Genomic DNA, 54793 nt, shown 5'->3' with positions numbered 1-54793 from the left:
GGAATAAATAAGGTCAGAAAAGTAATTATCATTACTTTACTTATTAAGAAAAAACTACAACACACTATAAGATTCTTAAAACTGAATTTTACAAAGCAATGAAAAAAGGAGGAAATGGCCTAAATATTTAAAGTAAATTACCTAAATCATGAAAAATGTAAAGAAATATAAAATAAGTTTCAAAATTAAATTCATAATTAGTTATTAAATATAATAAAAACTTTCTATTGAAAACTAATTTTAAAATAATCTAAAATAAATGCACTAAATTCACGCATATAATCGAACGATACGGATATAGTATTATTAATTATCTTAGATGAAATTTAAGTTTTTAGTCTACACTTTCTATGTTTAAGTAGTATAACAAAATAACTAAAATCTTTGGAGTTTGTTATTATTCATTTAATAACTAATTTCATCAAAATTTTAACTTAAAACGCGTAAAAAAAAATAGATAAAAAAAAGCATGAAAATAATTATAAATGCATTATAATCGCTACCTATAATTTTATTATTTTATTAAAGTTTCAATTCTTATTTTAGAATTACTACAAAAATATTCCTATAAAATGTATCCGTAATATTTTTTAATTTTTACATTATTTGGAAAAGTAGATACTGGAAATTGTTTACTTTCGACCTCTTAAAGTACCAACCGACTAGAACGAATTCGCTACCAAGGGCACCGACAAAGTTAAAATTAAAGCATTTTTACTGTTCCTAAGGGTAATGTTAGATATAAAAAAATAAAAAAAACATAATTTAATATACCACTCAGAATTTCACTAGTAAAAACCCTCAGTACCTATTTCCATTGAAATTGCGCCTCTGCCTATATATACATTATAAATGTTGTCTCCATCGGGATTCGGCTTTATACATTATTATAGTTCGAAACAATAATTAAAAAATAAAATATTATAAATAATGTACTTTTTTTTTAATGTATACTCTATCTTTTGTTTCACACTAGTCAAAAATCTTATGACTCGGGCAATATAATTTTAATAGTGATTAGTGTATTAGCGCATATCTTTATTGTAATTATATTATAATGTTTTCTATAATATTTTTTAGTTATTTCGATGTATACCGAGCAAGCGTTCTCGACTAATGTCTGGAAAATAAACGTACCCCAATACCTACAGCAGTAATTAAAAATATTTCGAAAATTTATGTAAAAATATGCCAGACCAAAATAATATTGTCTGCACGAGTTGCTTCGGTATGATAATTCATTGCTTACTGGGCTATTCGTTTTTTTTTTTATTATACAATTGATGTATACCTAACCTATTAATGTTACCTAACCTAGATGCTTAATTTATTGGTCGTTGATATTATTTATGTATTATACCATGGACAATAATTATTACTCAGTCAGAATGAATTTGTTCTCTATTTATATGTACATATTATATAACCACGAAGTAATAATTTATAAATAACAATTTTACATCTTAAATCGTCAGTAGGTATAGTGAAATTATTCAATACACATTATGCCCTAGGCTTATATTTTACCATCATTTTTTTTTTTTTTTTTTATATGAAATTAAATCTCTTTCTGCAATAGTTTTCTACGTAGTTGTGTCGTAAATTTATTTGTTTTTTTCCTTTTTGCTGTAGTTTCGTATACTATAGGGTTATCAATAATTTAATCAATAATTTTTTTTTGAATATCAATAATTTTTGATTTTTATAAAAATTATTATATTAGGTAACGGTTCAATGTTTAAAAATAAATTTTAAATTCTGAACGAAGCAATGAATGTGTGTTAAATAGTACCTATATATTTACGCACATTATCGAGATTAAATAGGTACCAATACATTTATAAGACCGTATAAGATATGTTTCCGAAAATAGGAGAATAAAAGATGACACCCAACGTATAAAAACACTAGGATGTAATATTAATATTTATTTTAAAAAATGGTTCAAAAATACATCGACAACTGAAAGAAAAAATATAGAGATTCTGTCGCTATAACAGTTAACAGTATAACGTAACTATTTTCGACGACTTTAAAATGATATAAAATTTAATTTTAAGGCAAGTTCTAAATGTTTTTATGCCTATCATTTTAATTTTAAATAATTTTTGGTCTCATATTTTTGATATAATATTTTGTTTAACGTCAAATTTATATGTAAAAAATACAGTCGTGGGTCATTTACAAGACCGACAATACCGCCGTTAGGTACCTATAATATTATAACGCATAATGTAAAATATTTCAATACATTTTTAGTTATTTAATTATATTGATCCGATAAACCTAAAATATTATTGTTTGATATTCACATACGTGACAAAATATTGGGTAAAATGAATAATTATTTCGAAAATGTATGTTCAATTTATTAAGCTTGCCATATATAGATAATACGTATCTACTACTATTATAATAGATGTTTGTTTTTAAATGTTGATGGAAAGTTTTCTAAAAAATGTTTCAAACTATAATATAAGACGATAGTCGTTCGATTATTATGGCGGTTCGGGACTGTCATAATATGTAATAATCATATTTTATAACTTATTAATAAGCCCCAACAGTATAAATAATTTGTCAATTATTATCGACTGTACCCACTATTACCTTTACAATATAGTATATACATACATCATATAGGTGGTAAGTACATAGCAATATTTGTACGAACAACGACTTAGTCTTCAGTCTTGAGAAAATATTTGCGCAATTGAAATAAACAATTTGTAAATAGTTTACGACTTTACGAGTGAAATCATTCCAAGCCGCAAGAGTCGCCGCAAAACCGGCAACGTGTTAAAAATATGCTGCGCTCCGTCGGGATCTGCAGCTGTATACGTCTTGGACTGCTATTATAATACCATAGTATACTATAACACATCACGATTCGTTTCCCACGTGTGTTAGTCCCGATTTTCGACGAGTCGTTTTTTCTTCACTTCTTTTTCGCTCCGTCTGGTGCACGATAATATAGTTATAATATTACGGCATACTATTAATTTAATAATCGTGCGTATGTACTACGACGTTACGCGAGTGCAGACCTATATTGATCATTAAATATTTTGTGTACGACCGCCCGTGACGATGATATATAAAGACAAGCACACATTAGTATATTTTCGATTCGTTTTTCTCGGCCAAACTATGTATATTGTCTGTGTCGCCCGACACGATATTTCCTCAGATCCTTGTACTTAAAATATAATTCCAAATAATATTCCTCACCGTTTATTTTATTAAATCGCATAGGTATCGCCTTAGCGTTATACACTGCTTCGAGCAGGGCGTAGGCGCGGGGCGAGTAGGGATACTTATATCCCGGTAGACAGTTATTATTAATAATTATTCTTGTGTACCAGTACCACGGTACATTATTAACGAGCTTGGAAACGAAATTAATAACATTACCTATGGCGTTGATATATCAGCCGCGACGCAAACACACATTGCCGATCCACTTTTATAAAGAAGAAAATTCGCAGGGCGTTAAAATTAACTACGGCCAGTGTAGAGGGTCACTCTATTAAAATTAAATAAATGGACACTGTTGGCGTGCACAGAAATTCAGAGTTTCAGTAATAAGGCAGTTTTACTAAGAATACTGGTGGAACTAAACAACACTAATATATAATATCATATACTTATATATTATGTCTTAAATGAACAATCGTGTCGTACGATTAATTATTTCATTTAAATCACATCAATTAAACTTTATTTTATAATTTAATACTTTTAAATTTAAATTTGATATTTTTATTGCATTGTTTATTGTAATAAGATAAAGTAATCGATGATGAAACTCTAATAATTCAAAAAATAAAAATCATACGAAACGAAAAAAAATAAAGGTATTTAGAAATTAATACTAAAAACAACCAATGTATTAAAATAATTTCACTTTCGTTACAACAGCCGAAAATATGTCTTTAAAATTTTTCTAATTTTTCACGTCCATCTAATAAAATTAATTAATTTAGTAGGTACGTATTGAATTATTGTGATTATTTATTATACATCTTAGACATGGAAATTAATGATCAATAATCAGCATCAATATAAAATCTAATCGCAATGAAAGATAAGAAAAAAATTAACGAATCTTTTTTTTTAAATGCTAATATAAATGCTAATATTTAATGGTTAAAAATTAAATGAATTATTCTCGGCTGCATAGTAACATTGTATGCATAACTTTGAGTTTTGTCAAGTGTTAAGCTCTTATACAGAATTTGTATTATGTAAACATAAAGCTTGGAAACATGTCACAAAAGACTTTTTAGAATTACGTGGAGACTTTTTGATCTTTTATATAATCAATTTTATAATTCATTCACCCGACAACTAATTTATTCCGTTCACACCGCTGTTTATTATGCATTTTTTATTTCGATATGAAAAACTACACAGCACACATTTTTCTTCTTATAATTTAAGTCCAACATTGTTTGTTGTGATTTTGCTAAAATCGCAAAAATCTTTAAGTAATCTAATAAATCTAATAATCCCTAAAAAACATTCTTATACGAATATCGAACAACTTTTGTTTTTATTTTATAAGTTACAAATTAAAATAAATTATATTTCTTGAACTTATTACTTGTATTTTGTAACTAAATATCTAAATTTAATGTTGACATAATGGTAAAACACATTTATATTTTTTATAAATATCTAAAATATCTTCAGGTGACATTAATTTGAGCTATAAATTATGATTATAATAGTAAGAATACCTTTAATGTTTGGGTGTGAATAAAGGTATGCGATAAATGCAAAACTATTTATGAGTAATAATCAGTTAGATAAATATATACTTATTAGATTGGAAAAAAAAAGTAAAATATTGTAAAATGAAATATATTTTTTTAAATTCCTTTTAATTATAAAAAAATAATAATGAATATATTAATGTGTAACTTTGTCTGTTTATATCTTTTATATAATTTCATAACTTTTAATTAATTATAATCGAAACAATACAGTTCATTATTATACTATATATATTAGTATATTACACTAGATGTCTGCAAGATTATAATAAAAATTATTAATTTATGTAAATTAATAATTAAATTTTTTGTCAATTTAATTAAAATTGTTGAACCACTCAAATTTAAATTATGCTTATTAAATTAACTTTCAGAAGTCTTTAAAGAATGTATGGTAATAATTTTAATTGAATACAACTATAATACCCACCTTCTAGCTATATAGGTATACTTACCTACTCATTTTATTAGAATAACTAATTATGACAACAATGGACAATAACTTAACCGATTCCATTTATAATTAATAATTCAATGAATTAATAAACACAAACGTATAAAGGTGGCTGTTTAAATCGCATTCTGACACTACTATACCATAATAATAATATACATAAAAAGAAAAAAGTTTTTTTTTTTTGTTAAAAACTAAGACCAAAAAAAAAGCATTGCCAATTGGATATTGATGCAGTCACCAGGTCTGATGATGACGAAAAACATACGATCATTTATGAAACAAAATATATTAAGCTGTATGGACTGTATACGATAATAATAGATAGCGCATTCTCATTATTGTTTGCCTTAATAAGATTTTGAGCGGAGCTATGAATGTTTTTATTTTACAATGATATAGTGTGTGTGCTTTTTTATATTTTATATCACCTTTTTAGACAGTAATTTTTTATTTTAGGGGGTGGTTTCTGAAAAAAAAAATTGGTCTACCTATTTGGTACTTTGAGAGATCAAAACTCAAAATTTCTGCGTACTTTTTGGGGTGTGGTAAGATCTCACACGAAACATAACAGGTAAGCATTTACACGATATATAAGTTCATACACGAAAATAAACTACACCGGTACGTAGATTCATACGCCATACACATATAGGTACAAACAAAAATACACCAATATGGAATGTGTAATTTCTATGGGGCGATAAAATGAAATGCATTATTACTATCTAGACGTATCTTATTGCTCTAGTTAACATCAAGTAATAATACATAATATTATAATAATACTAATAGATGTGGTTCGCTACATAATAATATTAGTAGTATGGACAATCCATTATTTTGAATTCAGTACCAACTCGCTGAATATTAATATAGTTAACGTTTCGTGTGATACAGTTATAAAAATTAACTCAATTTCTGAGTTGACATGTTATAGATGGATTTTTTTTTGTTAATAGACTTATATAGTTAAGTATACCGGTATACTTTTTCATGTTAGAACTTACGTAGACATACCCAAGGGTGATTTTTACCTGCTATATCTCACGTGGGAATTTATATTCCTCCTACATTTTTTTTAATGATCAAGAAAAAAAAAAGAACTAAGGAAAAACGAGAATCATTATGATGCTAAACCATTTTCGGTAAAATTGATTTTTTTAATATAATATGTTATAAATGCTTATAATTCAAAAAGAATAACTGTAGAAACAGAATTTTTACCAAGTATTTATACGTGTATATAATTTTTTATATAATATATTGTATAGTTTAAAAAATATTTAGACTATTTTTGAGATGTTTTGAGAAAATTGAAATTTTTTTTTATAAATGCTGATAAAATATATATGAATATAATATACTTTTAATTAAGGTTGATTGCATTTCATTACTATTTTTCTTTTAAACTCTGGTTTAATCGACGATTTTAAATAAATTATTATTCTATTCTAGTTATGGAGACACACAACTCTTATAATGCTTATAATATGTTTTGATTACATTAGGCATGTTAACAATTTTCTTAATTATTCATCTCAGCGTTTTTTTTTTTTTATTGTTGAAATTTGGTAAATTAATTAAATATAAATAGATATTAATATTTATAAATTAACGTACCTGTCAATTAATAATTACTATGTCGCTTGTTAGTTGGCTCCTATAATTATTGGAATTAGTTGCTGAATGCATCAATATTACATTCTATTGTACTCTTGACTCTTGAGGAACATCAACTTTTGAATTTTTGATATTATTTCATTATTTTGGACTTATGTTGAAAAATTATCTTTGAAATTTTAACACTCTTTGGCATTACAATCATACTTAAGTAAATTCAGTTTGGGAATTCTAACTTGTGTCTCAGTAGTTGCTTTTGTTGATGTATTTTTCTTTTGTCTATATATTGTTATCCTTCATTGAACAACAAGCATAGAATCTTCAAATGCTGCAAGTACTTTTTTTTATTCGTCCATATCTGCTTCTACTTCTAATTTTACTTAAAGTTTTTAATCGTTTATCTGATGTTTAATAAAGTTTCAGGTCAAATCTCAAACTCACTGCTATCATACGCAGTGCTATCTAACGGCACCACATAAATGTATAAGTGTGTTAACGTGTTGACTTGAGTTTATCTTTTATTTTTTATTACGTACTTAAACCCAATTAGGTATTGCTTATTGTAACTTGTGAGAAATAATATAAATTATATTTTTTTTTTTAACAACTTCAACGCTGCTATCACTAATTAATATGCCCATTTAATGGTGTTAAATGTTAATGTCGTGAATGAATTCACATTTGTTAGGTAATGTTTGCGTATTTTATTACCTTGATAATTTGACTAACATGATGCTGCATGACATATGATTTTACATTAACCGGTTTGAGTGGATTGGTAAATCTGGCTCAAACGGACCAAATTTTATATTGAGTAAACAAACTTGAGTTTACATGATTAAAGAATAAACGAAAAACTAAAAAGTTTGGTAGTGGACTGTATCTTATTTATTTATATAATATTAGTCCGTTTATGTGGCGCCGAAGAATGAACTATGTCGAATACGTGTACTTTATAACAACTGACATATTTTCATATTAGCGTTGATAATAATTACCAAGAAATATACCTGAACAATTTATTTTAAATATTATATATAAAGTGTAACTTAAATGGTTGCGTATAGCAACTGTTGATAAAAAAAAAAAAAACATTGTTAGAATTATTAATTTATAAAATTCAGTTTATGTTTAGTTTATGTTTTAGGGAATTAGATTAACTAAATTATATTATTGTATCATAAAAAAATGAGCAATTTTAAATTATCTGACGTTCCCAGAATAAATTTAGAACATGGTAAAGAACTTTTAGACCCTGTAGGAGTTCGGAAAATAAAAATTAAACAGGAGTTAGATTCCAGAAGATTACAATTTTTATCAAATTGGGAATTAAAAGAGAAACGCATCCTGAATTTAAAAAATAGCCGGAAGATCGAAAAAGTAAAAACAATTGCCAAAAATAAAATTAAAAATGATGAAAACAAGTTTCGAATAGCTGAGATGAGAGACTTCGAATATCATAGAATCCTGAATCTGAGGAATAAATTTAAAATAAGAGATAAAAAAATAATGGCAAATTTAAAAAACCTTAAGCGTTTTGCATTTGCTAAGAAACTAGAAGAAGATTATAACAGATATTGGACTAAAATTGATAGACATACAAGGACGACAGAAATCAACAAATTATTAATAGAGAGATGTTTAGACCACATATATCCGACAGTTGAAGAAGAGGAAATGATTGATGAAACAGGAAATGAAAATGATGAGATAGAAAAGGAAACGGAATCTTCAGAAAATTGTTTATACATTCCCGTAAGTTATATGATAATACAATTTAACCGTAGACAATTTTCATAGGTAATACATACACACATTTACAATCGTGACATTCTAAACATTTATGTACTTATAATGATTCTAAAGGTTAAATTATTTATGTGTAAAATGTTTACAAAATGAATTATTTTTTCATTTATTCGATGTAGTATAGAACGGTCGATCGCGAGATAAATTTGAGTCGATCGCGACACCCTTTCGCATTTTCTTGAATTTTTGAATTTATTTCAGAAAACAATTAAACATTTTTTTTTCTGTAAATTTGTATGTCTTTATATACACGAATATAAAAGTTATAATTAGAAGAAGCAATAAATAACTATGAAAAACAAGATTATACACAGATATTGAATAATAGAAATGTAACACGACATGATAATATATAATATACATTTTTTTTTTGGTCGATCGCGCCAACCTAGAAAATCTCGGAGGTCGATCGCAAGTCTATTAAAGTTGGCCACCCCTGCGGTATACTACTGCATTATGAGTATGCTTCTTAATTTTACGATGGATTATTAATAAAACCATATTGGAATATCAATATTTCTTCTTTATTCCCCATTTTAATATTTATTTGAGTACCTAATGCGACCGTGACACATTTTTGCCTAAATACTGTCCACAGTCATGGCATGCCACTGACTACAATATGTGTCATGTCGTAAATTGTCTTTGAAAAATTGTATGCTTAATAATTATTAATATAATTACTTCGTAGTTATTATAATCGCTTTCCCGAATCATTTTATGATATTTTAATATAAATTATTCGCCGTTAAATCGTTTTTGTAAGTTTATACTCGCGTTTTGTCGTTCGTACAGCAACAATTACAATCGGCGGACCGCTACACATTTCTCGAGCGGATTCAGAATTTAAGAATGAGTTTCAACAAATGCAATCAGTATGCTGAATTCTGGGAAAAGACGGCACCGCTATGGGACAAAATGGCAGTGTGTCTGCAGACCAGCGATGTCGCGACACCAGCAGTCAGTAGTTCGTACATTAACAACGAGTACGTGGATGAGACGACTCGACGAGAACAGGGCGAGTTGGTGGAATACAACCGGCCGCCGACATTAGTGCAGGAGATTATGATGAACGGTATCGTTGCAATTATTGTTACTGTTGTGATATTCGTGGTTGTACGGCTGACATAAGTACCTACACATTAAAACGAAACAAAAAAGATAGGCATGTGAACACCGTTCTGCTGTACAGTAGCTATTCTATGGGTCACTGATAATTGGACGTGTTTAAATACTCAATGATATATCTTTGTACACAAAAACAATAATTCTGATCTACAGGGACCAAAGTCTGTCAGCCTATATTACTTAGTTCTAAGTATAACGTATATCTTGATATTATGTTTTTCGATATTACTATATTAGAGAAATTTATTTTAATATAAGTATTACGGTAGGTAGGTGGATTACATTTTTACCAAAAGAAATTTCATTTATTAATATTTTATAATTATAATACTATATAGCTGTTCCATATTGTATTTATCTTATCAACTTTTGAGTCAAAACTACTTTATAGTAAAACACTGGTTAAAATAGTTCTTGGTTAAACAGTTTTAAAAAATCATTTTTAACATTTTTCAGTTGTTAAATCAACCGTTTATGAGAATTTTTTTTGTATTTTCGTAATTTTGCGTTTACATTTAATGATAAAAAAAACTATGAAAAGTATTGAAAATTAAAGTATCTATCTATAGATAATTAAAAATAATTCAGAATATTTTGAAAATTGCATTATGTATGTAATATTCATATTCAAGTATTTACGATTATTTGTGTTTAAATTGCAATATAAAAATCGATATTATCAAAAACTAGGTTTGTGTAAAAATTCTATTTTTATTATTTTATTATTTTTTGTTTTTCCCGATTATTTTTGAAAATATTATGAATTTTTTAATGTAGCCTCCAAAATACCAACTAGATCCTAATATTCTTCTAGAAACCACCTCAGAATTTAAAATCATTTTTTTATTGCTTCAAACGGCGATTATAGACAAAAAAAACATAAGATTCCATTATTTTGCTCAGAATCTAAAATTACACCAACTTCTGATTACTCGCGAATCATTAGGAAGTATAAACTGTTTATATTCAATTACATTATTATTATGTAATATAATTATTTTTTTTTATAAAATCAGTTAAATTAAAAAAAATAATAAAACATATAGGTATATACACATTACAGATATTTAAATGTATTGGAGGAGAGTAGGTATTTGTTTTATTTTTTCCAAATATTAATTTATAATAATTAATATACACATACTACACTTGGTGCCCGAAATAATAAAATATAACTATAATTATATTTTGAATTGTTATTATTTTCATGAGTGAGTATTCAAATATTGAAAATACATTAAAAATCACTCATGTAGATACCACGTACCTGCTATAATTATTTTTTATTATTGCTAATATACTTGTAATTGAGTGTTTTCGCATTCGTATTATATTGTGCCGTTTTGTGTTTAGACGTGGACTACTTCTTGTCAGACGAAATAGTGCTTCAGACGTTAGAACGGGCCAAATTGTTATCCGAACCGAACGTGTCCGCGGCCGACCTAATACACTTGACTAAGTGTTTAATCGAATATGAGGCTGACGTTAAAAGTAACGTTGCGTACATGGTGTCGGGGCTGACGGAGAGAGCCGTATTTGAGTTCACGAAAAAAAAAATTTCCGGTGAATATAAAATCAAATCCGTACAATACTATTTACTATTATACCATTTATATCTATCTATAATCTTGCACTAACTGCGGAAAACGTTTATTTTCAGACTTAATAAACTCCTATCTATAATTGCATCAATTAAAATATTTAATTTTCGCGGAGCAGTATAATTAAAAATATCAAAAAGACTATAATTTTGTTTTTATCTATGTCGAATGTTCTATAGCTAATTAATAGGGAAATTCGCCTGTTATTATTTCAACATAATTTAATTCTGCTTCGAATTTTTCCTACAAAATATTAACTGTTACCGTTTAATACTTCCTCATATATATATATATATATATATTCTTGTTTAAATAACTGTTCTATTTAATTCAGTCTTGCAGTGTCTTATTATCAAAATAAATACCTATGACCTTAATTGAATATGACGTATCCTCGTGTATAATATCGTCGCCCGAGAATTGAACGTACAATATTCGTGTATAGATGTGTCTTAGCAATAAGTACGAATTATAAGTATATTATAATATTATATTTATACGATCGCGTTTGATTTTTTCAGAGAAAATATTTGTGGACATGCGTAGAACCATTGATAGGCTGCAACGCTTGAACGACGACAATGTAATTCCCAACAAACTGATGAAATACAAGAACAAAGTCGGTGTTACCTCTTTCGTTTGCAACATAATCAACAACGTCAATGACAAAAAATTCAAAAGGTTCGACAAACCGATCGATGACGATCCTCGTTACATAGCTCTGATTTCAGAAACGGCCGACGATAGGTTACAGAGATTTCTGTGGGAAAACTATAATCAAGAGATAATGTCCCCGATAAGATTCACGATGCACCGGCGAGTACAAATTTTCGAGGTAACCATGTTATTTGACACCGACAAGTTACCAAGTGTTTCGAGAGTTAAGCTATATCCTATCTATATGTTACTTTATAAAGCTTAATTGTAATCTAGATATTAACCAAAACTTAAGAAAAATATAATTCTATTAGTTCATACTAATTCTAAATGACTTCCCTAGTCCTTTTTCTTCTGTGTCAAGGCCGTTGTTGATTGTCATGTAAATTTTACGAAATTATAAAGAGAATTCATTAGAACACCTTAATAAAATTCGCAGATTGGCTATTACTAATATAAATTATCACACAAAGTATTTTATGTACATTTATTATTACACTCTAAATTGTAATGCATGTAAATTAAAAATAATTTACTCACTAAAGACCGATGGACAGTCCTCACCGATTTTGTAACATGATATTTATAATTATTAATTCAAAAGCAATGTGTGACATACATAAATGCTGACTATATGCAGCAATTTCTATTAGTGCTGATTTAATGCTAAAATATTTATTATAGAGATGAAATATAATTACATTTTTAAGGGAATCTCAAATTTTTTTTCTTTTAGCTACATTAATATTGTATTTGGGAATTTTGCAGTACTTATTTGATTTTATAAATTATTTCATATAACAGCTTTTATATTAGTTTTTTTATATTTATAAAATAATCGTAAAAGTATTTTTAGCCGATTGGCGATAATGTATTTACATGATAATTATTAGTGAGACGTCCTGATTTGTACAGTGGTCGTGAGTGACTATAAGTACTGGCTAGACTGGATTGAGGTTACTAAAACCGTGAGCACATATTTTACATAAATTATCTATTAAGTGTCATGGTTTCTTTAAACAACTTTAATCATCTTTTCGAATATCATTTAAGTCTATAAATGTCATGTCTTGCACAAATTAATTTACAAGTACAACATGCTACAAAGAACCGCCAAATGAAAAACAATTTAAACTTATTAAATTGTAAAAAGTACATTGAATTTACATTTTTATAGAAATATTGTAGTTACATACTATTAATAATATGTCTTGGACACTTGGTGCGACAAAAAAGTTTACGAACTAATAGTCTCGCCAAATAAATTTGTTTTTTTTTCGTTCACACCACCTATGTTGGGTAGTATATTTACACAAACGTCATTGGCCATATTTTAGAAATATATTTTTATTTTGTCACTGTTTCCCGTCGCTCACTCTCGCGGTTACGTGCCGCGCGTGTCGTAATACTGTCGTCATCTGATCTGTTATCGTTGTCTTAGCACGTCGACGTAGTGGTCCGGTCGTTCTTGGAGCAGGCGCACCTAAAAACAGCGCGCTTCGTGTCCACCGCCCAGGTAGACGAGTATACCGAGCACGTCAAATCGAAGACGAAAACCAGGGACAAAACCATAGTGTCGCTGAAGATGGATTTAGTGTACAGGATTAGTCGGAAAATCGCAAAGCTGGTGTTCGGCATGTTTGCGACGGAGGAACGAACGGCGCACAACCTCGAGGCGACTATCGACGCGTACGTGCTGCATGTATCGAACCGGACGACCCGCGTGAATTACAACAAACGTCACTACAAACCTCGTGAACTGGCTGACATTGAATACTTCTTTGAAGAGTACCAAATTATGCAGAACTCGCAACGACAAAAATACCGGACTCTACTACGTTATTAATAGAAGTAAGAAAATCCGTAGTACTGATTAACTATTGCTATAACTTTAACTATATAAATTCTCACATAATTCCTCCGTATGCCGCTGCAATATGCTTAAAAAAGAATACAAAAATAATATCGTTGTAAAGTTAGAATTTAATTTTAGTAGGTTTTTTTATCATTTAATAAATTATTTATTTTAGTAGAAAAGTATTCGATAATAAAATCAAATTAAAAAAAAAACATTTTAAATCAAAAAAAAAAAAAAATTAAGGTAGAGAACCAAATACTATCTAATTTAATATAATGATGTATTATTTTGTCTCGTGTATTTGTATGTTATATATACTATTATAGTTATGTAACATCATGTGTAATACAATTTGAAGGTTGAATTATTTAATAAATAAATAAAAATATATAAAATGAATACAAAATATATTATTCATTTTTTATTTTTTGTCATTTTTACATAGGTACGCAATATTTTATTAAATTTAATTTAAAACTTTTGATTTAAACATGATCCCTCTCAACAGTGTCTACATATCACCAAGTTCACAATTTCACATTATCGCAATCCAATAGTTAAAATTTTGATCCCATGTTTAAGTGTAGGTAAACGAATCACAATCAAAATACGTACATTTCCCAGCACCTAAAAAAAAAAAAAATTAAAAAGTTACAGCGAGTGCTCGAAAATTTTTCTTCAGTCCCACCAAACATGAATATTTTTAAATCAGAATTTATTCCTATGCCAATACTTGGCACACCAAAAATCAAACTTAAATTTTTTTTCAGTCTTCCTTTTGTAATGTATTATAAAGATATTTTATTTTAATTTTAAAGAATTTTAACTTTTTTCAATACCAAAGTTATTTTAACAGAAAAAAACATATAGTATTATTTTTTTTAAATTATAATACTTATCACGCAATATAAATATTAAACTTTGTTTATTTTATGGTCTTTAATTTTGGATAAATAACGACAATAAAATCGCAAGTCATCTATCACCAAATTAAAATCGTCAAAATTAATACAATTGACATTAAGATAAACCAAAATTCAAAATAACTCTAACGTAAGTCGTATATTTGTACGAATTACGATTGAGTGACCAGACAACTACCAAATGTATCTTATGCCACGGAGACAATCCAACAAATTACAAAGAATGTCAAGTCTACAAACAACTTTAACATCTCACAAACCAAACTCAAGTAATCTTAAGACAAACATAAAGAATATCAACTCATAAACAAACCATATCAATAGTGTAAGTAATAAAAATAATTGTAAAACTACAAAGCAGCAATGAACCTCTTCTTTTCCTCTCAATCTTATGGACAGGCCGCATTTGATAATAATCCCAATTCGTCAAACTAAAACAACGTATTATAACAACTTACCCAATAACAAATACAAATTAACTATAACTTTAAAAAAATAAATAATTGGCTTGGCACTAATTCCAAAATTTCTATAAGTAATTTGTCTTTTAACTCGAAAATTAATTCTTAAATGTATATCAAAAACAATTAATGACAAAAAAATACTTCATTATTCACAATTTGGCTGTAATAATAAACATTATACCAGTAATACCACTCATCAAATACACCACCCAACTGATTCTATTGCCAACGTCAAAACTATACTTCTCAACTATATTGGTTTTATTAGACGTTGCCAACCATTCGACTAGTTTTATGACACTGTTTTTTTTATACTAATAGTACTTCTCCTGCCTCTTTATTTCTTATTCTTCGAGTATTGCTTAGAAAACCATGATTTATTTTATAATATTGGTGGTTAGATAATTGTATCTAGAAATATAAAAAACAATCTATCCATCACCTACCATAAAATCAGCACTTATTAGTTATTTATAATATTTTAAACGAAAATATTCACATTCACGAAATAAATATACGTCTGATATAAATCTATATATTTATTATTTATCATAACTAGTGATGGATCGAACCCTGATTTTTTAAATCGAACCGAACTTGAACCGAACTTTAAATTATTTTTTCGAACTCGAACCGAACCGAACCTAGAATCATTTTAAGTCGAACTTAATACTTTTTATTATTATTATTATAAATGGTACATAAAGTGCTCATTACAGCTTATAACTTTCTATCGTTAATAGTCTAATTATTTTTAAATAATGATTATAAATTTTTATTTTTTAAAAATAACTTTTGAAGAATTGTACAAATATTTGGTCTTTGAACTATCGTGCCAGTAAGTCTGGTTCAAAAAATATTTTAAAGTTAGATTTTCGAACAGTAAAAGATGTTTGATAGTTCGGTTCGAATTTTTTTCATGTCGAGTTCGAATTTCGAACCGAACCGAACATCAAGGGTTCGGTTCGGTTCGAGATTCGAATAGTTCGAGAGTTCGACCCATCACTAATCATAATATAATACTAATTTTTTCACAAAAAATATAACACAATTAAGGGGTTCCGAATAGGCAACCCGTAATAACACTAAGTCCAACGGTGTCCACTGTCCACAGAAAGTTCTTGTTTCCAATATTTTAAATTTTAATCTATAGTATTTGGTATCAAATAAAGATATTAATTCTAGCTAAAAAATCATCTTTATATATACCTAATATACATGTAGGTTAAATACTAACTATAATCTACATTATTTTTCAATATATTTATATCCTAATCTGTGGTTAATTTATTATGACGTTAAAGTACTTATCCATTGTAATAACTTACATTTTTCCTATTAATTTAAAATGAAATAAATTAAGCTAAAAAATTATTTTTATTCATATATTATCTAATTAAAAATAATAATTAGCTTTTTTTTTGTTGTTTAATCGTACTGTTTGTTAAATGTAATATTCTTGACTCTATTTTTTTACAGTTTACGGCCACTAGAACCATTGGAAAATTAAGTGAAAATAAAATGCTTGGTTATAAGATGGTAAATTATTTGTAAGTTTTGCAATGTATGTAGGTAACTCAGGTGATAAAAAAAATAAAAAAAATAAAATTAATTAATTTTTTAACTGTATTTAGATTTAGTTAACATTTTTTTCTATATAAACTTTATTTTTTAAGAGTAAAATATATTGTTTGTTATTGTTTAATACTATTGAGTATTACCTAATAACTCAACATTCTTAACTTTGACTTACCTTTAGCTAACTCAAATTAATGGTTATCATTGTGGTGATTCGCTTGTAAAAAGAGTTTTATATAGGCAATATCTAAGCTAGATAATAGATAAATTCAATTCTTTTAGGGCTAAGTCCAATAAAGTTGTACTACACCATTATGTAATAGTTATTCAATGAACAATAAAAGATCTAAAATTATAAATTTATAAGGCATACGACATAATAGTTTGTACCATTCAGATAGTAATAATTTTAATAAAAATCATTATCAACGGGTAAGTAAATGATAATGACTATGATAAAACTGCTATAAGAAAATTACATTTGATGATAATTGAAATTTATCAGTTCACAAAGATGGGATTTTAACATTACTATAAAAACAAATATACATAAAAAAAGTAATAATAATTGAAGATTGTAATAAATATAGAGATGTATTTATGTTACAATATTGATTGAAATAGTTATAAATAAATATAAAATCATTGATTAATTTATTCATTTTTATAATAATTATTATTATCTCTTCAACGACATGATTAACAAGTTCCTAATGGAGGAGCTATTTTGAAGAATCATGTATAATAATATAATACTACATACTACACTATATTATTTAATAATAAGTAATTAGTAATTACAAACATTTTCTTCAAGTAGACCATACATTACTTTAATGTTTTAATATCTTAATAAAGTTTTCAAAGTATTTTAACACTTAATGAAATAATATTTGAAAATTAAACTTGAGTCTTTATACAAACTTAGGTAAGAGTATATGTATATCGCTTTAAATCCTATAGAAATACCACGTTAATAAATTAGTTGTGTAATATTTCATAATAATTAATAACTATACACTTATAAGACTGATTAAAGAATAAGTTATGCAATTCATAACCAATTATAAAAATAAATCACAAGGGAATATCACAAGTATTTGTATCATTATAATTTATAAACCTAAATACACTTTGTTTAATTCCTACAAAATCTGATACCGATATAACAAAAAAAATTATTTTCTTAAATGATTTATATGTGTGCATATTTATTTAGTTATTGTTTTGTGCATAATTTATAGATGGTATAAAGTAAATTTAAACACATAAATATCCAATTCCTAATAAATAATATAATAAGATAGTTTGTATAAATTAATATGATTTAATAATTATTTTATTAATAATATTACATTAAAATATGTCAGTATCACTGAACCTGATGAGTGAGTTTTACCCGTAATGATTATTTAATGGTCAATTTGACTACCTTGGAGAAGGAAAAATTGAAATTTTAGTTTATTTTATTTATAACACTATAGATATGAGTTAGTCTTAATATATTTATAATACAAAAGGTAGTATGTGTTGAATAGCTGATAAAAAATCATTATTATAGAGTATTTATTATTGATGCATGTACATAATTATTTAAGGATAAAGACAATGATTTATATTTTTGCTATATGCCTACATAATTTAAATTATTACAACACAAGACATATTAAAATATGTGCCATTTAACAATTTATTATATTATATTTTACTAGCTGAATAACCCGGCTTTGCTCGTGTGTTAAATAATTGATTCATATTTAAATTGTTTTTTTTTTTATTATCATTAAACTATTTTAAGCCTAGCCATGTAATATATAATATTTATGATTGAAATGATAAATAAAATGAAATTGGAAATAATAGGAATGATTTACTTGTTGGCTTATTTTGTATAACCTTGTGAAAAAAAATTATTAAATTAACCTTTAAATATAAACTCTCTTTCCCTCTCCTCAGACAAAAAAAAAGGAAAAATCGGTCGACTTAATGACACAGAGAAGTATTTGGAACATCAGTAAAAAAAAATTAAAAATGTTAAATAGGTTCGTCACAAAATTGGAACATAAAAAAGGCCTGTTCTTCTTTTACTTATATAAGGATTATAATTTATTATTAAGTACCCTAACTTAAATTATTTATAATGTATATAGCATAGTAAATTAATGTTTTATCAGAAAAATTAAAATAAAAGTTCTGATCATTTGATGACTGATAATAATAATCATAATATAATGATAAGTGATTTAATCAAAACCTAGTGAAAATGAATGAAGTCCAAATAGTATAACTATTGATCTAAAGTTACTAAATATGCTCTAAATATTTGTTTGTCTTATATTTTTTTTTTACTCAAAATACATTAATAAAATAAATAATCACTAATACTTTATATTAATAATAAAAAATTAAATAGTTACATATTATATTATTATTTATAAAAATAAAGGAACATTATAAAATTATTTTGTAGACAAAAAATTTTTATAGCAATAGTTTATACAAAATATGCTCTTTATCTAAATCATACCAAATATGAACTCAAGTTTAAAAAAATGGTAAAATATGGAAAACAAAATTTAAAATATGAACTCATTAATGTTTTAAGGTATGAAATATGTTTATCATTACTTAATTGTGGTTTTAATAATTATATTAAGTGGCTATTTCCAATAGGTACCTACTACCTACAAACTATTTACTTATCTAAGACTAATACCATATGAGTATTAAGTATATTTTGTGTAATATGTATTCTAGTATTAAAAAAATGTAATAGTAACTTGAATTTATGTGACCTATTACTATTATATAGTTGGAAAATTACAACAGTTATAAATGTATAATATGTGTGTTAATCAATTTTACTGGGACATAATATTTTAATAATTTATATATTATAATAATTATTATGTTAAGTTATTTATCAGATATCAATCTATATACACTGAAAAAAAATATGATGAGTAACTTTTTAAGTAAGAAATGCTTTTGATTTCTATGCACAATACGCCAATAAATATTTAAAAAAAAAATAAAATTAATTATATGAATTATAAGAATATAACTATATTGGCTTTTACTTAGACCTATTTAACAATGAATAACTTCTTGCAGATTAACTCATTAGTCATTAGATAAATACAATGAACAGACATGTAAAATCAATAATTAGTTAACTAGAATTTTTTATTATTACTCCTTTTACTTTTCTATACTTAATACCATTAAATTTGATTAATTGTATTGTCTGTATTATTAATATTTAGACAAGACAATAAGTTATTATCTAACCTAACTAATAACTAAAATTAGTATTTAATTGAAAAAATTTTTTTATGTAGATATTAGTTTGATGATAGTTTGTATGTTTAATCTTAAAATCACTGTATTTGAAAGTCGGTTTAATGAAGGAAAAACACCTGAAATATAAGTAAAATTTAAAATATTAGTAACTAGATTACATTTTATTTGATCATAATAGCTATTATCATCAAATTGAAAAATACTAAAAATATAGCACTGTTATAATAAATATATTTTTATCAATAAATTACCATCATATATTATTATAATAAAAAAATTTTAAATTACTAAAAAAAATATGCTACAATTTAAAACAAAAATGATTAGTATACAAATATTATTTGTTTTTATGATATTAATAACTTATAAACAAGAAAATATAAATTAGAGATATAACAATAAATATATAATATAGTATAATATTTCATTATTTTGATGATATAACCAGGATCCAAAATGGTAGAGTATGATTAATTAAATTGTAACTTTTTTTTATATTCATGTTCAAAAAATTTGAATAATATGTATTATTTGTATTTATATTAATTATAAAAATGAAAATTAATAAACATATATTCATAAAACAAAGGATACTTGTAATATTAATTATATATTTTACATTTGAGCCTGTCCCTGTGTGGACGTGTTTAGCACGGCCTATTATATTCTCGATGAAAAAATAATAAAAATATGGATATTTTTATATTTTTTAACTATAATAATTATTATTTTAAGTATTTTTATTAATATTGTACAAATTATTCATATTCCCTAAAGAATTACGTATCTATAAAAATATCATGAAAAAATAATGGATTTGAATATTAGTATACTTATCTAATAGAATAAGCAGCATCGTTTTCTTGGGACTATTCAACAATCCTGTAATTCTAGTAGTTCACTGACAGTTGGTAGATTGTTTTGAAACATCACTTAGTATATACGTGTTTTTTAACAAAAGTATATTTTCAATCAACTAGTTTTCAGGTTCTGGAAAATAATAAACTCAAATTAGTATCATAATAAAAGAAGTTCCAGGATATATTTTACTGCGATATTGACAAATAACATTTTCATACAGCTTCAATGGGATGGTCTGATAGGTGGCCAATGAACAACAAAGCTACTCAAATAAAACAAGAATACGGTGACGCCACACAATGTACACCATAGTAACAATCATAAATTGTTCAATTTGATTTAGGTAATAAATACTATGTACCTATGTACCTGCAGTAATGTGTAGCATCTGCATGTCAAAAACTCCACAATCCACAATGCTGTTTGTTACTAAATCATTATTTAATCAGTCCAAGTTGTATTCTTGTATGACGATCGCTGTTGTACATCAGCAAGACGGAACTCGGGAAACTAGATTTGTGTTGAAATCGGAGTAACAACCATTGACGACTGCTAAAACCGCAATAAAAGGAATATTTTAAACAATTAGTATTCAACTTAATCGACAATTTGACAGTAAAACGTACAGGTAATAGAATGAGTTGCAATATACATATACCTATTACCTACAGTACGACGAGCATCGAGCAGCGTGTTGTAGTGTGTAGTCGACTGGAGCCGAGATTTATGTTGATTATTCAATAATAATCTTTAAAGACCTTTGAGGCCTTTTTAAGTAGAGTTGTTCTGGAAGCCGCTATAAGAACAGACGACTTCGGGCATTTCGGCACCAAAACTGTTATTTATCTTTATTTATCAGTTATCAGTGTTATCACATAACTTATTTTATAATATCACATAAATACGTACGAATCACGAAACGCGCGGAAATCTTAGATCTATGATCTATCAATTTTTCATGTTTTTTTGTAAACTAACGATTTAAAAATTTTCAAAACTCGCTCGTAAATTAAATTATTAAAAATAGGTAATAGTGAAGGATATCGACGACGCCATAGTAAAACAACGTAGTTACAATAAAACGACCGCCGTCGTTTGTTTACCGCTGCTATACGTGCTCTGACATCTCAGATAGTAATAGTAAATAGCAATAGTAATCTACCATTGATTATAAATACTAGTATTTTAACTGCACCAATTTAAATTATCTGAATTATTACTAAGCAAATAGTTTTACTGTTATTGTTCAAATAGAAATTTAAATACATTTGGACTGTATAAATTACTATAGTTGTACTAATGTTCAACATTTTTAAATGAGACACATATATATATTTTATAGCTCAGTCTACAACAGATACTGTTAAGTTTTAAATCTATAATATATAATAACGTTCTAATAATCAATTAGTTGTCATATGTTATATGTAGATATCTGCAGAAATCACAATATATGTAGGTGTTCAAAGGTATTAGGAATGTCCAACAAGACATTAACTAATAATAACTAGATGAAAACTTTTAAAGCTTTATAATTTAACTAGTTTAAGTGGCTACTATTTATCAACTTTACAGTTAAAATACAACAAAGCTTTTTAAAAAGTTTGACGTAGGCAATTTTAGCAAAATTTTAAGAAAACTTAAAATTTTAAGTACTTACCTACTAATTCAATGTAATACACTTACCTATAATACGCCAGTACCCTATAATGATTTGTTTTTGCAGCAAAAATCACTTGGACTGTAATCAAGTTGTAAAAAATAAAGTTATAACCCAATATGTATATTGTAGGTTTGATATTGCTATTTTATAAATGTATATTTAAATTTTAACGTTATTAGTTTTAATCTTAAATTTAAACAATTAAAAAAATAAATAAACTAGTTGTTTGTTTTAAAATATTAATATTAATATAACTTTAATTTTTTTTTAATAAGATAATAAAAAGAAAATGTAAATTGGGGCTTAAATTAATAATTTATTTTAATTAAATACATATGTATATTATTAGTTATTACATAACAGTAGTTCACAATGACCTGATCTCTCTATTTTAATAGATTAATTTTATACATAGTGATAGTATTAAAAAATAACATTCATTAATGTCAGCCTTTGCCTCATATTTACCTCAGTGCGTTGTGCAGTAGCGTGTCCAGCACAAAATAATTGAGTAGGTTCGTCTTGTTCTGTAGTGTGTACAGAAGTGTATTTACAATTTTGGTATCCTATAGATGCAAAAATATATTGGCGTCCCTTTTCCCCTTGAAAAAAACTTGACCTTAAAAATTTAACTTCTAGCCCGGCGCCCCTTTAAAAGGCTTACAATTTGGTGCCCAGGGCGATTGCCCCCCTTCACCCCTCCCTAAATATATCTTTGAGTGTGTGTATAACTATTAGGGAAGATTGATCCTATCACATGGGATATGGCTATGATAATAATGTTCAATAATAAATAATAAATATTAATAATAATATTTTTATTTGTGATAACAAAAACCAAACAGTCAAATAAAAATTGGGCAGGCCCGAGCCTAGTTAACCTACCATGTAAACACGCCACTGGGCCGTTCTGTTTAATAAATTTAAAAATAACACAGAATTCTACCTCTTGATCTTATGAAAAAAAAACATTTTACCATATAAACCTAATATTTAAATAATATTAGTATAATATCTATGACTACTCAAATAATGTTAAGTTTATTTACAATTTAAGTGCCAGTTTATTGTAAAAACTTTTAAATTATTAATACAAATTATTGCAAACAATTGAATAAAAATAATTAATAAATAATAAGTAACATAGAAAATTTTTCTATCAGTCAAATTAATTAATTTTTTTTTTATTATAAAAATATATCCATAATTAAATAACAATAAAATAATTATAAAAATATTATAGAATTAAATAAATTATAGTTGAGAATTAATTAGAAAAATAATTTATTTTTCGGACTTAGAAAAATTACGTAAAAAAAAAATAAAAAAAAATTTTTATTATAGGATTAAATATTTTTATAAAGGATTAAAATAAAGGAAAATAAATAAAAAAAAAAGAAATAAACAAGAGATAAATATTTTGTTGAGAATTGAGAAAAAATTTTATAAGGGTAATCCGGTGAAAATAATACGGGATAAATAATTTGTTGAGAATAAATAAAAATAAAAGTGAATATACGTTGAAAATAATACGTAATAATTATTGTATTAAGAGAAAAATTTTATAAGGATAATCCGGTGAAACTAATACGGAATAAATAATTGTTGAGAACAAATAAAAATTAAAGTGGGTAATACGTTGAAAAATACTTGAAATTTTCATAAACTTTTTATACATGGTAAAATTTTCAAAATATTTCGACTCTTTTTGATTTATGTACAAACATTTAGTATTTAGAATTTTTTTATTCAATAGTTTTATTTCTAAAAATGTAGTTAAAATATTTTTCGCATTTTCAAAAAACAAAAGTTATTCATATTGGAATCACAAAATCTTAAATATATATTCATTATATAATTTTTTAGTCATTGTAAGATATAATTTAGACGAAATTACATATATTTAAATTATGAATAACAATATTGAATAGGTACTTTGTTATACTTCAAAAACATTACTTGTGGAAACTTACAAATTTTACGTATGACTTTACACATAATAATATTTTAAAATATAAAATTAATTTAACCTATTGTATTATTAATGTCTAATTGTAAAATAAATTACTTTAATAGAAATATCAAAATATATATAATGATGATAATGAAATTTACTTCTTATAGTGACAAAAGATGATAAATCGTCTCCGCTCAATATACGTTTTTCGTAAAAATATATTCGTATATATATATATTATATCATTGAATTCTAATTAAATATGAATTTTCCATACAGTTAAAAGAGGATAATATTACGATGATAGATTGATAGGTAATAATAATATTAAAAATTACAACTACGTGTATCAAATGTATGTATCTCAACAATATAAATAATAATATTTATATGATACGTCGTGTTAATAGCATAATATTATAGGTATTATAACCAATTCTATTTTAACATAGTATGTATACATATTATGCAATAAGCGCCGATATATTTTAAATATACAATATACCTAAATGTATGAAGCTTTCTTATAAATCCATCGAATTGAAATTTAGGGCATATAATAATATATGCTGCTGTGCTTAAACGTTCGTTTAACCCTGAACACAATATTCGTCTGTGTGTACTACATGAGTATAAATATTAAAATAAATGCGTACGATTTTTTTTTGTTATGTAACAGTTATATATAATATAATATAAATTATAAAGTAAAACATAAAACAATATATGTGAGTACCGTGTAATATTTATATATATATATATAATAATAATGTATATATATATACAGAAATACGCGTAGATTATTGCCTGTTTACCGAGCGTTCACTCGTATAAGGTATAAACGCATTTGAATTTTAGTCTAGATTTGTTTCTCCCACAAAATCAAAAAAGAATTTAGTTCAATTATTTATCTCATTAAAAAATGTATTGCCTATTCTTACGTTTATTTTAAATAACTACATTACCCCGCGCGAATGGCCCCGAATGTTAAATTAATATTTAATATAGGTATATTTGATTATTTTAAAAGTTACGCTGTGTTAAGTATAAGTAGCTAGGTATATACTGGCATACTGTCAATAACATACTATATAGTGAATATTTTTTGGTTTCGCCATTTTGTAAAAATCTAAAAACATAAAATAGTTTAATTTGTCTTAAATCGGTGGTTTGACTATATATAATATACAGGTCTAAGGTTATATTCAACTAGTTATAACAATTATTTTATTTTTACTTTATAAGTACAAAATATTAATAGTTTTTCGTAAACCAACAAGTCCCTATTTGTACCCCACTTTAAAATGAAAATTTTGAAAAATGCTTTCTCAACTCTCTCTGAAACGATTAGGTACTGTCAAAACTGTCATGAAAAATTACCTAAGTTTAAAAATTGTTCATTTATATGATTTGTACAGACACGTCGTGATCCGTGGTTATTGTCGTGGAAGTTTCTATGAGATAATAAGTAATAAGTATAGTATGTTTATTCTATTATTACGTGTACAGTGTAGTTATACACTTATACTATATGCATATTAAATTCGCCCTATGAGTAGATTTATTGGTTATTATATTATTATGTCCACATAATATTGGAGTCCACACAGCTTGACGATAAACTATGAAGATAGTAAACGATAGTTAGGTATAGTATATACTGCTATAAACATAAACATCGTCTTGTTAACTGCATACCAATTATTACTAGTTACAACTTACATTTTATTTAATAACTGTTAATACTTGATAAAATGATAACTAACATTTTGAAGATTGGATGGTACAATACCGAAATGGTATATTATAGAGTATAGACTACTATAGTGACAAGTGGTTCTGGGAAGGTGCTCAACTACAAATAGGTAGCTAGTATAGTAACAAACCGTGATCTGAAGAATATTAAATTAATGGAGATTGGAGTGATGGCCGGTGATTGTGCCGATAACATTGTGATATGTGATTATAAGTTGTAACGCGATTATGTTACAAAAATTACGGCTGACTTGCAATACACATTGTAAATAATATAACAATGTAAAACGCTCATAAGTCATAATAGGTAATATTTTTATTAAAGCCAAATTTTAAGTTTTGCATTTTAAAAAGAGTGGCCCACGAAAACCGAAAATTTTTGTTTTAGGTCTTCTATTACTATTACCTACTGGTAACTTAAAACATTTTTTTTTTTTATTATTATTTCTATAAAAAAAAATTCATAAAGTTGACTTTGTTATATATTGATATTTCCTATTTAACAGTCATTAAACAACCATGGAAAAATGTCAGGCGCTTATATTTTATTTTTATCGAAGAACAAAAACCAAATAGAACTTATACTACCATTCTAATCTATTAAAGTAACATTAGCCCTATATTTTCATAGAATCTTAAAGAAAATTATTATGTCAAATATAATGAGACGGTTTTTTCGATGATTGCTATGCTATTTATTATTTCGAATAACTAATTTATTAAATATAGAATAAATACAAAAATATTAAAAAAATAAAAAAAAGTTATGGATACAAAAACTTGTATAAATGTTCATGTAATAAATAATTTTAATTATTAAAAAGCTGTGTGAATGACTTAGGTTTTAAAGAGATTAAGTAAATTTAATAGTTTAGTTAAATATATTATGTTTGAGTGCTATTTTATTATTTTATATAATTTATTGTTTTATATATGTAGTGGGCCAGCAATTGGTCGTCGAAATTGCAGGTCGTTTCGAAATAAAAAGAGTCGAAATATTTCTAAGTGTCGTTTATTTAATTAATTAAAAATATTTTAAGTCCAAATGATAGATTTCTGATATAGACTGACGTGAAGGTGCTTGCGCTAATTCTGGTAAATCACGTCTGTTGGAGTCCTCTCCGGGGCCCCCTTATATAGTCTGTGTCCCCCGACCTACTACCCATGTACCCTCTGGCCTATTCCTAAGCGCGTCGTTTGTTCTCACACTATTACGCATTTCAGGATGCACGTGCGATGATTAATCTCGATATGACATCCGGTGGCGATCTGCCCACGCACAGGTGGTCAACCGCAATCACTGTGTCCGAGTTCCCAGAACTCGAAATGTGATTAAAAATATGTTTATAATATATAATGGTAGGCCTATGGTTGGGTTAGGTTAATGCATCGCTGGATTTGTTCATCTCCTAGTCCTGAGGGTTAGAATCAAAAATGGGTTTTGTTATTGTTAGGTTAGGTTTTTTAACTTCTAATAACTATTTTTTTTTTAAATTTTTTGGACGCTTCTCAAACAGTTAATTCAAATAAAGAAACAAATATTTTTAAACCATCTTATGATTCAGACAAAGATCCTCTATAGAAAATTGATAAAAGCCAAAGTATTTTTTTACAATATCAATAAGATGAATATTTGAATAATAAAATTTAAAAAATTTTATCTAATTTAAATTTTGTTAAAACATTTAATAAGCTATTTCATATACTTAATATAATCTATATTTACAATAAAAAATAAAAAAAAAGGAATAATATAAAAAAATAAAATTAATTATGAAAATAAAATTCAGTAAATTAAAAAAAAAAATTTTAGAAGTCATACAACCTATTTAACTTAATAGGCAAATAATTAATATTATATTATAATATACATTAATTATTATCTATTAAATAGGTAAATAATTTTTATCCATTAATTATTACATAATTTATACATAATGTTAGATGTTATAATATAATGTTTAACTTAATCTAACTCTGACACAATAATTATGATTTGTTTTATTTAAATATTTTATTAATATATCTTTTATGATGTATATGTTGGTTTTAATTTAAGCTGTAAAAGTTATTGGTATTATGTCTCGCTAAATTTGCGTTGCTATAAGCAGTATTAAAATTGAAATTATATTTTTAGTCTTATTATCAAGTTATTTAGGCCTTTAAAAAATAGTGTATATTTTCTAGTAATAATTATGGTACTGTATAATTAAACTTCTGACAGCAACTCTTTTATTTTATAGAGAACTGTTATTGATGATAGGTATTAATTGTATAACACCTGAAAAACATGCCTCTTTATTAGTTGAACATATTGACAAAATATAACATCACTTCATCTCCTGTTGGGACGTGGACAATTCAAAAATATGAGGATACTCAATTAATATACAAAACAAGTTCTGATTGCAATGACATTAAAGTTAAAAAGTATTATTTTGTGATCAAAATATTGAAAACTCAGGTAGGCAATACACAAAATATTATAATTAGTTTGCCATTGCTTAAAAAAAAAAAAAAAAGCTTATACAATGTTCACATACAAATATATTCCATGTACCTACCCATGTAAATACATATTCTTATATAAATAATGGTACTTATTTTTTTTTATAATACTTTATAGGATCTGGTACTACATCTGATATTTTAAAACTGCCACAAGATAATAGTATATTACAAAAACAGCCAAATATATCTGATGGTATGTGTACTATTTAGTAATATACTATCATAAGTTATAACTATTAAACTATATAATATATGTAGTTATTATTGTAACCAAATGCTATTTATTGACTAACAATTAAGTTGTTTGTAAATTTTTTGTATTATACTAATTTATACTTAAATACTTTCCTAATTTCTGATAAATTGTATTGATTTGACAGATTTTCAACAGTTTATTACTAACACTTTAGTAAATATAAAATATGACATTAGTATTTTTAGTATGGTACAATCAAATAGTATTAGTAAATAGTATTAATGGCTAATAAAAATACATCAGCCAAAAATATCATAAATCTTGATAACATATTTCCTATTAAAAGTCATAATAGTTAGAGTCACTGAAAACAAAAATTAAGGCTGATGAAAACATTAAAAATAAATTGGTATTATACTTTATAATTTTTAAAACTGTCCTCTATTATATAATTGTCTTGTAAAATGTATTTATGTTTTAAGTTACTCAGTTGGCAGAGTTAATAGGTGTCAATAATGTTGGAAATAGTGTTCAAAGAATTGTATCAAGAATGTTAAGTAATTTTTTACAATCTGAATATTCATTACATGGATTTAAATCAAAGCTATGTTTTCAAGCTTAAACAACTATTGAGTAGGTAAAGCATATAAAACTGATTTATTTGGTATAAGACATAAGTCAACAATAAAACTAAACCTATTAAATATAAAACCACTATAGGTAGGTGATAGATATTCTTAATAAATATTGAAATATGCTACATTTTATTTTATTAATCTAACATTATTATTGTATATTCTAGATGTTATACAACTTAATGTAAAGTACAGTGTTGTTCCTGAAAAATAAATTGACAATTTGTTAGGCATTAAGCTATCCCGTGCTCCCAACCGTATTAAAAATCTATTTTAAAAACAATAAAAACTCTTGAAAATTCTTACATTTTTTTAATTCTTAAACATTTTTTTATTGACTTTTTATAATATATAATAATATTCACCTGTTATATTTTTATTTGATGATACATGATGTATATTTTATGTTTAAAGTTTATTTTATTATTTTTATATTGGATCATAATATATAAATATAAATTAAAATAATTGATATTCCAATATGTTATTTAATGATAAATATATAATATCATTATTCTTTAAAATGTGTATGCTATATGAGAGTTAATAAATTAACATTATAGTTGAATTTGTTTGATTAATTACATTAACCGCATATATCTCAAAATCATTGTTTAAATAAATATTTAAAAAGATAATTTTCTATTACATTATTATAATGTTAAAATAAAATTATATATAATATAATTAACATTATGATAATATTGATAATATGTTGTTAATATAACATGAAATCAATGGCCAAATAATTTTGTAGTAATTTTACAGTAACATGTACAAATATTATCATAGCATTTATGAAATGTTTTACTAAATGTTACTGTTTTGTAATTAACAGTCTTATACAATTTTAATAATATTATTTTGCTGTTTGAGAAAATTGTTAATACTTATAATTTATAAAATACCAAACTAAGTATTTATTACAATGTAGTAGCTCTATCATATAATATATTGTATATACATTTTACATTTAAAAAATTTTGAATTGAGAAAATAAAAAGTCCCTTACTAATTTATTAATTATTAAATTTTAGCTAATGTTATTATATTTTAATTCAAATTTTTATCATCGTTTAGTAAGACAGTTATACTAATTAAACTATTAATAGTATCAATATCAACATGTATATAAATAGCTTATGTGTTAACACATTTACAATATAATCTTAGTATAATTGTTTGTTTAAGTATCCATAAAACACAATAAAAGTAGATAATTTAAATTCTTAGTGTTATAGTTTTTATATCTGCTTAATAAGAAAACTGAAAACTCACTCTGTTGTACTGCTATACGGTAGAACGGTGTGAATAGGTTTGACAGTATAAATAGCTTATAATTAATCTAAATATTTAAATATTTCATTGCTTATTGCAAATAATAATAATATATATACTACTATATTATATTAATCAATCCATGAATAGTAAAATGAATTGGAAATTTATAAATTTTTAACCACAAATTTTAATGATTAATAATTGTTGAAGCCGATATAACGTTTAATGTCAACTATTCGACAGACCGATATTACAGCAATTAAACGATATCTTATTATTATTATTTAATATCATTATCTGTATCTTCTCATGGTCTGGTCAGTATAACTACGTACCTAAATTGTATTGACCGTTAGTAACGTCATAGTTAGTAGAGCGTTCACACATATAGAATCATATAAAAATCAATTATCATATGTATTATTTATATTAATTAATTATTTAAGTATTTGTGTTTTACGCTATCAATAAAATATACTTTTACCGAAGTACGGGTTATTAGTGATATAAAACAATCCCCCTTCGGCCACAACAATAAAATCTCTAGATAAGGTTATTACACTATTTTCAAATAATCAATTCCATTTAAATATAATATAATTTCTTAATATAAAGACTAATGATCATTGTAAATTTGTAATCCCACTTTTCGAACTACCTACTTGACACTGCACGTCTGCACTTAATGACAAAAATTATACATTAACGTCACCAAAAATGATGGCTCTGGAAAATTATTAATTAAAATACTATTAAATTAAATCATAACCAAAATGCAATTTCATATATTAATATAGGTACCCACGCAAATTCGAGGGTTTAGTTATATTTATTCGAAATGATATTGTACTTCATACAATATAAATATACATAGTGGATGCTAATTGTCTTTATTTGACAACTAAATATTTTAATAAAATAAAATAGGGAAGGATTTCAGTTAACAGCTCCCTAAGTGATAATATAATAACATTTATTATGAATATAGGCATAACATTATAACTATAACGTCAATAACCAATAATGTCAATTTCTATAAACACGTTACACTTATCTTAATAGGTTAGGTTTTAAATAAAATGAAACACATTTTCATACAAGAAATATTCTACCATTATCAAAATAAAAAGACATTTGCCTTAAAATCCAACCATTTCTTATTACCTATCGATTATTGTTAATTATCAGTTAATATAACTCATATTAATAAACAATTAAAATAATTTATAATCTTTATTTTTAAAAAATGTCTAACTCTCTTTCTGCAATACAAGCATAACTTAAAGGAGACAGATAATTGATATCTTTAAAAACAGTTATGTACATACTCTGTTTTTGATCAATAAAAAAAAATAAAACACTGGTAGATACCTACAATATATTTTGTATCTAAAATATGTAAATACAATAATAAAATGTAATTACTAATTAATATTAAACAATATTTAATTTTTATTTAATATTACAAATTTTTGCAACATAACTTATTCATCTATTTTGATGATAAATTTACAAAAATTGGACAGTAGACTATTCTTTATTACCAGAGTTTCTACTGATAAATTGTTCAAAATATCCTGATATATCAAACAATGAAGAATTTAGAATTTCAAAAGACATGAGCTTGTAATAAATAATATAATAATAATAAATTTATAATTATATCCCCTTATGTGCATCTACACAAGAAACTATCTTTATTTTATTCCACTACAGTACCATACCAATACACACCAATAAGTAAGTTTTTAATATATCCTCATTTATGACAAAAATATTTTTAATAATTATGAATCAAATATATTATTAAACACTAATATACTCAGTAATCAATTCAAAAGTTAATACAATTTACATTTATGCATTATACATATTTTAGTCTGTACAAGAAAATGGTAGAAATCAAACTATAGGTATTCACTAATTTTATAAAAAAAATTAATTAGTTTTGAACTTAATGTACTTTCCAAATTAAAATTATCCTCAATTACACATATACTATAAGATATTGAACTAGACATTATCATATTTTGTATAACATGAAATTTAAATTAAAAATACATAATACATTTACAGTAATTGTTTGGATATCCGCACATATCCTTCTATCCTTGATCAAAATTAAAGCAAATAATCAACTATATTATAATAATTAATATTATGTATTACTTTTTTAATATTTTTATCATCTTAAATTATAGTAAGAAAAATATTTGTGAAATATTTTTGTACAAAAATTTAAAAAAAACATATCGTAAGGAGATTCATATTTTTATACGATCAAAATCGGCTATTTTAATATCACAACATGTACATATATAATCAGAAAATCTACTTAATATAATATAAATAAAGGATCACATTTTTATTTCATAGTTACAATTATTACAAATCAAAAACAATTATATAAATGTGAGATTTATTAATTATTATTTAAAATAATAAACTTATTCACAGTTTTATTTGTTTAGTTGTAGTATAATAATTATCATGATTTCATTAAAAAAACAATAATTGATAGTGATAATTGAATATGTAAAAACTTATATAACTACTTAATTAATAAATTATTATACTTATCCTTCAAATGGTCTTATACAGAGGTGGACTGGGAATCGGGGGCGATTGCCCTTTTGCCTCCCTGGCTAGTTTTCTCTTTGTCTTTTACAATTATTTGGAATATTACAAGACATTGATTGCATTACGTAACCTATAGAAAATTTTGGAGAAAGGTATCTCATCTTAGCTATGTGTACCTATACTTTATTTGAGAGTAATCGGGTAATATCCATCTGTTACACGCAATACAACGACCCACTAAATTAAAGTATACCCACAGTGTACGAGGTATATCTTGTCTCTTAAATGGTATACTACAATTATCCATAAAATTGTACAATGATACATTTTTTTTTGGTTGAACAATAGTTTTTGAATAATCTTCATTTTTTTCTTTATTAGACACATCCAAATAACGATGTAGATATGATTTTTTTTGGCATTTCTTTATGGCTATTGGGCTATCTAATAAATGCCATCCAAGATTTTTTGCATAAAAAAGATTTTGAGGAACATACAATAATGCATCGTGTTCAAGATTGAAGTATAGTTTCTCAAGTTCTAGAAGACAATGAGGTAGATATGTCTGAAAAAAAAATAATTTTCTTATTATTCATAGGATTAAAACAACTAGATATTTAAATTCAGAATTTTTAAATAGTAATATTTTACATAGTTATAACCTGCATGAAAATTGAAATATCATAAAAACTCAAAGTACAAATGCAGAATATGTTTTTAAGTTTGTTTGATATTTCACAATTCACTCAAAAATTAAAGGTTACACACTACATTTGTTCTGATGACAAAAAATTTGATTTCTACAAGTTAGAAAAATAAAATAAAAAATATGAACCAGTATATATTGTCATTATTACTATTATTATGTTATCATTAGTTGAGATAATAGAATAATGCAGTTAATTATTGAAAACTAATAAAAGGTTGTTATGATTTTAAATAGGTATTTGAGTATTTATTATTGTAAATTATATCACATTTGAAACTGATTCTTGGTATAAGTGATAAACATTTTTTTTATCAAGTGCTTTAATACATTTTTAGGATTTCACCTAAAATCTCACAATTAATATATTTTTTAAATAATCTTGTTATGTACTATCCAAAAAACTAGAATCAACAAGTATACTAAAGTAATAACGCTGATTGGATGTGAAGGTGAATGGTACTGTTATACAATTTACATTAAAAACACAATACATTCAAAAGATAACGTAAAACAATTCACGCTTTATAAAAGTGTATTGTAAAAAAGACAGTTAGTAGATATAAATAGTAATAAATTCACTATATTACCAGTTCATTATATCTTGCAGATGACAATTAATATAGATTTTTCAGGAACATTATTTCAAATGGTAATCTTTTGAGGCCAGTAGAATCTAAATTTAAGTATTTTAATGTATTACAAATTGATGTCCTCGATATCCAATTTCAGAAGGTATCTTGATTAGTAGGTACCGCGTATGCTTAGCACTTCAATAGGTAAACGACCAATTCCTACAGGAATCGTTGGTAAATCACAGTTTTCCAGCTGAAGTGAAGTGAAATGTGTCTTGTTCAATACAAGCTTATAATAATAATGTGCTCCCGTAATTCATTGACCATGATTTTTCTCTTATAAGCCATAAATTGAATTATATCGTCTAAAAAATTTACATCAAGTGATTCTATTAACAATAATTTATTGGGTTTTTTGAACTCCAATTGTAACTTTCGACTATTAATATTTGAGTGGTACACAAATCTCCACATGGCAAGTTGTGGTAGATCATGCATGTCTCCATTAAACATAGGTAATTATTGATAATTATTTATTGTTTGTGTCACCACTCGCGATTTGAAAGCCCCGAGCGTAAGATTGCTTTAAGTCTAAATTTTGAATTGTAACATATGAAACCGTATTATATTCAGAGAACATAATTATTAAAATTAACGCGCACGTTTACAATTTATAAAAAATGAACAGTATTACTGACTATTGAGTACTGGTCATTATACCACAAAATTATACGGTCGACGTGGTGTTAGGTAGTGCGGTCAGGGCATCGGGCAGTTGGACCCCGAGATAACAGCTAATTTATTATCATGGAATTTTCATATACGCATAAATCTAGAACAACCAAAAATGCTAATGCACCAACTATGAAGTATAAACATTTTAAAATTCCCATTACAGTTCAATTTTTATCTTAAATTTATCTATTTTAAAATTAAATTATAAAAAAATATTTTATTTACGAGTTGTTTTCCGGAAAAACCGTGAGAGATAGGACGAAAGACGTAAGGCTTTAAGTTGGCCCTCGTAACGAGCTGCATAAGTTTTATGATTTTGATTTGTCAAAAACGTGGTATTACGACTTTTTAAAACATCGTACCTTGGCCAAGGGCTTTCAAAAACTATATATTTGAAATAACAACTTTTTGGAATAATGAAAAACTGTTAATATTGTATTTGTCTATTTACTTGTAAAATAATTCGACATCAATCGAAAATGTTTTTTTTTTTATGTAATGGCGAGTGGCAATGCTGTGCATCTTAAACCGGCGTCGGATGGTAAACTACGACAAAATTATTAATGTAAATTATACAAATAGTGAAGAAATAATAGATGGCAGATACGATATTATGTAAGATATTCACTTTATGTATTTCATCGATACAAAAAATATAACGATAAAGAATACCATTGTATAATGTACCAATAGACTGTGTTGCCTAAGATAGATAAATATAGTCTGGTCTAACCAGAAACGATTATTGTAGTTCGGACTTTTACAAACAAGATTTGGTAAATCTTAGAATAAACTATCACTGTTTGTGAGAGTCCGTAATATTTTAGGTACTAATTGTGTTATATTTTTTTCCTTGCTTTTTTGTATATCAGTATATCAATCACAATATTATATTACGATAACTTAAAAATGATATTATTATTATTATTATTTATGTATATTATATTAGGTACTACCATCAGATATATAATAATACGTATTAGCAGAGGCGAATGTAGAAATTAATTTACCTACTCTACAAACACCTACATACGTAAATTTACTGTTTGTTCTAAAAAATTCAAAAGTATTACCTAACTTTATATTTACTCGAATAACTAGTATATTCTATGCGATATCTCAAGGGATTAATATTTATAGACTTTAAGATTATTAAGTTGTGAGATTAGTTTAAAATTCAAATGATTTATAATTATTTACAAACTTAAACAGACACAAAATTTTATTTTTAATTTATTAATGGACTGTAGTTTGAATATGAACTTATTGTCATTAACACCATAATCTTGATTATAACACAAAACTAAATAACTATAAATAAAAATAAAATAACTATTTTGCATATTTATGAAAGGAATTTGCATATTTTATAGATTTTTTATCTATTCAATTTATTCTTAAAACATATAAATATATAATATAATTTATCACAAATACATTGATTTTTGTATTAAATATTTTATTTTTTTAATAAACTGAATCAATAAAGTATTAAAATCAAATTGCTTATGTTGTGGATCTCCTTTTCCTAATTGGGCTGCGTGTTGTCCCAAAGTATTTGTTTTCTTTTTCAAATGGTTCGACGGGATCCCAGGCTTTTGGGGGGTGACCAAAATTTGGGTCGCTGTACCCTGCTGTTGTGGTTGTTGGATCTGAGAACCAACTGCACCTCTTCTTCCTCAATTTTTCACCCATCACTTGTAAATATATTCATTAATTATCATTATTCATTTTTATGAAGTGATGTATAAAAATATGACAATATTACATAAGTAGGTATAAAAGCGATAGTTACTTGCGCGCCAATGTTAATAAAAAATAAATAATCATTTACATATTTCATATTTAAGAGTATGTTAGTGCAATATTTGTTTTTTCTCTCATACCCGCATGCAACATATTATGTAATAAGTTTTCACCTAAAATTGTTTTTTATGGCTGAGTTTAAACGATAAAAATCACAATGATTGCAATTGAAAAAAAAAATTTTCACATCTACAAAATAGTATTTTAATTGATGTTCCAATTTTAAATCTAAACAAAATGCAACTATATGAATAATTTTAAAAGGTATATCATTTAAATTTATTGTAATAATTAATGTATATATATAAACTTTTTTAAAGGGTTCAAATCGTATTAAAAAAAACAAGATAACACTGGACACATTACTAATTATACACAAAATGTTACCATCTCAGTGAAATTCTAACAACCAAAAACATGACGATCAAACGGGCACAAACTAACTTATTTAATTTTAATTTTTGTTATTTTTATTATTTTTTTTTTTTTTGATAATATTATTCACATCACAGAAGCAGACTTATTATTGGTTATTTAAATATTACAATTTATTAATAAAGGAACAAAGAATTTGTTCATATTATGACTATTATTTTCTAATTATTTATAGATATAAAAATGGAAATACAATGAGTATTTTAAATATCTGTTTTTCATTTTAAAATATTAAAAAATGCTTTTTCTCACAATTGTTAAATATTAAAAATATTTTTAAATGATTTATGAGATTTTTTAATCATTTGTAATCATTTAAATAATGTTTTTAAAAATATTATTTTCAAATAATATGAATCAAATGTATTTAAAATAATGTTTTAACATTTTATTTTGATTGGAAAAAAGGCCATTTGAACATTTTATTAACATTTATAAAATAATGCTTAAACCATTTTTAACTTTATTTTTAAACATTTAAAAAATATTTTTTTACTACTAGGTATAATATAAGCTTAAAATTAAATATCATTAAGTTTATATAATAGATAATATCCTCAGCATATTATATCATTTTATTACCAATTTACCATTATTATTATTTTTTATTTTTAGTGGAGTAAAATTGTGAAATATTAGATTGTAAGAAGTACTTATAAAGTATTTACAACTATCATAGTAGAAAAAAATATAAAAAATTAAAAGCAAATCAATAATATATAATGTTTAGAAATAATAAAACAAAATAAAATAATAACATTGGTAATGGTAAAATAAAGTAATAAGTCTTAACAATAAATAAAAATATACATGCACAAAAAATAATATCTATAAATATTTTATAACGATAAAGATTATAATTTTTTACCTTCTTTATGCGGGAGCTGATGCTGTGCTTTTTCTGGAATCGCGTCGGGTGCATCATTGGTCGGCATCGCCTGTACATGTACAGTGACTGCCATAATTACAAACAAGCTTAGTATGAATAATTTCATGTTGATGCAGAGCTGAAATGATACGAAAAATGTTATTGGAAAAATTCCTGAATAAAATATAAACGACAGGCAAGAGAGTATAAAATATGTCATGGGTCAAAAAAATAATGTTCGGAAATCGTGGAGTACTTACGTGTAAAAAATATTCTTGAAAATAAAGGTGACTGTTGAGACATAAATGGCGATCGGCGCTCCTACGCACCCCCTTTTATGCCCTGGCTGCGGCGGCGGCTTCTTTGGCGTCGAACTGGTGGTGGTGGTTTCCACCACCGATTACGCGTCGAAGGCCTATTAGGACAGGAGCCTACCGGATCTCGGGCGAACGGAAATTCTATTTGCTGAACTGCCCTCCGACCTTCCTGCTCACCCATCGATCGGTCAGCCCACTCAACCACCCTCATCGACAAGTACTGCGAACAAATACAGACATGCGCACAAGGTCAAACACTCTCACTAACACACATACATCTGTACAGCGGAGTTTCGGCGGTGGCGGCGGTGTTGGATGCCCGAAACCGGATGCCTGGACGACAAACGTCGAATGTAGAGTACCTACCTATATCAAATATAAAAATTTACGATGTATTCGAAATTATATATTTCAATAATATTTCGTAAAATGGAACGCGTTTACCCCTTCTCGACGTCTGACTGTACAGCGTTCACACGAATTTTCTAGTTTATAATATTATATATTATATTATATAATAGGATTATGTTAAATTATTATTATATACGTATATACATACACGGTTACACAGATTGCGGCCAAAAAAGTTTGACCGCCACTGGTTTATAATAATATATTAATATCACATTCAAAATATCCAAATCATTTAATTACCCATAAAAAGTTTTATACCATAAATTACACTAATTGTATTAATAAAATATCATAAGTATTAATATGTTTTGCTTGTTCGTAATCAGTCCCTATTTTAGTGTACAGTACATAAATGCATGTGTAATATACTGTGAACTAATAAAGTGTATACGTGTATTTACAAACGTTTTTAGTTTTTAATTATGTGCTAAACAAAATGTGCAAATTTAGTATAATTTTTAGTATGGTATTAAGTACCATATGACACAATATCACTACCGCAGAAATATAAAAACAGTCCTTTTATTCCAGTGGGTAAGTATAGAAACACCTCATATATTATATAATATATTGTATGGTGCAGTATACCGACAGAATCTTGGTGCCCGATGTTATGTAGACCCGCCAAGTACAACAATAACAATGTACCTACAAATGCCATTTTTGTAATTTACCTTTTACAGTATTCAGACGATGGCAACAATGATTTTTCTACGGTGAACATTGGACGACATGCGTTCTTATGGAAACTTTTTAAAATGGTAGGCAGGTCCTACTTAACAATATTCATTCTACGACGTGTGACCGTTTTCATTGTGCGTGGTATTTGTACCATAGCTCTTATACGTATTGCATTTTAGGTGTTATTGTTGCTTTCAATGTTTTCTACAGTGTCGTACGGCCCCTTAAGAATTCGTGACTGACCGGTTGTTTTAGAAATGAAACTATAACTGCAGGAAATTTATATTGAGATGGGTCGTCACTCGTCGCCTGCAGTGAGTTACGGTGGTTATTTTTCTATAAAGCCAAGAAAATGTTCGAATCTCACGTATTGCTCTCATTTTTCGACTTATTAGTTATTATTACCAGGCGGCCGGTGCCGTAACCCTAGACATGCAATCCCCGATGAGCGCATCATTTTAATAATGTGATAAATAATAATTTAATAATAATATTAGTTTAATGAAAATAATTATAATAATATTTTGATTTGCGCTTATTGCGCACAGCGCAAAAACAATGAATAAGATATTGTAATATTGCAAACCCTAAATTGTTAAATAGGTCTAAACCAATAAATTATTTAGTTGAGTTATAACTGAGAATTGTAATATTCACGTAATAAAGTGTATTGTATACTGAGTATATGGAGGCAACGAAATTATGACGTCACCCGTAGTATTTTTATTAATTATGGCTTGCTAAATAATTGTTATAAATATTTTTTAATGATATTTCTGTTTTCATCTTTTACACTAAATATTTTTAGTGTTTTTTTCCTAAATCTTAATGTTAAGTAATTATAATAGGTACATATTTCGTACATGAAGAAATAAAAACTATCGATAACGTTTGATACCTAGCTTGAATCGCATCATCTTGTCACTAATTTTAATACTTATATGCTTTAGATGTCAGATACACAAGTACTCAGTATAAGATAAAATATAAAATTATAAAATATAGGAATTCGAAATTCAATCGAAAAACTGCGTCGTATATGATATTAAAAATTTATTTTTATTTTGAACAAACACACACGGGGCCGACTGTGACAAACACCACCCCACACCACAATCATTGTGCGCGGGATTCCTATAACAGCGGGCACCTGTATTCTTTACATCAAAACATAATACTCAAAAGTTTAAATGCGCAGTAGAGATTGGCGGTCGCCTTTGGTGAGAAAAGAATGCCTACCCGAAGTATATCACCCCTGACTGAGCGGTGAATTTATTATAATTCCACAATTGTTACAATGTGGGTAGGTATAGTGGTACCCATCGAACCACACTATGTATAATAAACGAAGGCATTTCCGCTCTTTTATAATATAATCGAATGTACATTTTCTTTTTCACCATATAAGGGCATGCGATTTAAAAGATACCACATTCGTACGTATTGTATTATATTAAGTCCATTATTGATTATTTTTGACCGATAAAATACATTAGAAGACACCCGCCTACTTATTATTGTTATATAAATTGTAATAATATGTCCATTGGCGTCTATACAGAATGTTAACAAAGACGTCGTCTCTGCGACGCCACTGCAGACTTCGCCAAAATATGTTCCATATAGTATATTGGTGTTGAAATAACACCCTATTGTGTTGCCGTGTTGGTCGATTTTCGAACATGCGAAATAATAATGCATACCATCTGTTCATATATATAAAACTATAAATGCGTGTACAATACCTACATCCGGCCGTTAGCTTAACATTTTTTCTTAAAAATATATATTTTTTTCACGTGAAGAAAAAATACAGACTGTTTCATTATACAGAATCAAAGCAGATATGTACTGGACTTGTATTAAACACGCTATTAATTTTTCGTCTAATTTAAAATCATATAAACTGGTAATCACGGAATAGAAACATAAAAACGTATTATATTGTTTATACTCTGAAGGTCAGAAATGGTTTCTATATAATATATATATATAACTGTATAAGTTATAATTTTTGAAGTACATAGCATAGTGCGATTGGGTATATTGTATAATATTAATATTTATCAATATATGTATATTGTATATAGTACATGTTTAAATGTGTTTATGAGCACGATAATCTTTAGCAACAGACTTATTTTCTTTGTTGATTCTAAAAAGTGTTTTTATATTAACTGGGCCAAAGGCCACGGTGATGACTGATGAGATAATTCTATACGAGATCTGAACACTTTTGAACATATGTAGATAAAATGTGCACCACCATATGAAACGCCTGCACGTATTATTTTATTCTACCATCTACTGTATACTATACACATAGACATTTCGGAGTTAAATCTACAATAAATATGGGAGTTAAAAGTATATGCAGAGTATATGCAAAGTATATAAAGTAAATTTAATATGCATACTTATAGGAGGGATAGTACGATCTAAATGTATCAATGATTGAAATCACAAGCGACGTATTATGTTAGGTACATAAAGTACGTATATAATACAATATACATAATAAAAGTACGTTATAATAATATACATGACATACAGAATGCGTCAATATGACAGGCAGCGAGATGTGCGTTCAAATGACTGCAACGAATTGATCATACATTTCCGTTTAGCAGCAGTTGGAATTAAGTGTAAATAATGTTTATCTGGTTACGATGATTTCTACAATATAATACATTTATGATATTGTTATCTATTAGGTACCTTTTATATAAGTTTTTTTTTTATCGAAAACTGTTGTTAAATTTAAAGATCTTACAGATGTTTTAAATGAACATAAAACGAATATAAGCCGCTTTTACGTTATAAAAATAAAATCTATATTATCTTTATCTTCACCTAAGCTCTACAAACCAATGCAAACATATCGCGATGTGCAGCCATAAAATATTAACGGTTTTATACAATAAATATACTAGGGGTCGGTGATACTCGATTCCGGCGTATAGAAGGCGCCTTTCAGGTAATAATAAGGTGGTTTTATGAACATCGTTTCACCGGAAATTCAGTAGGGAATCAGGTGTCTAGAAATTGGTCACTAAAAATCTGATAAAGTCGATTTACCGTATTTGTGAATTATCAGTTTTTCTATAACTTAACAGTTATCATTCGGTGTAAAACTATAAAAGTTTTTCCCATCGCATGACGTTCGTGAAGTTGGCCCTTACACTTCATTAAAACAAGTTTTGCATAATGCCAAAATTTTGCAAGTAATTAGCAAGAATTTGCAAGTCCAGTCCCAGAATTTGCAAGTCTAAAACAAAGAAGTTATTAGGGGAGGAACCAAAGAAGGGCTAACTTCACGCAGCCCTTACTTGTTGTCCGAAACCTTCGAAACCGGTATCAAAACACTCGTTATAATTAGCAAGAATTTGCAAGTCCACTCCCGGAATTGGCAAGTCAAAAACCTCACCCCTACGAATTTTCAAAGTTTTCACCATTGCCCAATGTTAAGTAATTTTAATTGAATTCTTAATTATTATTTATAAACAGCTATCCTATACTCAGAATAGCCTATTGTGTATAGACACAATAAAACAATGAAATACTTTCGCAGTTATACTTAACGCTCACTAGTTTATTTTTAGAATAATTTAATATACTAGGTGAAATATATTTACAATTTTGGAATGTTTAAAATACACTCTAATATTTTGGGAATGAAATAAGTTCAATTAAACTTTAATTATACTAGATTGTATGATAATAATGTTTATATTTCCTCACTTTTTTGTATATTATATATTTATCTATGTATGTTTCTGTGATAAGGTTATTTAATAACATTTACATTTCAAACATGTGTAAAAATATTAAACTATCATTACACATGTTACGTAACTGACATCAAACAATTTGTAACTGAAAATTTTCCAAAAAAAATCAACTTTCTTCTCGGACAGTCAACTTAACATACCTATTCGTATAACATAAATACCTAGAATCTACCTGATATTTTATGAAAATCTGTCATAATTGCGCATAAATATTTATCTTTGATTTTGTTTGGCATGGGATGAATAGACATGTTGTCCAAGGCATATCAAACTAAACTAATGCTGTAAAAAGAAATATAATCATAAAAAAAAAATTATCCTTTTATTATAAGTTTTATAAATAACATTTTACAATTTTATGACATTTTTATATACATTATAAGGTGAGGGTTTATATTTTTTATAGATTCTTTGTTTCTTATTTTTTGTATTTTGAGTTGTAAATCGTTGTGAAGTTCCCAGCTGCCATTATATCTTCTTATATATGTTACGTAATGTCCAGCAACATAGTGAATGATTGATATTAGGATTTACCTGTTAAAGTCAAATATGTTAAATGATGCTTACTGTGTACAATTTAATAAAAATAATGTAATCTTCATTCGACCAAAAAACATATATATTAAATATCAAGTAGCCAATGCACAAAAACAGATTAAATCATTATAATGATGATATAAATGCAATAAATATATGAAAAATACATTTATTATAATAATTATTTACGATAGATTTTTTTTTTTGTACATTTTTAAGATGTAATAAAAATAATATTCTATACTAATATATTTTAGATAATAAAATAAAATAAAAAAATACATCTTAAATCTTTGCAATCCCATCTTTTTTCACATTTTTTTTAAAATTAATATAGGTAGTTCGTAAATTTATATATTTTTTCTGGTTGGGATGTGCGTGAAATTAAATCTTACTTTACAATCAACAATGCATTTATTTTATATAATTATGGCTATAACTAATAATTAGCTAAAAGATATATTTATAATTCTTTGACATATAATAATAATAAAAATAATAATCTTACTTGGCAGTTATTTTTAAAATAAAAACTAAGTTTTTCTTTTATATTTATTTGTTTATTTGTATTATTATTATTTATGTTAACTCAGAATTATATACTTCAATTTAATTAAAAGTCTAAAGTCTTAATATTCAATTTCAATAAATAAATATATAATATATAAATACTATTTTTATAGAATTATAACTTACTCAGTGTTTTCAATATTTATTTGCTCTGGAAAATCTGTTAATTTTTTGTCATTGCCTTCATTGCCATATAAATAATCAGCTTCAATAAATAAATGATTTTGCAGTATTCGATATGTGGTTTTGAATCCTTTACATTCCTTATTATAACAGGGCTCTGATTTTTTTTTTTATGTAATTCAGGAGAAGTTGTGTGATATGTGGAAATCCGCTTAAATGCTTATTATTTAAAATTATTGATGATGACGACAGTATTTTTTTGTTTGTGCAATTCTTTGAACGTTCAATATATTGGACAGAACTAGGAGCAGTATTTAACAAATTGTAAATTATTTTAGTGACGTTACATACAGCATCAATATATTTGACAGCAGGAATATCACCCTCTACTTTAAAACAATTTAATAATAATTTAAGTCTTGCCACATAAATTTCCTTGCTTCTTCCATGTAAAGCTATCATATTCGCCATCATTAAAAAATCATTATTGGTCTGTTCTAAAATTGCTTTATATGTAGGATAATCGTTATAGGCGACAACTATAGTCCATACCACGAGAGAACGCATACGGCTCGCGCATCCAAATGATCGCGCTCCGTCGTTCCGAGGCCAAATTTCTCCCACCATACCACCAGAGAACGCATACGAAAGTCAGCTGATTAGTGTATACAGCGGCTCAAACAATTAAACTATTACGCGCTCGCGCAATCACGTATTCACGTATATCAGTTGATGCGTATTTGGAGCAAAAAAAAATTTTTTTTTGGTTATGAAATTGTAAATAAGTATTTTATTAATTGTATTGTAAAAACAATATGTACAACAATTTTTACAAATAATAAATAATACTGCAGTAATATAGTCAAAATATTAATTAAAAAATATATAATATGTACAAAATCTTACGATTGATTTAAAAACAATATGTACAACAATTTTTACAAATAATAAATAATACTGCAGTAATATAGTCAAAATATTAATTAAAAAATATATAATATGTACAAAATCTTACGATTGATTTAAAAACAATATGTACAACAATTTTTACAAATAATAAATAATACTGCAGTAATATAGTCAAAATATTAATTAAAAAATATATAATATGTAGGTACAAAATCTTACGATTGATTTAAAAACAATATGTACAACAATTTTTACAAATAATAAATAATACTGCAGTAATATAGTCAAAATATTAATTAAAAAATATATAATATGTACAAAATCTTACGATTGATTTAAAAACAATATGTACAACAATTTTTACAAATAATAAATAATACTGCAGTAATATAGTCAAAATATTAATTAAAAAATATATAATATGTACAAAATCTTACGATTGATTTAAAAACAATATGTACAACAATTTTTACAAATAATAAATAATACTGCAGTAATATAGTCATAATTAAAAATATATATAAACTGAATTCAAATTAAATCATTTTATAATAAATGTTTTTTATTGTCAAATGATTTAATCGGAATCGAAGTCTGAACTTGTGTCACCTGTAATCGTTAAGACATGTGATCCTTGTTCTTCGTCCAGAAGTTGATCAGATACAACATCAATTTTCCAAAATTTCTCTTCTTCTTTTATCACATGGGAAACAAAGTTTTCCCACATACCTGGAGTAACCCGTTCTACGCCTTCTTCCAATAGTTTACGAACATCTGGTAATTTATATGTCGTATTATTCATACGGACATAATTTTTTACCGATGACCACGCGAGTTCTATTGGGTTTAATTCGCAGTGATATGGGGGCAAACGTAACACCGTTTTATTAGCAGCTTTCGCTAATTCATCTATTACATATAGATCGTATTGTGGCTTTAAAACTTGAACACGTTCCAATAATTGGGATTTAACTTTTGTATGATCAACTACCTCACCTTTATTTTCGAGCCAGTTGATAATATCTGCCTTTTTCCAGGAGATAACGGGGCATGGGTCCATCTTCACCGAATGATAAGACGCATTGTCCATGACGATCACGGCATTTTCATTCAATAATGGTAAAATCTTGTTGAACCACTCGTAAAAAGTATCACCGTTCATTTCGTCATGGTAATCTTGTGTATTTTTTTTCGACTCGAAGCATAGGAGACCGCCAGCAACAAAGCCGTCTGATGACCCGATGTGCACAACAATGAGCCGCTTACCCTTACCAGACGGTGCCTTTTGTCCTGTTGTAAGGCCCCGTAGAAATGCGTCCCTTGTCGATTGCACTGTATTGTCCACCCATGTACGTGTTGTAGTTTCACCTGCGTTTACCCAGGTTTCATCCAAATAATATATTGGTCTACCCAACTGACGGTAATGCTTAATGCTTTCCAAATATCTTCGACGCCAACATACAATATCATTGCGTTCAATTAACGCGCTATTCCGAGACTTACGAACATATTCAAAATTCAGATGTTTTAGTACTCGGTACAAAGACATTTTTGAAAAATCCGGCAAACTATCATCTTCGTTTATTGCTGTTAAAATTTTATTTAATGTCGGGATTTCACGGTTGTGCCAAAACTGATGTACTTTTTGTCTGATAGCATTTTGGTTGAACTCGTCAATTTTATCTGTCACTTTCGGTCTAATTTTGGTCTTGTTTGGCGATGTCACGATTCCTTTGTTGCGATATTCTGACAGAGCAATGCTCACAGTCCGTTGTCCGATACCACATTCTTCGGATATTTTTTTTATCATTTCTTTCGCCGTCAATTTTGGCCCATCTCCACTTGATTGTTGTGCAATTTTGGTTTTATACAAATTGACAATCATCATTTTTTGACCAGATCCAACAAACTAAAAATAATAGTTATATTATTAGTATAATATAATACAATATACTATATTACAAAAAAAAAAAATGGTACAGTATAATATAATACAATGATAATAGTTAAAATAATGCTTACTTTTCCACGAGGGTTTTTTTTCATTGGAGAACCGGCAGTTCCTTGTTGGATGGCTGTGTTGTCACTACCTTCTTGACTCATTTTGGATAAAATAAATTAACGTACACAATAGACAGTCAAAATAAAACAGAACGCAAACACTGGCGCAAAAAAAAAATTAAAATAACTTAAGATACTTGGTAAAAAAAACACAAGACAGTAACGTAAACGACGCGCGACGTACGAATCAACAGTTGTCAGTTGCGTAGCTAATAACAATCAGCCTGTATACACGTGCGCCAACCGAAAACCGACCAGCTCCGATAGCAATCGACTTGTTTCGGCTTAAGACTGCTTAGTGGAGGGGACACTCGTGCGCGAAAATGACGAGTTTTGGTCGGCCGCCGTATGCGTTCTCTCGTGGTATGGACTATATCCCAACTATGACTGCATCAAATGAACAAGTATTTGATATTATATAGGCAGTCTTTTTAAAATGACAAGTGGATGAGATGTTGCCGTTTAATATTAATGTATTTAAGTGAGATCTCATCCTGGATGCGTTAAGAATACGGTCTATTTCTGGACACGGTTCCATGTATTTAGTAGGACGTTTTCTATTTGTGTCTTTTTCTATTATGAGTAGTTTTTCTGACTTGAATCCTCTCCATTCTTCCTCTTCATCCACAGTTGCTTTACCGATAGAGGATGAAGAATCTGACAAAATTTCATTCATATTAGTATTCTCAGACCTCAGTATTCTCACCTAAAGTATAAACATAGTATCTTCTGTAAAGTACTATATTATTTAAATTTGTGCGTTATATATATATATATATATATACATATATATATATAATATATATATATAACAGTATTATATACCACTAAAATATTTTATATTGTTTACTGTAAATTTGATAAGTATTTTAAGATTCGATGTAAATAATTTGAATTTTACAGCCAAAAAGTTTTTTTAGAGGAAAATAAAACTAGACGTGAACTGTTGAACATTTTATAAAAAAAAATTAAATCAAGTAGGTACCACCGACCGGAAATTGAACGTAATTTAAGCCTTAAATTATAAGGTACTTCATGAAACTATTGAAAGATTTGACACCAAAAAAGTGCTTTAAAAATATATATAAATAATAATATAATCATTTTTTTTTTAATTAAGTAGCACCAGGCAAACATTTTGGATTTTTGAGGTATGTCATGGAACAAGTGGAGCAATTAATTTAACTAATTATTTTTCGCTATATACACAAGATAAAATAATTATTATGCATTTTTGAAAATTATACTTAACCTAAAAAATTTGAAAACTTTAAAAATGTTATCGTATTAAAAATAGCACAATATTGAAAATACAAATAAATAATGAACCATTTGAACAATAGAATTGATAAAAATAACATAGCCTTCTCCAGCGGCCGGCATATAGTTTTAAAAATAGAATAATAATAGTATCACAAAATAAAGGAAACCACAATTTATGTGATTTATGTGTAGATTACTGGATTTAATATTTTGTAATGCAGTTTGCGTAAAACTTACAATGATGTGTGAAGAAATTTTTATATTAGAAACATTTTAAACGTTGAAGGTGGTTTCTAGTAGCCAATTCAATCTTCTCCTATTTTTGTATGCAATAGAAAGCCGTTCAAATCATAATAAAATATTTAATAATATTTAGCATAGAGAAACAATATTATAATAAAGATAAAATAAAATATATCTTAGCATGGTTACCCACTAACAAAGGTAGAGCTCGAGACGGGAGTTTTCAAAAGGGATGTATTATATATATTGATATATAGGTAATATATGTTTTTGCTTTATTAAGCATTCTAACCATAGATAGTATAATATATTAATATACTTCTAACTTCTATTATGATCAATGATTCTAATTTTTAATCAGCCAGCGGCAAGAAGTTGTCCGACCTCTCTTTTAAGACTATGTTCCATAAAATGTTATCATATTTATTTCAATTGTCAAACGATTTATAAAAAATGATAACAAACAATAAAAATATTTTTATATCCATCTAAATAATATATAACTATAATAATTTTTAATAAACCATCAACAATAAGTATTTATGCAAAAATAATCAGATTTTCATAATACACCAGGCAGGTTCAAGGTATTTGTGCTATACGGCAAATGATCCTACTACTTGTATCGGTCGTTACAGCTTTATAATTTATTGAACCATTAAAAAAAGTAACTTAAATATGGTAGAAACCACAACACTACTACATTAGTAAGGATTTAGTAATACAAAATACATAAATTATAAATATCTATTGTGGTAAATACATATTTATTAATATAATATGTAATAGGTACTACTAATACTGAATCACTTTTACATAATAACTCAAAGGTAGTGAAAACGCTAGTAATAAAGAGTATACTTTGGTTACTGAAAAAAATATTTTAATGTTCAAACATCACCATTGTTTAATTGTGTCTATACACAATAGGCTATTCTGAGTATAGGATAGCTGTTTATATATAATAATTAAGAATTCAATTAAAATTACTTAACATTGGGCAATGGTGAAAACTTTGAAAATTTGTAGGGGTGAGGTTTTTGACTTGCAAATTCCGGGAGTGGACTTGCAAATTCTTGCTAATTATAACGAGTGTTTTGATACCGGTTTCGAAGGTTTCGGACAACAAGTAAGGGCTGCGTGAAGTTAGCCCTTCTTTGGTTCCTCCCCTAATAACTTCTTTGTTTTAGACTTGCAAATTCTGGGACTGGACTTGCAAATTCTTGCTAATTATTTGCAAAATTTTGGCACTATGCAAAACTTGTTTTAATGAAGTGTAAGGGCCAACTTCACGAACGTCATCGCATGCCTGGTTCTTTTTTGAATTCAAAAATAATAAAAACATGCCAAAAATTGTAATTGAGTGTCTAGTTATCAGTCATCATCAATCAAAACATATGCGATTCGTATAATTGTGTGTAATGAAACTAGGATATTCTTATTAATTGTCTTTTTGATGAATACGTCAACAAATTACTGATTTATGTGTATTATTACTTACATATTTCATAATAATATAACTAATATATTATATACTTTTTGAATGTACCTAAATTAAATATTGAACCTAATTCATTTAAAGAATTAAATATTAATGCTCATTGCTCATACATGATCTATATAATTTTAATATGTATATATATATATTGTTTTTTATTATTATTATTAATAAAACCACAACAGCAACAAATCGTGTACGTTAGATAATCCTGTCCCGGTCATCTACCTAATTATATAAATTTCATACATTAGCGAAAACCCAATCGATATTTTATATACTAACTAGTAAAACAGAGTAATTTGTATATATTAACGAGTATATTTATGAATTTTATAGAATAAGTAGTTATTTAATAAAATATCGTATTACATACATTATCGCTAACATATATATTATGTTCGGGCCGGGAACAATAATATGCTGTACGCCCGGTCACCAAAATATATCGTTCGCGTTACACACCAACCGACCAGTATATACTATGTACTTATATGGATATAATATGGTGTATGCATGTATAGCACTCAACAGGAAGTGGACAGGGTCACCGAGCAAATCCTGCGAATAACATTAAACTAAAATGTATAATACGATTAATACGCAGTACGGCGTCGGACAGGCGGACAGCTGTTCCTTCTGTACACAATACACGAGAACTGCAGGATCTTTACATTTATTTCGTTTTATTGTTCCTGAAGTTTCTATGTAGAATGTGCAGGGTCGTCTTCTTGGTGGGTGGTAAGGAGTACTATTTGTACAAAGGACATGAACTCACTTTTGTAGTTTTGTATAGTATTTTAGATATTGTGTTATCGATGTACATATTATAAATTATAATATAGTGTATTTCGTATAAATAATTGACAAAAGACGAGTGGGTTTAGAGATGAAACGAATTGGAAATATATTTGTTTGGGCTGTTGTAGCCGACCCGCCGAACAAAGATTATTTTTCTCCAAAGCCGGATATCGTACAATTGCTGGAGGGATAATCGATTATTTATAGCAGGCATCGGCAACCCACATGTGGCCCTCGGAACTTTTTGCTGTGGCCCTCCAAATATATTTCATGGTGTTTAAAATTTCAATTTTATATCTTAAATTGATATAAGTTAAATTTAATCATGACTATAATATAACAATGTGCACATCTCATGAGATAAGACATTAAGCTATGAGTGAGGACGTAATCTAATCGTATATAATGTATAATAAACGGTCACTTTGTACGGTCCATTGCTTAAACTGCATAACGCAGACACTTTGTACTATTATATACATAAAGCATATATTAATGTATATAGTTGCATACCTAAGTGTTAAATGTATATAACTATATAATGTAAATTATTAAAATTTAAAAATTAAATATAAAAAAAGTAAATTTATAAAATACATTATAAAACATAGTACATTACTATTGTCTATTAGTCAATGTACAATATAAAATATAAATATAATTAAAAAATAATCTATGTCAAAAACATGCATAATATGTGGAATTTAAAATTTCAAAATTATTTATGTGTTTTGGAACTGGTTACGGTTACATATAGTTAATAGCTTATTATTTTCACCAGAATTAGATTTTTACTTCTTATGTAATTTATTGCCACATTCGTCCAGTTGTATTTCACGCAAAGCTGTCCAAAAACTTGGAGAATGTATAATATACTTAGATTTACCAAATAATATTTAAACTTAATAACATTTTTAATAAAATTGTATATAATATATACATATGTATATACTTTATGTATATTAATTCATAGGCGTAAATTGAGGAAGACTTAGGAGTTAAGGGTGCCCCCCTACATATTTTAAAAGTTTTTCAAGAAATTTAAAGTTATTTATTAGAGATAATTATAAAATGCAAAACGTAATTTCTAATCAAGATATCCGATAGGTATGTGTTATGTGAACATTTAAGCTTCATGTATATATTGTATGAATTTTCTATTGCAAATTTGTAATAAAATTAAAATGATTGAGCTATACGTTAATATTTTATAACGACAACGATAAAAAGTTATGTATTATATGCCGTTAAATAAAATAATTTTGAAGTTTTTGAATACATTTAATATAATAAATGTTACAATAAATTTGTAAAATGTATATGTAGGTGGAGCGAGGGGCGAAGCCATGCAAATATACGCCTAAATATATTATGTACATTGTACATATATATAGTACAAAGTGTCCGCGTTCTGCAATTTACCTTTTTACCCGACCATACAAAGTGACCTAGAGGCTAGAACCCGTCGACGTTGCCCGCATCTTTTCCGTTAGTTTAATTAGCGGTAAATGAAAATTAGTGCGAGTGTGGGCACCCAATATGATATTGCCTAAATATTTCTTCTTTTTAAATAGACAGGATTAGGGCCCTTAAAAAGAGATCAGAAATTGTAAAATCGGTTTTTAATCGTATTTTAAAAATGTCTTAGCAAAATTTTTTAGAAATTATACACATAACTTATAATATCATATTTAAGAAATTATATTAAAATCATATTTATAATTATTTAAACAGTGAGTTTTCATTTTGTCGTATCACAATATATTATAGAGTATAGACATTAGACGAGAATTTAAAAATTAAATATTAAAAATGGGTGGATAACTAGATATTATGTTTTTGAACATCGTCGTGTTGGGGGGGGAGGGGGGGGGGGGGGGGGTGGGGGGGGAGGGGGGGGGGGGGGGTGAATGATTAGATGTTTAGAATCAAAATAAATTAAAATTATTCAAACAGATGCCATAATTTTTTCTATATCATGATATGTTAGGTATATAATTGTATTTGGTTGATAAAAAATTCAACGAATTTAAAATTTAACAAAAAGGTTTATACACAATAATTTTACTTTTGCTATCGCACTTGTTCGTATTATTTACGTAGCACAGTCGCATAATAAACTCGAGTTTTCTGCAAGTAATTATAAAAACATCACTGATCGCATTATGTGACAAACTAAATTTAAAAAAATTAATATGATTCAGATTCTCGTGACTGTTTGTAATGATACGGTATATCTAGTCACTTCTCTGATTGTTATAAACCTATAACATTATTATTATAGAGAGCTGCACACCGGACGAACAAAGCTCAAATATTTACGCTTTCGTATTAGATAATCGTACTACACACGTTTTAAAGACATTGTGTATTGATTTTGCTTCACTATATCGTCCAATTTTTCAGATAATAAAAAACAAATTTTGGTTCTTAATTTTGTTATTTATTATTGTTAATCTAGTTCTAGGATTTCTATGCATTTGCATGTTTTTTTCCTTAGGTCGAAATTGATTGGTTGTCAGATATGTTCACAATTTGGCTTATTCTCGAATAAATAATACAATTTTTTTTTTTATATATTTTTGCATATTTTAAACATAATACATATAATTGCATATATATAAATTGTTGAAAATCTTGTTAATTTTGAATGGTATTTATTTAATAAAACTTCTATAATTATTGGTTTATTTTTCTAATTATCGTAAATATACTAATTATTTTAACTAAAATGAACTTAATACTAAAAAAGAATAGGTAAGGGATTAAAAATGTTTAACATTATAAACGGTGATTATAAAACGGAAGAAAAAGATGTTAATATTACTTTAAATCCGGGACAAAT

At 26.6% G+C, this 54793-nt stretch overlaps 3 protein-coding genes, 1 long non-coding RNA gene and 1 pseudogene across 4 annotated transcripts; 1 reads left to right on the top strand and 4 right to left on the bottom strand.

Annotated features, from left to right (window-relative positions):
- Window positions 1–8043: 8043 nt before the first annotated feature.
- LOC132925605 (uncharacterized) lies at window positions 8044–14034 on the top strand. Its single transcript, XM_060989984.1, has 5 exons — window positions 8044–8610; window positions 9460–9739; window positions 11146–11355; window positions 11915–12228; window positions 13492–14034. The coding sequence occupies exons 1-5, from the start codon at window positions 8044–8046 to the stop codon at window positions 13894–13896; spliced, it is 1776 nt and encodes a 591-aa protein (XP_060845967.1). The 3' UTR covers window positions 13897–14034.
- A 5312-nt stretch (window positions 14035–19346) lies between these two features.
- Window positions 19347–21871, bottom strand: LOC132924559 (uncharacterized). Its single transcript, XR_009661343.1, has 3 exons — window positions 21703–21871; window positions 21407–21589; window positions 19347–21166 (listed from the first exon to the last, which is right to left on the bottom strand). It is a non-coding gene; the product is annotated as an uncharacterized LOC132924559 (long non-coding RNA).
- Window positions 21872–33402: 11531 nt separating this feature from the next.
- LOC132925604 (uncharacterized) lies at window positions 33403–35394 on the bottom strand (annotated as a pseudogene).
- A 1702-nt stretch (window positions 35395–37096) lies between these two features.
- On the bottom strand, window positions 37097–39117 carry LOC132927681 (uncharacterized). Its single transcript, XM_060992262.1, has 3 exons — window positions 39001–39117; window positions 38741–38879; window positions 37097–37328 (listed from the first exon to the last, which is right to left on the bottom strand). Exons 2-3 carry the CDS (start codon window positions 38865–38867, stop codon window positions 37138–37140), a joined length of 318 nt encoding a protein of 105 aa, XP_060848245.1. The 5' UTR covers window positions 38868–38879; window positions 39001–39117; the 3' UTR covers window positions 37097–37137.
- Window positions 39118–46421: 7304 nt separating this feature from the next.
- Window positions 46422–48493, bottom strand: LOC132926734 (uncharacterized). Its single transcript, XM_060991127.1, has 2 exons — window positions 48105–48493; window positions 46422–47991 (listed from the first exon to the last, which is right to left on the bottom strand). Exons 1-2 carry the CDS (start codon window positions 48183–48185, stop codon window positions 46660–46662), a joined length of 1413 nt encoding a protein of 470 aa, XP_060847110.1. The 5' UTR covers window positions 48186–48493; the 3' UTR covers window positions 46422–46659.
- Window positions 48494–54793: the final 6300 nt, after the last annotated feature.

The sequence above is a fragment of the Rhopalosiphum padi genome, chromosome 3 (genome assembly GCF_020882245.1).
Source record: "Rhopalosiphum padi isolate XX-2018 chromosome 3, ASM2088224v1, whole genome shotgun sequence".
In the NCBI taxonomy this organism is placed as follows: domain Eukaryota; kingdom Metazoa; phylum Arthropoda; class Insecta; order Hemiptera; family Aphididae; genus Rhopalosiphum; species Rhopalosiphum padi.
This window is presented reverse-complemented; position numbering and strand designations above follow the sequence as displayed.

Bases quoted from the DNA above. Each gene is read 5' to 3' on its own strand.
- LOC132926734 (XM_060991127.1), bottom strand. From the start codon at position 48,185: ATGAGTCAAGAAGGTAGTGACAACACAGCCATCCAACAAGGAACTGCC. The intron at 47,992-48,104 runs GTAAGCATTATT...TATTATTTTTAG, and splicing joins AAAAAAACCCTCGTGGAAAA to TTTGTTGGATCTGGTCAAAA.
- LOC132925605 (XM_060989984.1), top strand. From the start codon at position 8,044: ATGAGCAATTTTAAATTATCTGACGTTCCCAGAATAAATTTAGAACAT. The intron at 8,611-9,459 runs GTAAGTTATATG...TCGTTCGTACAG, and splicing joins AAAATTGTTTATACATTCCC to CAACAATTACAATCGGCGGA. The intron at 12,229-13,491 runs GTAACCATGTTA...TCGTTGTCTTAG, and splicing joins GGCGAGTACAAATTTTCGAG to CACGTCGACGTAGTGGTCCG.
- LOC132927681 (XM_060992262.1), bottom strand. From the start codon at position 38,867: ATGAAATTATTCATACTAAGCTTGTTTGTAATTATGGCAGTCACTGTA. The intron at 37,329-38,740 runs GTAAAAAATTAT...TATATTTACAAG, and splicing joins TCAGCTCCCGCATAAAGAAG to TGATGGGTGAAAAATTGAGG.